This window comes from Panthera onca, chromosome X, assembly GCF_046562875.1.
Source record: "Panthera onca isolate mPanOnc1 chromosome X, mPanOnc1 haplotype 2, whole genome shotgun sequence".
In the NCBI taxonomy this organism is placed as follows: domain Eukaryota; kingdom Metazoa; phylum Chordata; class Mammalia; order Carnivora; family Felidae; genus Panthera; species Panthera onca.
In genome coordinates, this window is record NC_138357.1 from 65,141,337 (window position 1) to 65,213,425 (window position 72,089).

General features: G+C 36.2%; 2 pseudogenes; one reads left to right on the forward strand and one right to left on the reverse strand.

Annotated features, from left to right (window-relative positions):
* Window positions 1-2,502: 2,502 nt before the first annotated feature.
* Window positions 2,503-3,615, reverse strand: LOC145713908 (putative P2Y purinoceptor 10; annotated as a pseudogene).
* Window positions 3,616-18,340: 14,725 nt separating this feature from the next.
* LOC145713765 (HUWE1-associated protein modifying stress responses 1 pseudogene) lies at window positions 18,341-18,930 on the forward strand (annotated as a pseudogene).
* The last annotated feature ends 53,159 nt before the right edge of the window (window positions 18,931-72,089 follow it).

Sequence of the window (72,089 nt, forward strand, 5' to 3'; positions counted from 1 at the left end):
CTTCTTCAGGGAGTTTCTCCATTGTGTGCTGCATGTTCTCTGCTGTTGGGTCTTTGCTGTTCTATCCAGTCAAATCATCTGCAGAGGCTCTCTTTACCTGCTGTTGGCGGTGTTTGGTGCCTGACCAGAATGTGGTGAGTTTTAGCCAGCTGTACTCTGGTCTTCTTGTGAAATGGTATTTGACCACTTCTGCCAGAACTGAGGACTTGCAGAACTCTCTGATCAGAAGATGTTGTATGGACAGGAGTCTCTGTTTATTTTCTGAGTTGGGGACCTGCTGCACTGGGACTGAGGCAAGCTTGACTGAGAAGGACAGTCCCACCAGGGACTGGGATTCCAGGGTTTGGGGTTTGCTGTAAGCAAGTTAGGAAGCCAGTGTAGGAACTGAGCTTCTTCTAGCAGGTGGTTCTGTGTTTATGCTGAGGGGCAGGGTAGGGAAATGGCACTGGACAGCTCCTTTGTTCCAGGAGAGTTATCTCCATGAATTCTGTCTCTCAGGGGGCATACTCCAAGAAGAGCTAATAATTTCCCCTCTGTGTGCCCCAGGAGTTCTTTAGATATTTGTTTTCATGCTGTCTGCTCCCAGATTGTTTGTCTGCCTTCTCTCCAGAAGTAGCACAGTGTCCTCATGGCCAAGGCCTCAGACCTTTAAAACTCAGGCTTTAAGCCCTGCTTTTTGCAAAGAACTCACAAAATTCTTCCCCTTTTGTTTTCCAAGCCAATTGCTTAGGGAAAATATTATCCTTGTGTGTTCCTCTCTTTCTTGCCCTTCTCCATGACCATGGCTCACTCCCCTCAGCAGCAGCTGCAATCTCTTTCTCACCTAAGCCATGTCTCTGCACTTCCTACCTCCGATGATGCCTCTCCTCTCCCTTTAATTGTGGAGTTTCTTCTATCAGTCATAAGGACAATTTCTGTGGTATTTAGGTTGATTTCATTGTTATCTAGTCATGTTTGCGGGAAAAGACTAGCCTGTGACCCTTCTACTCTGCCACCATCTTCATCTGCCAAAAGCACTTTCCTCTCTTTTTTAAATTAGTTTTTTTTTTTTTTGACTGTAGTTGACACACAATGTTCCATTAGTTTCAGGTGTACCACATAGTCATTTGGCAAGTTTATGCATTAAGTTTTACTCTATTTTCCCCCATTGTAGCAAATGTTATTATCTGTTTCTGTTCTGATGCACAAGCACTATTAAAAAAATTCATACAGAGAAAATAGGTTGTGAATTAACAACCTTATAAAGACAAGAAATCAAGCCTTTATAACCTTATAAAATTGGCCACTGCTTTATAAAATAGCATTTTATGGGTACCTGGGTGGCTCAGTCGGTTGAGTGTCTGACTCTTGATTTTGGCTCAGGTCATGACCTCGCAGTTTCATGAGTTTGAGCCCTGTGTGGGGATCTGTACTGAAAGTGCAGAGCCTGTTTGAGATTCTCCCTTTCTGCCCCTCCCCTGCTTGCACTCCATCTCAAAATAAATAAATAAACTTAAAAAAATAAAATACCATTTTAATTAAACCCCATATGTGAAATTTTAAGTTTAAAAATGTTCAATGATAGTGATTTGTATTACAAAATTTTATTAAAAAGTCACAAAGATTTGAAACAATATCAATTTTCATTCTGCATTCATAATGATATTCAATTCACCAATATTCTCTTTATATGTGTCTTTACTTGTGAGTAATGAGGTCTAACTAAAAAACTATACACATGTGTATGATTCTTTATTAATTCATTGTTTAAAATCTATCAAGCAAAGTTGTGACTGAGGTTGTATATAGAGGAAGTAATATAAACATTTCGTTGCACAATTGATTTTAATTTGCAAATTAATAAACATTTTCTAAATGACTGACAATATACACAAATAGGCATCGCATCACACACACTCATAGACTTTCAAACAAAGAGATTTTATTGCAAACCCTGAAATTCTGAAGCTTGTGAAATGTGTTAGAATACAACTGTGTTTTGTGTTTAAGTTGTATGTGTTGTGTATGAATTTCATGATACATTTGAGATATTTGGTATGACTCTGAATTGTTCATTTCTTTAAGGGGAAAATGGAAATTCTCATATTTCAAGCTCTAAGGATATTAATTTTCACAACTCCTATTAATATTAAAAAATGTTTCCTCTTTAGTCTACTTTGCTCTAGTATGTATTTTTAAAATAAAGTCAGGATCTTATTCTGTATATTTTACAATTTTTGGACAATTCACCTATGTCCACTTATTTTAAATTTACATTTTGTTTCTTGCAGGAGAAAGTGAAAACATTGGATCCATTTCTGAGGAACAGGTGTGCAATTTATTCTGGTGCTTATTACTTTCTATAAATAAAGATATTTTACTATCCATAGAACAGCATATTTCCATTTGGATAGAAAATATAGTCATGAATAATTCCTTCAGAAGGAGGATTTTGGAGATGAAAGGAAGGAGGCCATGTTTTCTTAAGGCATTCAACAGTACCATTTTTTAAAATATTCAAGGTTACATAGCTAAACTGATAGAGAACATAGATTATTCTAGTTATTTATTTGATTGTATTATCTTGGAATCATTCAAATTTGTAAGAGAGATAGTTTGAAGTTCCTCCTTCCTGTGATGAATTTCCAAAGCACTGTCCTTGCATCTCACAGTGACTGAAGAGCCAACCACTGTGGTCCAAAAACCTATTGTGGAATTCTGGGGTCATAAAATAATATACAACGGGATCAAGGCAGCAATTCAGATTTGCAAGACATAGAGAAATGATGTAAAAACATAGGATGATCTTAAAAAAGAACAGTTTGAAAAGACATGTTTCACCATCGTATAGAATGGGAAGTTCAGGTGGTAAGGAGGGAAACACACAATGAACACCACTGCACATATCAGAACCAGCCACAAAGACTTCTTTCTCTCTTTGGTATTCTGAGTGGGAACTTGGAATTCCTGTAAAGATTTTCTCTTTTTCCATGTGCAGTATGTTATAATGGCAACAGGTAAAAAAAAAAAACCAAAAAACAAAAAACAAAAAACTTCCAAGTTTAGCTACAGTTACCATACCAATGGAGGAGGCCATGCTAATGTGCTGAAACCCTAAATTGGCAAAGCAGTATTCAGTGTTGTTGGCTAAGTCAGCACTCCTCAGAATTGGAGGTGGCAAACAAGCAGTCCCCACAATGATCCAGATGCCAGCACTGGTGCCTGCATCATACCTACGCTTCCAGTCTCTGACTCTAAAGGGCTTGAGGAGAAAGAAACATCTCTGAAGGCTGATGCATATCAGGAAGCAAACGCTGGCACACATGTCGAGATACTTCAAGTAGAAGCACAGCAGGCAAATGGCCTTCGGGAAGGGCCAGTGGTGGCTAAAGTAATAGTAAATCTGGAGAGGTAAAGACAACACATGAGCAAGATCAGCCACAGAGAGGTTGCTCATGAAAATGATGGCTTTATTTTTCTTGTTGATGAAGTGGCACAGAACCCACAAGGCTGCACTGTTGGCCGAAAGACCAGGGATGAATATGACGATGTAGGTGGTTGCATAGAGAGAGTACTGGAAGGGCATTTGAATATCTGTGCACTTTGTTCTTATATTGGTTGCGCTGTTACTTCCCACCTTGAGGATGTATGTTCTTTCCTTAAGGAAAACATTAGAGTGATGATTTCTGCAGATAACAGTAAAAATAGGGCCAAGGGCATGTCAGTCTATGTTTGGGTTTACAAATATATTTGTGTCCACCAAAGAAGTATTAAAGTGTGAACTTTCACAAATTCAAAGGTCTTTTTCATGCAAGCTGAAAATATCATGGCAATCTACAATTATATGACAATATTGTGAAACATGTTTTCAGAAATCAAGGGAGAAGATGGCGGCGTAGGAGGACGCTGGGCTCACTGCATCCTGCTGATCACTTAGATTCTACCTACACCTGCCTAAATAACCCAGAAAACCACCAGAAGACTAGCAGAACGGATTCTCCAGAGCCAAGCGCAGACGAGAGGCCCATGGAAGAGGGTAGGAGGGCGGAGAGGCAGTGCACGCTACAGGGACTGGCGGGAGGGAGCCTGCGCAGAGGGGCAGCCCACTGGCCAAGCAGAGCCCCAGAGTCTGGCTTGCAAAAGCGAAGGGGCCAGACAGAGTGTGTTCTGACAGCAAGCCGGACATAACATCTGGAAGTTTATAAGCTAACAGCTCTGCTTGGAGAACAGGAGGGCTGGAGGACAATGGAGGAAGATTTGTTGAGCCCCGGACAACAGAGCGCAGCTTGGCCGGGAACAAAGGTGCTCACCAGCGCCATCTCCCTAGCCCATCCCCCAGCCAAAATCCCAAAGGGAACCAGTTCCTGCCAGGAAACTAGCTTGCACAGCACAAACACCCAACACTGTGCTTCTGTGGATCCATCCCTCCAGCTGCAAGTCTGACTCCCTCCCGGTGTCACAGGGTCCCTCCAGAAGCAGATCACTGAAGGAAAAGCGAGCTGAGCCTGCCCCTCCCGCCCCTGTGCACCTTGCCGATCCATCCCAGCTAATATGCCAGATCCCCAGCACCACAAGCCTGGCAGTGTGCAAGTAGCCCAGATGGGCCACACACCCCACAGTGAATCCCGCCCCTAGGAGAGGGAAAGAGAAGGCACACACCAGTCTGACTGTGGCCCCAGTGGTGGGCTGGGGCAGACATCAGGTCTGACTGTGGCCCTGCCCACCAACCCAAGTTATTCAAGACAGCACAGGGGAAGTGCCTCGCAGTTCTACACCACTCCAGGGACTATCCAAAATGACAAAAAAGGAAGAATTCCCCTCAAAAAAAAAAAAAGTCCAGGAAATAACAACAGCTAACGAACTGATCAAAAACGATTTAAACAATATAATAGAAAGTGAATTTAGAATAATACTCATAAAATTAATCACTGGGCTTGAAAACAGTATAAAGGACAGCAGAGAATCTATTGCTACAGAGATCAAGGGACTAAGGAACAGCAAGGAGGAGCTAAAAAATGCTATTAATGATCTGCAAAATAAAATGGAGACGACCACGGCTCGGATTGAAGAGGCAGAGGAGAGAATAGGTGAACTAGAAGATAAAATTATGGAAAAAGAAGAAGCTGAAAAAAGAGAGATAAAAAAATCCAGGAGTATGAGGGGAAAATTAGAGAACTAAGTGATGCACTAAAGAGAAATAATCTACGCATAATTGGTATTCCAGAGGAGGAATAGAGAGGGAAAGGTGCTGAAGGTGTACTTGAAGAAATCATAGCTGAGAACTTCCCGGATCTGGGGAAGGAAAAAGGCATTGAAATCCAAGAGGCACAGAGAACTCCCTTCAGACGTAACTTGAATCGATCTTCTGCACGACATATCATAGTGAAACTGGCAAAATACAAGGATAAAGAGAAAATTCTGAAAGCAGCAAGGGATAAACGTGCCCTCACATATAAAGGGAGACCTATAAGACTCGTGACTGATCTCTCTTTTGAAACTTGGCAGGCCAGAAAGGATTGGCAGGAGATCATCAATGTGATAAACAGAAAAAAATATGCAGCTGAAAATCCTTTATCCAGCAAGTCTGTCATTTAGAATAGAAGGAGAGATAAAGGTCTTCCCAAACAAACAAAAACTGAAGGAATTTGTCACCACTAAACCAGCCCTACAAGAGATCCTAAGGGGGATCCTGTGAGACAAAGTACCAGAGACATTGCTACAAGTACGAAAACTACGGACATCACAAGGACACTAAACCCGTATCTTTCTATAATAACACTGAATGTAAATGGACTAAATGCGCCAAATAAAAGACATAGGGTATCAGAATGGATAAGAAAACAAGACCCATCTATTTGCTGTCTACAAGAGACTTATTTTAGACCTGAGGACACTTTCAGATTGAAAGTGACAGGATGGAGAACTGTTTATCATGCCACTGGAAGTCAAAGAAAGCTGGAGTAGCCATACTTACATCAGACAAACTAGACTTTAAATTAAAGGCTGTAACAAGAGATGAAGAAGGGCATTATATAATAATCACAGGGTCTATCCATCAGGAAGAGCTAACAATTATAAATGTCTATGTGCTGAATACAGGAGCCCACAAATATATAAAACAATTAATCACAAACAGAAGCAACCTTATTGATAAGAGTGTGGTAATTGCAGGGGTCTTTAACACTCCACTTACAGAAATGGATAGATCATCTAGACACACGGTCAATAAAGAAACAAGGGCCCTGAATGATACATTGGTTCAGATGGACTTGACATATATATTTAGAGCTCTGCATCCCAAAGCAACAGAATATACTTTCTTCTCGAGTGCACATGGAACATTCTCCAAGATAGATCATATACTGGGTCACAAAACAGCCCTTCATAAGTTCACAAGAATTGAGATCATACCATGCATACTTTCAGACCACAATGCTATGAAGCTTGAAATCAACCACAGGAAAAAGTCTGGAAAACCTCCAAAAGCATGGAGGTTAAAGAACACCCTACTATAGAATGAATGGGTCAACCAGGCAATTAGAGAAGAAATGTAAAAATATATGGAAACAAATGAAAATGAAAATACAACAATCCAAACGCTTTGGGATGCAGCGAAGGCAGTCCTGAGCAGAAAATGCATTACAATCCAGGCCTATCTCAAGAAACAAGAAAAATCCCAAATACAAAATCTAACAGCACACCTAAAGGAAATAGAAGCAGAACAGCAAAGACAGACTAAACCCAGCAGAAGAGAATAAAGATCAGAGCAGAAATAAACAATATAGAATCTAAAAAAAAAAAACAAAAAAAAAACTGTAGAGCAGAAAGACAAAACCAAGAGTTGTTTTTTTGAAAAAATAAACAAAATTGATGAACCTCTAGCCAGGCTTCTCAAAAAGAAAGGGAAATGACCCAAATAGATAAAATCAGGAATGAAAATGGAATTATTACAACCAATCCCTCAGAGATACAAACAATTATCAGGGAATACTATGAAAAAGTATATGCCAACAAATTGGACACCCTGGAAGAAATGGACAAATTCCTAAACACCCACACTCTTCCAAAACTCACTCAGGAGGAAATAGAAAGCTTGAACAGACCCATAACCAGCGAAGAAATTGAATCAGTCATCAAAAATCTCCCAACAAATAAGAGTCCAGGACCAGATGGCTTCCCAGGGGAATTCTACCAGACGTTTAAAGCAGAGATAATACCTATCCTTCTCAAGCTATTCCAAGAAATAGAAAGGGAAGGAAAACTTCCAGACTCATTCTATGAAGCCAGTATTCCCTTGATTCCTAAACCAGACAGAGACCCAGTAAAAACAGAGAACTACAGGCCAATATCCCTGATGAATATGGATGCAATAATTCTCAATAAGATAATAGCAAATCGAATTCAACAGCATATGAAGAGAATTATTCACCATAATCAAGTGAGATTCATTCCTGGGATGCAGGGCTGGTTAAACATTTGCAAATCAATCAACGTGATACATCACATTAATAAAAGAAAAGATAAGAACCATATGATCCTGTCAATCGATGCAGAAAAGGCCTTTGACAAAATTAAGCATCATTTCTTAATAAAAACCCTCGAGAAAGATGGGATAGAAGGAACATACTTAAAGATCATCAAAGCCATTTATGAAAAGCCCACAGCTAACATCATCCTCAATGGGGAAAAACTGAGAGCTTTTTCCCTGAGATCAGGAACACGACAGGGATGCCCACTCTCACCACTGTGGTTTAACATAGTGTTGGAATTCTGGCATCAGCAATCAGACAACAAAAGGAAATCAAAGGCATCAACATTGGCAAAGATGAAGTCAAGCTTTCGCTTTTTGCAGATGACATGATATTATACATGGAAAATCCGATAGACTCCACCAAAAGTCTGCTGACTTTGGTCAAAAGAACTGATACATGAATTAGCAAATTTGCAGGATACAAAATCAATGTACAGAAATCAGTTGCATTCTTATACACTAATAATGAAGCAACAGAAAGACAAATAAAGGAACTGATATCATTCACAATTGCACCAAGAAGCACAAAATACCTAGGGATAAATCTAACCAAAGATGTAAAAGATCTATGTGCTGAAAACTATAGAAAGCTTATGGAGGTAATTGAAGAAGATATAAAGAAATGGAAAAACATTCCGTGCTCATGGATTGGAAGAATACATATTGTCAAAATGTCAATACTACCCAAAGCCATCTACACATTCAATGCAATCCCAATCAAAATTGCACCAGCATTCTTCTCGAAACTAGAACAAGCAATCCTAAAATTCATATGGAACCACAAAAGGCCCCGAATAGCCGAAGTAATTTTGAAGAAGAAGACCAAAGCAGGAGGCATCACAATCCCAGACCTTAGCCTCTACTACAAAGCTGTCATCATCAAGACAGCATGGTATTGGCACAAAAACAGACACATAGACCAATGGAATAGAATAAAACACCAGAACTAGACCCACAAACATATGGCCAACTAATCTTTGACAAAGCAGGAAAGAACATCCAATGGAAAAAAGACAGTCTCTTTAACAAATGGTGCTGGAACTGGACAGCAACATGCAGAAGATTGAAACTAGACCACTTTCTCACACCATTCACAAAAATAAACTCAAAATGGGTAAAGGATCTGAATGTGAGACAGGAAACCATCAAAACCCTAGAGGAGAAACCAGGAAAATACCTCTCTGACTTCAGCAGCAGCAATTTCTTACTTGACACATCCCCAAAGGAGGGGAATTAAAAGAAAGAAAAGAATTACTGGGACCTTATGAAGATAAAAAGCTTCTGCACTGCAAGGGAAACAGTCAACAGAACTAAAAGGCAACCAACGGAATGGGAGAAGATATTTGCAAATGACATATCAGACAAAGGGCTAGTATCCAAAATCTATAAAGAGCTCACCAAATTCCACACCTGTAAAACAAATAACCCAGTGAAGAAATGGGCAGAAAACATGAATAGACACTTCTCTAAAGAAGACATCCGGATGGCCAACAGGCACATGAAAAGATGCTCAACGTCACTCCTCATCAGGGAAATACAAATCAAAACCACATTCAGATATCACCTCACGCCAGTCAGAGTGGCCAAAATGAACAAATCAGGAGACTATAGATACTGGAGAGGATGTGGATAAATGGGAACCCTCTTGCACAGTTGGTGGGAATGCAAATTGGTGCAGCCACTCTGGAAAACAGTGTGGAGGTTCCTCAAAAAATTAAAAATAGACCTACCCCATGACCCAGCAGTAGCACTGCTAGGAATTTACCCAAGGGATACAGGAGTACTGATGCATAGGGGCACTTGTACCCCAATGTTTATAGCAGCACTCTCAACAATAGCCAAATTATGGAAAGAGCCTAAATGTCCATCAACTGATGAATGAATAAAGAAATTGTGGTTTATATACACAATGGAGTACTACGTGGCAATGAGAAAGAATTAAATATGGCCCTTTGTAGCAACGTGGATGGAACTGGCGAGTGTTCTGCTAAGTGAAATAAGCCATGCAGAGAAAGACAGGTACCATATGTTTTCACTCTTATGTGGATCCTGAGAAACTTAACAGAAACCCATGGGGGAGGAGAAGTTAAAAAAAAGAGGTTAGATTGGGAGAGAGCCAAAGCATAAGAGACTCTTAAAAACTGAGAACAAACTGAGGGTTGATGGGGGGGAGGGAGGGGAGGGTGGGTGATGGGTATTGAGGAGGGCACCTGTTGGGATGAGCACTGGGTGTTGTATGGAAACCAATTTGACAATAAATTTCATATATTGAAAAAAAAGACATCAAAAAGATCAATGTTTTTACAATAATCTCAGTCAGGTTTTCCCCTCAGTAGTTTCAGGGAGTAATCAAACTTGCAGAGATAACCAACAAGCAAGACCTCACTGGAAAATTCATATATATATATATATATATATATATATATATATATATATATATACATATTCCATATATATATTCTCTATATATATAATTCCATATATTCCAACACTTTTGTAAGTTTCCACATTTTAGTGTTATAGTTGTCTCCATTTGCATTGTCATATTTTGCGATCTAGATGAGTTCCAAATCATCAATGCTGGGAAAGAGAAAACTTAATCCATTTTAAAATGCAATCTTATCAGGGATTAAGTGATTTCTGAGATGAGTCTGTAAACCTTTGGGACTGAAACACAGGATAAGGGCTTGGGAAGGACTGGAAGTTCACTAGACCTTGGAAGGATGGAAGTTTGGAAAAAAATAGGACAATGCAGATAAACTTTGACTCCTTCAGAATTTGAGGACAAAATTAGTCTTGTTTGTATGTCATGTTACTTCTCAAACACTTCTGTAACTTTAAAGATCTGTGTCTATACAGAATTACGGTATCTTCAAACATTGACATTGGTCAAGACTATCCTGCTACCATTGCAAGCAACTACCAAATTATGTGAAAAACTAGAGGGTATCTTGTGGTAGTTGCAGAAAAAGAGGCTATCTCTACCTCAGCTCTTGGGTCAAGTTCAGTGAAAATTTACTAATTTTGAATAGTTACATTTTAACAATCATAATTGTTAGAAAATTCTCGCTCTAGTAGGTTAACATCTATATGCATGTCATTTTAGTCTAATTTTGTTTACCAAAGTCACATAAGAATAAAGCTTGCCCCCTGTTGCACATGAAACTCTTTAATTATCTGAAGATGGCAATCCTGTCTCTCTCAAATCTTCCATTATCCAGGTTAAAAATTCATTCCTACCATGCAGAGTCCCTGTTATTGGTTTTCTTTTGGATCAGAACATTATTGCTTTTGGCCCAAAGCCACTACAATACAGTTTATTTTAACCCTTGAAAATGACAGTTTACCCAAATGCTTGATATCCTCGGGAAATATAACATGCCTCTGACTGTGGAAACAAAAAGGTAAATGGGATTTGACTACTTCCTTGTACTTTTTATTGCTTGCAAAGGTAGTTAGTTTGTTTCACATTTTATGGAATTAAAGGGAAATCGAGACACACTTAACATTAACTATTGAAAGCAGCACAGAATCTAAGATAGTGCCTACTCAACCCAAAATACAACCAATTCAAAATTGTAAAAATTCAGTAAACACACACACAGCTCACACAGTGCCAAACAATCTATCTGATGCCTTTGCACTATGTGGTGCTTTCTGATAGACTGTATTTGCTGAAAGTTAATTGCAGTCAAACAGCTCATTCAAATAAACAACTACTTTGTATGTTTTTTTTTTCTCACTGAGTTAGCAATTTTGCTAAATCAGCCAGTTAGTCTAGCAAACTGTAAATAGAGCCAACACTGTTTTTGTGGGGTTTTTTGTTTATCCACTGAACTAAAATAATTGAACTTGTGCTCTGTATACTCAGTTTAAATAAAAACTCATGTAAACTTGAACCAGAATTATTTTTGAAGTAAAATTTAGAAACCAGTTAACATATATGAAATCCTCCTGATCATATTCAGTTTTGTTAAAATAATAATTAAAAATCACTGAATGCCGGGGTGCCTGGGTGGCTCAGTCGGTTGAGTGTCCAACTTCGGTTCAAATCATGATCTTACGGACCATGAGTTCGAGCCCCATGTCAGGCTCTGTGCTGACCACTCAGAGCCTGGAGCCTGCTTCAGATTCTGTGTCTCCCTCTCTCTCTCTCTCTGTCAAAAATAAACATTAAAAAAAAATCACTGAATGCCTATGTTGGACAAGGTGCTATACTAAGTCCTTTATATACACTCTCTCAATCTGTCCCTCCCAGCAGTCCTATACTACAGTAGAACATTGCCACTGTTTTATAGCTGGGGAAACTGAGGTCCCAAGAAAAGCAAGCCTCACTTCCTTTAAGAAGCCTTTCTTGACCTCTCCAAACCAGAGGTCACTTCTATAGCCTCACAGTATCCATAGTTCTGATCATTTTTTTAGCAAGAGTGCATTTAATACATTTAACATGCTGTGGTTATTGCCTTTGTATGCAATCAATTTTGTTCCTCTAAATAGATTGCAATATCCTACATATGAAAGACTGATTCTCTTATTACTTTCTTTCCTCAATAGTAAAGTGTGTTGTAAAGTGTTTTGAACATATTAGGGATCCACTAAGTGTTTATTGAGTGAATGACTGAATATATGATGAATGGATGAATAGGGGAAAAATGCCCCGCTGAGAGAAAGGGAAGGAGTGTGTGGGAAATTGGAATTTAGATGTGATGTTTCATTTGACCACCAGGTGTCACAAGTACACCAACTTTCAAATATTTTTAAACTATTTAACACGTTTGTTTTAAAATTCCATCAAGGGAGAAGTTATACTAAAAGAGAGAAGTATCAATAACATCCTATGTAATATCAGAAGAAGAGTCTTTTAAAGCTAATTTTAGAAAGTTTTAATTTACTTTATTCCTTTAGCCTCCATACTTTCTCATACAGATCTCTAAAAATTGTTTTCTAAATTCATTATAGATTCCTAGAGTATTAGAGCAGTTAAAGACCATCAAGATCTTCTGCTCCTGCCACTTTTTATAGATTAAAAAACCAAGGTCAAAAACAGGTAAATTAAAATTTCCAAATTCACAGATAAAATTACTTGCAAAGGTTGAACCAAGATCCTCTTGTCTTCCACTCAGACTAATTTTTACTTTTCCAGAAATTTCTAAGATGAAACCCATATTTTTGTGATTATCTAATAATAATGCAAACCTTCAGAAATAAACCAATCCCAGATTTTGGAACAGTAAACTGGGCAGTGAATTATTAAAGCAAGAGGGATTAGGTTTTTCCCCCCGATATTCGAGGGCAGAGTGTTTTTAAAAAGCAGAATGAGTATTACTTGTTCCTAATAATAAGATTGTGTAAAAAATATGCTTAAAAGTCATCTTAGATTAGGTTGCTTTTATGCTTTTGTTGTTTCTTTATTTAAGGAATATAATTTCACATTAGAAAATAGAGAATAACACAAACAAAATATATACATGTCTATCACCAATATTTCCATTGCTAATATTTTGGTGTATAACATACTTTTTTCTCCATGTATATAGATCTATAAACGAATACATGTATGGATATTTTAACCAAATTTGATTCATATACATATACTAACTTATAATCGGAGTATATATTCAATCGAATTAATATGAATATAGTGTCTTATTATAAATAAACACTTGAATAATCATTTTAATGGATATTTAGAATTTCATGAGAATTATATAATTTATTTCACTAGTGGACATTGAGTTAGATTACCATTTTTAATTATTAGAAACAATGACTTGCTAAATATTCTTGTACACCCATCTTCACACATTTGAGGGACTATTTTCTTTGAATAAATTTTTAAAAGTGAAATTGCTAGGCTTTTGATGAGTAGTATCAAATTTTCCTCCAGGAAATCGTGACTAATTCTCTAAATTAATTCCTAAATTAATTCTCTTTCAAATACCAATATTAATGCCCTTTCTCATAACATCACAATGTCAAATCTATTTGTTTTCCAAATATATCAAATTCTTTTTAGCTGAAGGAAGGAGTATGTTAAACAGAATTTTAATTATTTGACCTAACTCATTAAATTTCTTTACCTAACCACAAATAAACTCAGACAGAATTATTATTCCTACCTTAACCCAGTGGGTTTAAAACTTGAGCATGCTTCAGAATCATCTGGAGTGCTGTTCCACTCATAGTTTGATTTAGTAGCTCTGGGTTAGGGCCCAAGAGTTTACATTTTGAATAAGTTTCAATGAAATCCAGGGACCACACATTGAAAACTACTATCCTAGCATACTTTATATCAGCAAAGATTGTGTTTTGTCTGAGAAACCAGTGTATTATCTCCTTGCAAATACTGTGAATCATTTAATTAATGATATAGGCTAAATGTTTGAATGTTTATGTGTTCCCTGCCCCCCAGAGTCATATGTTGAAACCTAATCTTAAATGTGATAGTGTTTGGAGTGGAGCCTTTGGAAAGTAAAGTAATTAGGTCTTCAAAGTATTAATGCTTTGCTAAAAGAGACCTCAGGGAAATATCTTGCCCCTTCCACCAGTGAGAAGATGGCCATGTATAAGCCAAGAAGTAGACTTTAAACAGTCACCAAATCCGACAACATCTTGATCTTGCTGTCTCAACTTCTGGAACTCTGAGAATTAAATGTTGTTTAAGACACCCAATCTGTGGTCTTTTGTTATAGCGGCACAAATAGACTAAGACAATTATACATTCTTTTCCACCGTGCATGAGGAAACTCACAGACAGGTTTGTGATTTAACTTTCATAACAGTGTAGTATAGTCTGGCCTACTTACCTACATCTAATTATTTCTCATGTCTTGAGCATGTGGGGAAAAAAGTGATAGTAAAACAAAACAGAAACAATAATAAAAATATTGCATTATATTTAGGTTTTAGAAAACAATCAGGATTCTTATGTTTAAAAAAACTATAGTTCTCTTAATTCTATAATGAAAAACTTTTAAAAGCCTTTTTTTTACCACAATGGAATTTTTAAAAAGTTTAATAAAATTATTCCTGAAGCATTCATATTCAACTGATTCAATTTAAAAATCATTATTAATTTTCAGAGAATATACTGTTTGATTACTTACATGAACAGTATTTCCCCAAATCCAAAACTATTTATTAGTTATTTATTAGAAAAGTTTCCTTTTCTGTAATATGTGTTTTGTCTATAAAAGACAAAACACATATTACAGAAAAGGAAACTATGTCATTTCAGAATCAATACTTTCTTCTTGAATGTCAGAAATTTGAAACCAGTAAGTTCAATCAAGGCAAAAATTGCATTTGTCTTAAGAATTTTCATTAGCTTTCGAAATCTGACTTTTTGGGTTATGACTCATTTTCATTTTTTAAGAAAAAAAATATATTTCTGATGTTTTTTTCCTTCAGAAATTGGAGAGGCTTATAAATTTTCTACCATAACCACCTCTTTACAAGTTTGTTTCCCCTGAACCTCATATGTTTATTGATTTTTTCCAAATATTTTAATTTAACATTCCAGATTTGTTTTTTTCTTAACAGTCAGTATGTTACAGTGGTTCAAACTATAGGCTTTGTAGTCAGACAGACCTGAATTTGAATCCAAATTCCTATGTTTATGGTTTTATTTCCAAAATTATCTGGTTCATATCTTCTTTCACTATATGGTGTCTACCAATGTTGTGTACATTCAAAAAGGCAAGATAATATATGCAATGTGTGTATCTGCTACATAGTAATATTGCAAAAAAGACTATTATTCCAATTTATTTTGTGTATTTCTTCTGAGTCATGAAATAAAGTGAAATATAAATACATTTCAAAGCCCAGCTCAAGTTCTATGTACCCCTGACTTCTCTAGTCTTTGTTGATTTCTTGGGACTTCTGAAGTATCTAGCAATTTATAATACAATAGCATCAGTGTTTAATAACAATTAAATATACTGAGCATTTACTACGTGTCAGCTACTTTAGATATATCATATAATCTTCATGACAATACTATAAGGAAGGGAGATATTGTCATTATGCTCATTTGACCAAGATATTATCAAACTCTTTTACTTATGCATTATTATCTCCTACTAATACATTATTTTATATTGTGTCTATGGTGTGGATTATGTGTATGAGTACTTTGACAAAACCCTTATTTCCACTAAGACACAGACTGCACCAGTAGTGGGCAGAGAATCTTACTCTGTCAATCCCACTGCAAGCATCCATGGCTTGATCACTAACTTTTTTAGGATTTTCCCACTTTTCCTTCATAATTATACAGTTAGTATATATTCTCCAAGAACTCTGACCTTTAAAATTGCTTTAAGGTAGATAACCCCATTCATTTTATTTAAAGCTTTCAGCCCTTCCTAAAATAATAGCTTTGCAAATGGCTTTTAGGTAGATGGTATTCTATTTAGACAATATCACATCCTCTTTCCTCCAAATGCAGGACCATGAATGTTTCCTACTGCTGTCTGGCAATGCTACTGGTTTCAGCTAACAAAAGGCTTAGGAACAGAATAGTCTCACCACTATTGTGCTCCTTTGGCTATGTCTGAGGTCCATGTTTCTTACTGAGGACAGAGCCAAACAACATGGTTGCAGATTACTACTTCTTCAGAAAGGTTAACGACAAGAACTGTGGTTGAGTTGCCTGCTTATGTATGTCCCAATTCATTGGCCCCAATTATGAATTGTCTCAATTCATGGGAGGATTCTACCCATAGAAAATTTTTTAAAAAACACGTGTCTCTTTACATTGACCTCACTGGGTGAAGTACAAAGTGGTAAAGTAACTTGCCTGGGCATAAAGAGACTCACTGTTAATTGAATTTTGGAATGTGGTTAAAAATAAGCCTCTCTAATCATCTTTCTACTTCACCTGGATGCTTCCCAAATGAGAGAAAAAAGTACTATGTAAATCTCCCCAAGGCCAAGGGCACTGATGTTAGGGGAGAGCATGGAACAAATAAATTGTGGCACAGTGGGAAGGAGAGATGGGCATTGATAAGAATTTTTGACTACACTGACTTATCTTTCCAACCTCATTTCTATAGCTCTACACTTCACCACAATTCTCTACTCCAACCATGCTGAAGTATTCACATTTCCATGAAGGTGTGATGCATTCTGTTATACTGATGAATTTGCATAAATGGCTTATGCTCTTGGGGTTTTCTTTTCCCACTTTTCATGTAACTAACTTTCCTTTAGCTTCTAGTTTAGAATTATCTTCTGTAAACCTTTTCTTGAATTCTCTATAAGTCTGATTTAGGCACTTCTCTGTATATTATAAGATGCTGTACTTCCCTTATCAAATGGATCATGCACTAGATATTACATCTGAGACATATATTGAATTTTCTTGACCAAGTGTACATCAAGAGAAATAGAACAGTTCCTAGCAAACATTAGATATTAAAATACATTTGTTTATTAAATTAAGGAGGTGATAGAATTCTAGGTGCAAGATAAAAAATAAAACTGTTAGAAATTGGCAGTCAGCATCCCCATCCATCTTCTACCCAAATGACACCAGGTAAACCTACTTTTAACACTGTTCTGAAAACTTCTGATTCCGTATGATATGGAATGAATCTACTCCATCCCATTATTCTTGATAAGTATGACTAAATCCCTGAATAAAACACATAAAACAAATGTCAGAAGACTCTAATATGCGGAGAGAATAAAAAAGACTGGCTAGAGATCTCAAGACTTAGGGAACAACATGACATTGAATCTGTGTGTGTGTGTGTGTGTGTGTGTGTGTTGTCTCCTATATATCCTAGACTAGTCATTATGGAATCCCACAGGTGAGAAAAGATTTCTGAAAAATTTCTAAAAATTTCCCAAATTTTGTACAATATATAAAACTACTAATTCAAGAACCGAGTTTACCCTAAATGGGTTAATGCAATTAAATGCACATAAAGACACGTCATAATTAACCTTCAGAAATCTAAAGACTAAAAATCTCACGAAGAAAAATAAAACAGAGATAAATAATACATTATCCATATAAAAACAATGATTCAAATGACAGGAGACTTCTAATCTGAAACCGTGGAGGCAAAAAAAAAAAAAAAAAATCCTTTGGGAATACCCAGGTGATGGAAACAAGGTTTACATGCTCTAAAATAATTGCTAATTAAAGTTCTTCATGAAAAAAAAAATTAAAAAAAAAAAAAAAAAGGGGCGCCTGGGTGGCGCAGTCGGTTAAGTGTCCGACTTCAGCCAGGTCACGATCTCACGGTCCCTGAGTTCGAGCCCCGCGTCAGGCTCTGGGCTGATGGCTCGGAGCCTGGAGCCTGTTTCCGATTCTGTGTCTCCCTCTCTCTCTGCCCCTCCCCCGTTCATGCTCTGTCTCTCTCTGTCCCAAAAATGAATAAATAAAACGTTGAAAAAAAAAATTAAAAAAAAAATAAAGTTCTTCAAACAGAAAGGAAATAATAATATAAATAATTTATGTCAAGAATAAAGAAACAGCCCATCACAAAATGAGGAAGGAAGGCTGGGAGGCAGGCCCATTGTGCCCTGAGCCAGCCTTGGTGTAGGGCTGGGAGGGGGCATCTACCCAGCCCTCTGTTCAGCCAGGACTGCGCCTCTGGGCCCCCAGACCCCCATCATTCCTACACAACCCCCTTCCTGGAATCTTCACACTGAGTGTGGGATCCTGAAACCCTGCAACAAAATGGTGAAACCTAATGTGGCCATTCGAGGTGAAACATAATGTGACCATTTGGAGTCATTGGCATCCAAATTTCTCTCTCTCTCTCTCTCTCTCTCTCCCCTGCTTCTTATATTTATCCTCCCTCTCTCACTTTTTCTGACCAAGTGTGTCATCAGCCAGGACTTTCTCTCTAGATTCCTTCCAAAATACAACCACTGCCATCACCATCCTCTACAAGTAAAGCGTGGATACCAATCAGTGAAGTTTTGATATTGGAATTCAGATTGGCCATCAGTGATGCAATGTGTTGGTTTGGGTTAAAGAGTGCAGAAGAACTATTCTTAGAGAAAATTTTATCAGCTTCCTGTGTGGAAAATTTCCTCCACTATGAAACTCTAGAGCTCCCCAAAGACTTACTGTAGTTTCCTCTAACTGAGCTACTTCAATGGAAACTAGCTCATCTGTAGAGGCTGATTAGTAACCCTTCTGGGAAGCTTTAGCTCTGCATGGTCTTAGTGGTACAGTGGCTAGTATAAGCATGTGTTCAGGTACCCCTGGCTCTCTTACACATGGAGCAGTGGATAGAATGCTGGTCAAATGGACTACATGATCTCAATTTGAACACTTTCATATCAGAAGAAATGGCTCTCCATTTGGAAAATGGTGGAACTGAAAGGCATAACTTAGCCCAGTGTGGTGCTGTTATTAAGACTTGCCAACTCACAAACACAACAGAATGATCTAAACTGCAAACATTTTCACACCCACCTTCAAGCTTGAAGGCCACTTGATCCCCAACATATACTATTATTGCAAAGGAAACATGAGGCCATCTTCCCTTGTCCACTGTTGAAGACAAGTGCATTCTATTGTGGTTGTCATAAAAGGAAGTTCTAGATATTTACACTAACTATGATAACTGGTAACTATGGCTTTCTTAGAACTATAATGTTAGGGGCACCTGGTTGGCTCAGTTGGTTAAGCATGTGACTCTTGGTTTCGGTGAAGGTCATGATCTATTAGTGGGTTCAAGCTCCACAACAGGCTCTGCACTGACAATGTGGAGCCTGCTTGGTATTCTTTCTCCTTCCCTCTCTCACTACCCCTCATTCACCCTGTCTCTCAAAATAAATAAATAAACTTAAAAAAAAAAAAGGATAATCATAGCAGAGGACATCTGATACTGTGTAGTCATTAGCAAGATCATCATAGGCAACCATATATCCATTCCAAGGTTAACAGTGACTTTAACTATATTTATTTTCAAAGGGAAATGGAATATCAGATGTGTTTATTTGGTTATATAATGCCTTTGTTTATTTTCTGCTGTGTTATTATTTTGTTTCAACAGTATCACCAGGTTCCTAAAATTGACTTAAACCCATGATTTGGCTTCCTTGTCAAATCTGAAGGCTTCCATTTTTTGCAGCAGCACTGAGCCATGCACCTTGTTTCTATATAGTCACAGGGTGAAACTTCTAATGATTGAATTGTGCCCTGTTTTTAGTTTTCCAAGAAGTTTCTAATTCTGGTGATTGTGTGATGTTGTAAAGAAATGCTATGATGGTCATACAATTAATACTTAATATTTAATCAGTACACAGAGTTTTATTGTATTACTTTTGTGCGTGTTAGTGTTCTAAAAGTAGCAATATTATTAAATTTCCCCCAGATTAACTCTGTAGGCTTAAAGTGCTCAGTTTTAAGACAAGTACTACTTCCTACTCAGGGTACTACACCTTATGGTAAATGTAAACATGCAGACTGCATTCAAGAATAACCTAAAGTAGAGAGGTCATGAACTTTGAGAATGGATTTCCTTTTTGGTTCAGTATTAGCAAGATGGAGGTAGAGGTGGGGGGATATGTATTCTATTCTTTCATGTCCAGTTCTACATTTTTTCATAGATGCCCTGCTGTTTTCAGTTTCCATTGGAATGGTGGAAGATAAAGATTTTGCATCTGCTAATAATGTGATTACAACTTAAACAGTAACAACCAACTCTTCAGTCCCTCTCCTAACAAATGCACTTTGGAATCTCATTCTGGAAAAAATGGAATTGTATGGAGGTTCTCTAGTTGTTAGGTAGACCTAAATAAAGGTTCTGAGCAGATTCCTTTTTTCAGTACATAGAATATCTGTTATGGCTACACTGTTTTGGAGCATGTTTCATCATTAGTGCAGAGACCATGTCTGCCTATCAGTACCTAAAACAGTGAAAATGTTTCCTTGGAAACTTGTAGTAGTATAGTTTCAGTTACTTCCTATTTTTCCCATTAAAAGCCGTTGCAAATCAGTGTGAGGGCTTTTTCCGTAAATTACTTACAGCAGTTTGTTAAAGTTCACAATCCCTTCAGCTATTTAATGATATTGTCCTGTGAAGAAACTTTGCTAAGTTAACCATATTATTAATTGACTGGTTGGGTGGTGAATGGAATATTAGAAATGTATGAGCTGGAGTTCTGTATTCATTACAGATAAAACCTTTATTTTAAAAAGTAATTCCATACTAAAAGTAGGAATGAAAGTGAGGTATTTCTAAAGTTTTTCAAAAGTGGATCTTTTTGTTTGTTTGTTTGAATATGATAGTTGAAGAATTATAGCAATCTGTCACTTTACATGAAACAGACTGTTTATTATGAATACCTTCAAGCTTCTCTTTGGAATATGCTCAGAAATTAATTTGGAGTTATCTTTGTTTTTTCTATTGTTGAAAATTTGGATCCTGGAATTGAGGTTTGGTGGTGGGAACCATTGTTCACAAGTAGCCAGAACTCCTCTTCCTAAAGGATTTTGAGATTGAGGAATACTTGTTTAATATTCTCTTTATGCTTTAGTTCTAGTTCCTCCTTTTGAATTGAATAACATTTTTAAAACTTTTGGTTGTTTTTGTTTTAATTAGTGCTCTGATGCTTAATCTCAGTACTCTTTACTCTCAATTGTCAAATTTTGATAAAACGTGTGCCATTTTCTTTGGTAAGGGAAAGTAGGTCTTAATGTCTTCCAAAACATTATTTGTATGCCTTATCAGCTCCATTAAACATTTTTAAAAACTTAAAAAAAACTGAAGAAAGAATAACCTAAAAAGTAATATATACAGAAAAACTGCCTTTCAAAATGAAGGAAAACAAGACAATTCTAAATAAAAAACCTAATAGAAATCATTAATTGAAATACTAGTATTCTCTAACAAAAAGTGTTAAAAAGAGCTTTTTCAGATTAACTTAAATGAAATAAGACAGTAACTGGATCACAAAGGAAGAAACAAAGACCACCATTACAGTTAAATAAATATATAAATATAAAAGAGAATAAACATGTATTTCTTTATAGGACTTTTCTTCTACTCTATGATTTAAAGGAAAATTGCATAAAACATCTATTACCAATAATTACAAAACTCTGTTGGTAAGTTTATAATGTATAAAGGTATAATATGTAGGACAATGATTGAACACAAGAAGGGAATGGGGATATACTGAAACAAGGTTTTTATATACTACTGAAATAAAATTGACATGTACTAAATTGTTTTAAGGTAAGTTGTTAGCTGAAATCTGCAAGGAAACCACTATGAAAATAAATCTAAAACTGAAGTGAATTAAACAGCAAAGGAATTGAAATGGTATTCAATAAGTTGTCTATGTAACACAGATAAAGAAAGAAATAGATGATTAAAAGTCAAAAGACTTTAAAAAAACAAACAGCAAAATTAGCAAATCCATAATCACATTATATACATTAAATATAAATTGATTAAATACTCCAATAACAAAAGATGGTAGAGTGAATTAAAATAAACAATTATATACAGACATATTCTATCTACAGAGGTAAACATTAGATTCAAAGACACAAACACGTTGAAAGTAAAAGGAAGTTAAGATGCAAACAGTAATTAAAAGGGATCTGGAAAGGCTCCACTAATATCAGAAAAAATAGATTTTAGGTATCAATTGCTATTAGAGATAAATCATATTATATACCATTTAAAAAAGTAATTTAATCAGTGAAACATAGGAGTTAAAAGCATATATGCACCTAAAAATACAGCTCTGAAATATGTGAGATGAAACTGACAGAAGTCAAAAGAGAAATAGACAATTCAACAATAACAGTTGGAGACCTCAAAAGCTTATTTTCAATAATGGATAAAACAACATGGCAGAAGATAAAAAATAATATTCAACACTATAAACCAACTAAATCAAATAAAGATAATTGAATAATCCACTTAATGACAGCAGAATATATATTCTTCGTAAATAAATATGGAATGTTCATCAAGATATAACATATATTAAACCATACAACCCTCAAAAACTTTAAAATGATTGATATCACATAAAGTATATTTTCTGACTACAACGAAATTAAATTAGAAATGCATACAAGGAAGTGATGTCAGCAAAATGGTTACAGGGATTTCTAGCATCTGTCTCTCTCTAGAAACATCAATTTGAATAATTATTCATGGATGATAATACCTTCACAAGGACCAATGATTCCAGTGAGATATTACAATACCTGAATGAAGCACAGAGCTAATAAAAGACACATTGAGGGGTGCCTGGGTGGCTCAGTCCGTTAAGCGTCCAACTTTGGTTCAGGTCATGATCTCATGGTTTGAGAGAGACTGTGCTGTCAGCACAGAGCCTGTTTCAGATCATCTGTCCCTTTCTCTCTCTGCTTCCTCCATGCTTATGTTCTCTCTCTCCCTCTTAAAATCAAATAAATAAACATAAAAAAAGAAAAGACACATTGAGGAAAGTAGGAATGGTAGATTCACACTACTTGCCCCACACTTCCACCAAGACCCTTGGTAGGCCAGTGAAGAGAGAGACACCTACTCCATGGGGGAAGGAGAGTGAAGTGATGTCCAACTTCACCATGGATGCCAAAGTACCAGGCCAATTCCTTCAGTCTCAGGTGGTTCCCTGAATGTGTCTACAAAACCAAGCTTCCAGCTCACTCCAGTGTCTGCTGACTTCTGCAGCCTCAGGCAACTCCTGCAACCCTAGGCAGCATCTTTGACACTCGGCACCCAGTGGGATCCTAAAAATCCAAGCCCATACTTTCCATGATGTCTTCCAGCTCCAGTAACCCCAATAAATTTTCATGGCAACAGGCTCCTGGCAGGCTACTATGAACCTAAGGCCCCTGGCTGTCTTCAACACCAGCTGGCTTCAGTGACCCCAGGCTTCCTCCACAGTTCCTGATAGTTTTCTTGACCACAGGGTCCCAGAAAGCCCCCACAAACTCAAGCTTCCAACTGAACCAGGCAACAGGAAACTCCACTGGCATCACTTAGCTCCCACAGCCCCCGGAAGATTCCCTGGTACCAAGTTCCTTGTGAGATTTAGAAAACCCAGGTCTCTGTTACATCCCAGTTCCTGGTATTTCATGAAGCCCTAGGCAGGTCCTGTGGCCCAGGCTTTCAACAGGCTCCTGTAAGCCCAGTCTTCTGCCATAGCCAAGTGCTAGGCAGCTCCCATGACCTAGGGTGTATCCTATAGTTCAGGCTCACAATAACCCCCCATAAACCCATTCCAGTAATATACCCTGCAGACTCAGACACTGGGCCCACTCCATGTAATTGATGGTCCTCAACATGTAATTGACTCCTGCGGACCCAGGATCCAGCATCACCCACACAGAAACAGGGTCCATGCCCATCACAACAGACTCAAGATCAGGGCCTGTCCTCACTGAATCTAGACTTCAGCCATACCCCTTAGGCCCAGACACCAGACTCATCCCATGTACCCAAATACCCACTGTGAATATCTGCTGATCCAGACACCAGACTTGCAGGCTCAAAGACACAAATAGCAAGGCCAACCATGGACACCACCAAATAGCCCAACTGGAATCTCTGGACAGGCTGACTGGTGAAGAATTTTGTCTGTCAAGGCCAGTCTATAAGGACTGGGAGAAGTGCCTACACCTTCAAATAACAGACACCAACACAAGGCAACAGGATCATGAATAATCAAAGAAACATAAAAGTTAGCAGAAGGAAGTAACAAAGATGAGAGTACAATAAATGAAATAGAGGTAAAAAAAATCCACAAAAACCCAATACAAGATAAATAGAAGAAACTAAGAGTGTTTTTTGTAAAGAAACAGAATTGATGACATTTTAGGTAGGATAAATAAGGAAAAAGATTGAAGACCCAAATAAACATAGTCAGAAATTAAATTGACACCACATAAATACAAAGACTCATAAAAGACTACAATGAATACACCAACAAATTGCACAACCTAAAAGAAGTGAATAAATTCCTACATAAATGCAACCTACAAGATACAATCATAAGGAAATAGGAACTCTAAACATAACTATAACAAGTAAGATGATAAAATCTTTAATCAATAACCTGCCAACACAGAAAAAACCCGGACCATATGGTTTCATGGGTGAATTCCACAAAACATGTAAAATGGAATTAATAACAATCCTTCTAAAACTCTTCCAAAAAAGTGAAAGAGAGGAAACACTCCCAAACTCATTTTATGAGGCCAGCATTATCTGATATCAAAGTGAGATAAGGATTCTAAAAAGTATAGGCCAATATACCTGATGAAAATGGTTCCAAAAATTCTCAACCATATACTAGCAAACTGACATCAACAGCACATTAAAAGGATCATACACCATGATAAAGTGGAATTTATTCCTGGAACGCAAGTATGATTCAACATACACAAGTATGATTCAACATACACAAAGCAATAAATCTGATATATTACATTAACAGAGTGAAAAAATATGATCATTTCAAATTGATACAGAAATATTACCTGATAAAATTCAACATCTGTTCATGATTTAAAAAAAAACTCTCAATAAATTCTTATGGTGGGAATGTACCTCAAATAGCATGAAATAAGGAAAGAAGCTCACCATATATGACAAACCCATAGCTAAAATTATACTAAGTTGTGAAAGACTGAAGCTTTCCTTCTAAGATTAGCAACAAGACAAGGGTGACCACTCTCATTATCCCTGATCATCTTAGCACTGGAAGTCTTAGCTAGAGCAATCAGAAATTTAATAAGTAAACAAATAAATAAATAGCAACTAATTGGAGAAGAAATGAAAATTGTAGATGATATGATCTTATGTATAGAAAACTCCTAAGGATTCCAAAAAAAAATGTTAGAACTAATCAAGAAACTCAGTAAAGCTATAGCATGCAAATAAACATACAAAATTAGTTTCATTTCTAGATATTAAGAACAAATCAGAAATAGAAATAAAGAAAACAATCTCATTTACAATAGCATTAAATTATTAAATACTTGATATAGAGAATTGAATATAAGATGGTGGCGTATGAGGACACTGGGCTTACCTTGTCCTGCTGATCACTTAGATTGTAACCACATCTGCCTAAATAACCCAGAAAAACACCAGAAGACTAGCAGAACGGACTCTCTGGAGCTAAGGGTAGGCAAAAGGCCCACGGAAGAGGGTAGGAAGGGAGAAGAGGTGGTGCATGCTACAAAGACTGGCTGAGGGAGCCAGGGCAGTGGAAGGGCAGCCCATCCAGCAAGGCAGAGCCCCCTAAGTCTGGCATGCAAAAGCAGAGGGGCTCGATTCCGTGAGTTCTGACAGCCAGAAGGACTTAACAACTGGAAAGTTAAAAGTCAACAGCTCTGCTTTTGGAGAGTGAGGACGGTGAGAAGACACCAGGAGGGAGAGTTGAGCCCCAGAAGGCAGAGCTCAGCTCGATGGGGGACAAAGGCACAGGCAACTGCCATTTCCCTCTCCCATCCCCAGGCCGAAATACCAAAGGGAACCAGTTCCCCTTACTAAACTTGTTTGCATGGCACAAACACCCAACACTGTGCTTCTGTGGATCCATCTCTCCTATGGGTCGTCTCCCTCCTGGTACTGCAGGGCCCCTCCCTCAGGGGACCACCAATGGCAAAGTGAGCTAAGGCTCCCCTCCCACCCCTGTGCACCTTACAGATCCACCCCCTCTAATGTGTCAGATGCCATCAAAGCAGCAACACAAGCCTGGAAGTGTGCAAGTAGCCCAGACAGGGGCCACACCACTCCACAGTGAATCCTGCCCCTGGGAGAGAGGAAGATAAGATACACACCAGTCTGACAGTGGCCCCAGCGGTGGGCTGGGGGCAGCCATCGGGTCTGACTGTGGCCCCACCCACCAACACAAGTTACTCCAGACAGCATAGGGGAAGTGCCCTGCAGTTTGGAGCCACCCCAGGAACTACCCAAAATGACAAAACAGAAGAATTATCCATAAAAGAAACTCCAGGAAGTAGTGAAAGCTAACAAATTGATCAAAACCGACTTAAGCAATATAATGCAACAAGAATTTAGAATAGTAGTCATAAAATTAATCGCTGGGCTTGAAAAAAGCATAGAGAACAGCAGAGAATCTATGGCTACAGAGATCAAGGGACTAAAAAATAGTCATGAGGACATAAAAATGCTATAAACGAGGTGCAAGATAAAACGGAGGTGACCATAGAACTGATTGAAGAGGAAGAGTAGAGAATAGGTGAATTAGAAAATAAAATATGGAAAAAGAGGAAGCTGAGAAAAAGAGAGATAAAAAAATCCAGAAGTATGAGGGGAGAATTAGATAACTAAGTGACGCAATCAAACAGAACAATATCCATATCATAGGAATTCCAGAAGAAGAAGAGACAGAAAGGAGCTGAAGGTGTATTTGAACAAATCATAGCTGAGAACTTCCCTGCTCTGGGGAATGTTAAAGGCATTGAAATCCAAGAGGCACAGAGAACCCCTTCAGATGTAACTCGAATCGATCTTCTGCACAACTTATTATAGTGAAACTGGCAAAATACAAGGACAAAGAGAATTCTGAAAGCAGGTAGGGATAAACAGACTCTAACTTATAAAGGTAGACACATAAGGGTAGTAGCAGACCTATCTACTGAAACTTGGCAGTCCAGAAAGGAATGGCAAGAAATCTTCAATGTGATGAGCAGAAAATATATGCAGCTGAGAATCTTTATCCATCAAGTTTGTCATTCAGAATAGAAGGAGAGATAAAGGTTTTTGCAAACAAACAAAAACTGAAGGAATTCATCACCACTAAACCAGCCCTACAAGAAATCTAAGGGGGATTCTGTGAGTAAAATGTTTCAAGGACCACAAGGTACCAGAGACATCACTACAAGCAGGAAACCTACATACATCACAATGACTCTAAACCCATATCTTTTAATAAAAACACTGAATGTAAATGGACTAAATGCTCCAACCAAAAGACATAGGGTATCAGAATGGATAAAAAAAACAAGACCCATATATTTTCTGTCTACAAGAGACACATTTTAGATCACAGGACACCTTGAGGTTGAAAGTGAGGGGATGAGAAACTATCTATCATGCTGCTGAAAGTCAAAAGAAATCTGGAGTAGCCATACTTATATCAGATAAACTAGACTTTAAATTATAGCCTGTAACAAGAGGTGAAGAAGGACATTATATAATACTTACAGGGTTTATCCATCAGGAAGAGCTAACAATTATAAATGTCTATGCACTGAATATGGGAGCCTCCAAATATATAAAACAATTAGGGGCATCTGGATGACTCAGTCTGTTAAGCGTGCCACTAAGGCTCAGGTCATGATCTTGCAGTCCGTGAGTTTGAGCCCCGTGTCTGGCTCTGTGCTGACAGCTCAGAGCCTGGGGCTTGTTTCAGACTCTCTCCCTCTCTCTCTGACCCTTCCCCATTCATGATCCATCTCTCTCTGTCTCACAAAAATAAACATTATTTTTTAAAATAATTAATCACAAACATAAGCAACCTTATTGATAAGAATGTGGTAATTGCATTAATTGCATTTTAATACTCCACTTAAAGCAATGGATAGAACATCTAGACACAGGATCAATAAAGAAACAAGGGCCCTGAATGATTCATTGAATCAGATGGACTGATATATTTAGAACTCTGCATCCCAAAGCAACAGAATATACTTTCTTCTTGAGTGCACATGGAACATTCTACAAGACAGATGGCATACTAGGTGACAAAACACCACTTCAAAAGTATAAAAGAATTGAGATCATACCATGCACATGTTCAGGTCACAATGCTATGAAACTTGAAATCAACCACAGGAAAAAGTCTGGAAAATCTCCAGACTGGAAGAGTATGTCTGGAGAAGCATGGAAAGTCTGGAAAAGCATGGAAGTTAAAGAACACCCTACTAAAGAATGAATGGGTCAACCAGGCAATTAGAGAAGAAATTTAAAAATATATGGAAAAAAATGAAAATGGAAAGACAACAATCCAAAAGCTTTGGGATGCAGCGAAGTTAGTCCTGAGGGGAAATACATTGCAATCCAGGCATATCTCAAGAAACAAGAAAAATCCCAAATACAAAATCTAACAGCACACCTAAAGGAAATAGAAGCAGAACAGCAAAGGCATCCCAAAACAAGCAGAAGAGAAATAATAAAGATGGGAGCACAAATACACAATACAGAATCTAAAAAACTGTAGAGCAGATCAACGAAACCAAGAGTTGGTTTTTTGAAAAAATAAACAAAATTGACAAACCTCTAGCCAGGCTTCTCAAAAAGAAAAGGGAGAGGACCCAAATAGATAAAATCATGAATTAAAATGCAATTATGGCTACCAATCCCTCAGAAATACAAGCAATTATCAGGGAATACTAGGAAAAATTATATGCCAACAAATTGGACAACCTGGAAGTAATGAACAAATTCCTAAGCATCCACACACCTCCAAAACTCACACAGGAAGAAATAGAAAACTTGATCAGACCCATAACCAGGGAAGAAATTGAAGCAGTTATCAAAAATCTCCCAACAAATAAGTGTACAGGACCACATGGGTTCCCTGGGGAATTGTATTGGACATTTAAAGCAGAGATAATACCTAATTTTCTCAAGCTGTTTCAAAAAATAGAAATGGAAAGAAAACTTCCAGACTCACTCTATGAAGCCAGCAGTATTTTGATTCCCAAACCAGACAGAGACCCAGCCAAAAAAGAGAACTACAGGCCGATATCCCTGATGAATACGGTTGCAAAAATTCTCAACAAGATACTAGCAAATCAAATTCAACAGCATATAAAGAGAATTATTCAACATGATCAAGTGGGATTCATTCCTGGCATGTAGGGCTGGTTCAACATTCACAAATCAATTATCACATTGATACATCACATTAACAAAAGAAAAGATAGGAACCATATGGTCATGTCTATTAATGCAGAAAAAGCATTGGACAAAATTCAGCATCCTTTCTTAATAAATACCCTCGATAAAGTCAGGATAGAAGGAACATACTTAAACATCATCAAAGCCATTTTTGAAAAGCCCACAGCTAACATCATCCTCAATGGGGAAAAACTGGGAGCTTTCCCCCTGAGATCAGGAACGTCACAGGGATGTCCACTCTCACCGCTGTTGTTTCACATAGCGTTGGAAGTGCTAGCATCAGCAATCAGACAACAAAAGGAAATCAAAGGCATCAAAATTGTCAAAGGTGAAGTCAAGCTTTCACTTTTTGCAGATGACATATTGTACACGCGAAACCTGATAGACTCCACCAAAAGTCTGCTAGAACTGATACATGAATTCAGCAAAGTCGCAGGATACAAAATTAATGTAAAGAAATCAGTTGCATTCTTCTACACTAATAATGAAGCAACAGAAAGACAAATAAAGACACTGATCCCATTCACAATTGCATCAAGAATCATAAAATACCTAGAAATAAACCTAACCAAAGATGTAGAAGGTCTGTATGCTGAAAACTATAGAAAGCTTATGAAGGTAATTGAAGAAGATATAAAGAAATGGAAAAACATTCCATGCTCATGGGTGGGAAGAATAAATATTGTTAAAATGTCAATACTACCCAAAGCTATCTACACATTCAATGCAATCCCAATCAAAATTGCACCAGCACTCTTATCAAAGCTAGAATAAGCAATCCTAAAATTTGTATGGAACCACGAAAGACCCCAAATAGCCAAAGTAATATTGAAGAAAAAGACCAAAGCAGGAGGCATCACAATCCCAGACTTTAGCCTCTACTACAAAGCTGTAATCATCCAGACAGTATGGTATTGGCACAAAAACAGACACATAGACCAATGGAATAGAATAGAGACTCCAGAATTGGACCCACAAAAGTATGGCCAACTAATCTTTGACAAAGCAGAAAAGAATACCCAATGGAAAAAAGACAGTCTCTTTAACAAATGGTGCTGGGAGAACTGGACAGCAACATGAAGAAGAATGAATCTAGACCACTTTGTTACACCATTCACAAAAATAAACTCAAAATGGGTAAAGGACCTGAATGTGAAACAGGAAACCATCAAAACCCTACAGGAGAAAGCAGGAAAAAACCTCTCTGACCTCAGCCGCAGCAATTTCTTGCTTGACACATCTCCAAAGGCAAGGGAATTAAAAGCAAAATGAACTATTGGGACCTCACAAAGATAAAAAGCTTCTGCACTCCAAAGGAAACAATCAACAAAACTAAAATGCAACCGGCGGAATGGGAAAAGATATTTGCAAATGACATATCAGATAAAGGGCTAATATTCAAAATCTGTAAAGAACTCACCAAACTGCACACCTGAAAAACAATCCAGTGAAGAAATGGGCAGAAGACATGAATAGTCACTTCTCTAAAGAAGACATCCAGATGGCCAACAGGCACATGAAAAAATGCTCAATGTTACTTCTCATCAGGGAAATACAAATCAAAACCACACTGAGATACCACCTCAAGCCAGTCAGAGTGGTTATAATGAAAAAACCAGGAGACTATAGATGCTGGAGAGTATGTGGGGAAACGGGAACCCTCTTGCACTTTTGTTGGGAATGCAAAGTGGTGCAGCCGCTCTGGAAAACAGTGTGGAAGTTCCTCAAAAAATTAAAAATGGATCTACCCTTGACCCAGCAATAGCACTGCTAGGAATTTACCCAAGGGATACAGGAGTGTTGATGCATAGGGGCACTTGTACCCCAATGTTTATGGCAGCACTTTCAACAATAGCCAAATTATGGAAAGAGCCTAAATGTCCATCAACTGATGAATGGATAAAGAAATTGTGGTTTATATACACAATGGAATACTACTTGGCAATGAGAAAGAATGAAATATGACCTTTTGTAGCAATGTGGATGGAACCGGAGAGTGTTTTGCTAAGTGAAATAAGGCATACAGAGAAAGGAAGATACAATATGTTTTCACTCTTATGTGGATCCTGAGGAACTTAACAGAAGGCCATGAGGGACAGGAAGGAAAAAAAAAAAGTTAGAGAGGGAGAGAGCCAAACAGTAAGAGACTCTTAAAAACTGAGAATAAACTGAGGGTTGATGAGGAGTGGGATAGAAGGTAGGGTGAGTGATGGGCATTGATGAGGGCACCTGTTGGTAGGAGCACTGGGTGTTGTATGGAAACAAATTTATAAATAAATTTCATAATAAAAAATAATAAAATAAAATATTAAATACTTAGGAATAAATTTAATCAAGGAGTTTTAAAATCTATATACTAAATCTTTGATAAAATTAATTGAAAAAGACACAAATGGAAATATATCCCATGTCCATGGATCATAAGTATTAATAATATTAAATATATTAAAACACCCATAGTTAGCAAAATCATTTTATAATCATTTCTATGTCTATCAAAATTGCAATGTCATTTTTTACAAAAATAGAAAAAAAATTCCAAAATTTCATATGGAACCACAAAAAAATTCTCAAATTCACAATATTCCTTAGATAGAACAAAGCAGGAGCAATCAGAGTTGCCAATTTCAAAACAATGTTAATCAAAATAATATGTTCTGTGCATTTAAACTGACACATAAACAAATGAGCCAAATTAAAAGCCAAGAAATAAACCTATGTATCTACAGTCAACTAATATTTGTGGACATGGCCAAGAAAACATGCCGAAGAAGAGTGTCTCTTCAATAAATGGTGAAGGGAAAATTGGATATTCACATGGAAAAGAGTTAAATTTGACCTTATATCACTCACAAGAACAATTGAATTGAAATGGATTAAACTATGAAATGTAGTACCTCCAACCACATAAATAGAAGAAACACAGGAAATAAACTCCTTGACCTTAGTCCTGGCAATGATTTTATGGATATGACACTAAATCCATAAGCAACAAAAGCAAAAATGAACATTGGGACTACATTAAAGGAAAAACACTCTGCATAAGCCACCATGGAAAACAATGTGGAAGTTCTCAAAAATTTAAAAATAGAACTACTCTACTATCTAGTAATGGCACTACTGGGTATTTACCCAAATAATAGAAAAAACACTAATTCAAAAAGTTATATGAACCTGTATATTTACTGCAGCATTATTTACAATAGCCAAATTATGAAAGCAGCCCAAGTGTCCATAGACAGATAAATGGATAAAGAAGATGTGGTACACACACATGCACACACACAGTGGAATATTATTTAGCCATAAAAAGGATAAAATCTTTCCATTTGTAACGACATGGATAGAGCTGGATAGTATAATGATAAGCAAAAAAGTCAGAGAAAGACAAACACAATATTATTTCATTCATGTGGAATTTAAGAACCAAGACAAATGAACAAATTAAAAAAGAAAGACAAACCAAGAATCAGACTGCTAACTACAGAGAACAAACTGATGGTTACTAAAGGGTTGATGGGTGGATGGGTTAAATAAGTAATGGGGATTAAAGAGTATAGTTACCATGGTGAGCACTGAGCAATGTATAAAATTGTTAAATCACTATATTGTACACCTGAAAATAATATAACACTGTATGTTAACTATACGGGAATTCACATTAAAAACTTAATAAAATTAAAATAAAATAAAATAAAATAAAATAAAATAAAATAAAATAAAATAAAACATTCCACACAGCAAAATAAATAGCCAATAAAATCAAAAGGCAACCTACAGAATGTGAGAAAATAGTTGCAATACTTATGTATGGTGAGGGATTAATACCCAAAATACATGATTAACTCATACAACTCAATAGCAAAAAAGTGAAAAATCCAACTAACACATTGAGAAAAGAATTTAAAAAAACTTTCCTAAGGAAGACATAAATGGCCAAGGGGTATATGAAGAGATGCTCAACATTAGTAATTATCAGAGAAATGCAACTCAACACCACAATTAGATATTACCTCCCAGGTGTTTGAATGGCTATTGTGAAAAGGTAAATGATAACAAGTGTCAGTGAGGATATGGAGAAAAGGAAATCTTGTGCACTGTAAATTGGTAGATGTAAATTGATACACCACTATGAAAGCAATATGGAGTTTTCTCCAAAGGAAAAGAAAAAAACAAAACTACCATAAAATAAGTCAGACAGAGAAAGACAGATACTATATGATCTCATATATATGTAAAGTCTATAAACATACACACACACACACACACACACACACACACATTCATAAATATGAGGAAGAGATTAGTGGCTGTTCAGAGGAATGTGGTGGGCCAAATGTGTGAATTCAAAAGGTACAAATATCCATTTATAAATAAGTCATAGTGCTGTAATGTACAGCATGGTGACTATAGTTAATAATACTGCATTACATACTTGAAAGTTACTAGGAGAGTAAATATTAAAAGTTTTCATTAAAGGAAAAATTGTAACTATATACAATGATGTATATTATTAGACTTATTTTGCTGGTCATCTCACAATATATACAAATACCAAGTCATTATACACCTGACATATAAACTGACACATAGACTAATAGACAAAATCTGTCTATCTCTATATCTATCATTTATCATCTATCATCTATCTATATCTATCTAGTGACATGTTGCTCATCCACAAAGAAGGGAACCCTACCATTTGTGACAAATGAATGGTCCTTTGGAACATTAGGCTAAGTAAAATGTATCTGATAGAGAAAGACAAATAATGTATGTTCTCACTTTTGGTGCAATCTGTAAAAGCTAAGGAGGTAGAAACAGAGAGTAGAATTGTGGTTGCTGGAAGCTGGGGGGGTGGGCAAAATGGGAATAGGTTGGTCAAAGGGTATAAACTTCCAGCTCTAAGATGAATAAGTTGTGGGAATCTATGTACAACATGTGTCTACAATCAACAGTCTACAATCAACTGCATTATATACTTCAAAGTTCTTATGAGAGTTAACCTTAAATATTATCACTATATACACTATACACACTATATACACTATATACACAAAATATACACAATTATTTAAGGGGATGGAGAATTTAAGTTTATTGTGTTAATTATATTTAACACATCATATACCTTACATAGTTTACATATATGTCAATATTATGTTAATAAATCTAGAAAAAAAACACAAAAAACCCTAACAATATGGAAAAAACATGAGGAGTAAAGGTGGAAATCACAGTATGAATCTCCACTGCTATAAATGTCAAATTTATTACTAGGTTCAAGTGGAAAGATTTGGACTATATCAGCTTTTCTATAAAAACATAGACATCAAAAGATGTAATTTTACATTGATTTTGTATTTAGATTTTACATTTATATTTAAAAGAAACAAAAAACTGACAGATGAATCTTTCTGGAGAATAACTGTTTAAATTCATCTACTTAAAATGGTGGTTGAAATTTGATAATATATAAGGGAAAATGTTTGGTTGGGTATTCATCTTCAATAAGAATAATAAGCTATACATTTATATTTTATCTGAGTAAAGTTGAGGCACAATATTACATTGGTTTCAGGAGCACAATACAGTGATTCAATTTCCCTATGCATTACACTATGTTCACCACAAGTGTAGTTAACATTTGTCACCATACAACACTATTACAAGGTATTACAAAGTATTGCTGTACCTTTGTAGACATAGTCTCTGAAATGACACTGATTTCAAGATACTCAAAATGTCACTGTGGTCTAACAGTCAGAATAGGGAATTACTGAAGTCAGGTGATCAATGGAACTTCAGCTTAGATCTAGCTCACAGTGGGTCCAATAGGTCCCTGAACCAATCCTGTGGTTATTTTCCAAGTTCTTGAATGTACAATTGGAATAGACATACTCAGTAACTGGCAGAATCTCCACGTTGGTTCCTTGACTTGTGGAGTAGGAAAACCCAAGTGGAAGCCACTAGAACTGCCTCTACCTACAAAAATGGTAAACCAAAAGGAATATCACATTCTTGGAAGGATTGAAGAGTTTAGTGTCACCACCAAGGACTTGAAAAATGTAGGGAGAATGATTCCCACCACATCTCTGTTTAATTCATCAGTTTAGTCTGTGAAGACAAGAGATGGATCTTGGTGATCCAAAGCCATGTTTGCTTGAGCATCTCTTGGTCTAGCAAAGGTTTTTTCTTGATACCTGCTAGTGAAGGTCACTGGAATCAGTTTTCTTTCAGCTGTCAAGGTCAGCAATATACCTTTACTGCCCTTTCCCAGGGGTGTAGAAACTCCATCTCTGTCATAATTTAGTCCAAAAGGACTTTGTTCACCTTTCCCTTGGACAAGATTAGGATGTCATGCTGGTCCATTACTTTGATATTATACTGATTGGATTTGGTAAGTAGGAAGTAAAAACTACTCTAGGCATATCAGCAAGACTTTTACATGTCAGAAAGTGGGAAATAAATTCCACAAATAACTAAAGCTTTCTACTTCAATGAAACTCATAGGGATCTAGAGGGGTTGGGCATGTTGAGATAGTCCTTCTAAAGTAAAGGATATATAGATATATCTGGTCCCTACTACCACCACACACACACACACACACACACACACACACACACACACAAAGATACATCTAATTGCCCTGTGGAATTTTGGAGGCAACATATTCCATATTTGAGCATGCTAGCCTAGCCCACTTACTGAGTGACCCAAAAAGTTTCCAGTTTTGAGTGAGGCCCAGAACAAGAGAAGGCTCTGAAACAAGATCACACTACCATACAAGCTGCTCTTCCACTTAAGTTATGCAATCCTGTAGATCAGATGGTGAATAAACTGACAGTGGAAGGTAGAGACACTATGTGAAGCCTTTTGGAAGCTTCTATAGCTGAATCACAGTAATGATATTGAAATTTGAACCAAAGCTCTGTCATCTTCTGTGGATAAATACCGTTCTTTTGGGAAGCACATTTTGTTTTGCTATTAGGATTTAGTAAAGACTGAATACTGCACCATGGACCACCAAATTACCATGCAATCTAAACTGCCAATCATAAATTTAAGCCATAACTTTGGGTATGCACAGAGGCATCATATTATCAAATAAAAGTGGTATATAAAAGACCAAGTACTAACAGGTCCTAAAGCCACAAGTTGCATGGGGAAGGCCTAAATACCCATGACCCTGCTACATTACTTCAGAATTGCTTTTTCACTGTTGGTGGGAATGCAAACTGTTGCAGCAACTCTGGAAAACAGTATGGAGGTTCCTCAAAAAACTAAAAATAGAATTACCCAATGACCCAGCAATTGCACTACTAGGTATACAAAAGGATATAAAAACGGTGATTAAAATGCGCACATGCACCCTAATGTTTATAGCAGCGCTATGGGCAATAACCAAATTACAGAAAGAGCCCAAATGTCCACCGATGATAAATGGAGAAATAAGATGTGATATATATACACAATGGGATATTATTTGGCAACCAGAAATAGTGACATCTTGCCATTTGCAACAATGTGGATGGAATTAGAGTGTATTATGCTAAGTGAAATAAGTCAGTCAGAGAAAGACAAATATATAATTTTACTCATATGTGGAATTTAAAAAACAAAATAGATGAACATAGGGGAAGAGAAGGAAAAATAAGATAAAAAAAAAGAGAGGGGGGCAAGCCAGAAGAGACTCTTAAATACAGAGAACAAACTGAGGATTGCTGGTGAGTGGGGGATTGGCTAAATGGGCGATGGGCATTAAGGAGGGCACTTGTTGGGATGAGCACTCTAAAAAAAGTTAGAGAGGGAAGGAGCCAAACCATAAGAGACTCTTAAAAACTGAGAATAAACTGAGGGTTGATGGGGGCGGGAAGGAGGGGAAAGTGGGTGATGGACATTGAGGAGGGCATCTGTTGGGATGAGCACTGGGTGTTGTAGGGAAACCAATTTGACAATAAATTTCATATTAAAAAAATTTTTAAAAAATAAAAAAGGAGGGCACTTGTTGGGATGAGCACTTGGTCTTATATGTAAGTGATGAATCACTGGGTTCTACTCCTGAAACCTATAATACACTGTATGTTAACTAACTAGAATGTACATAAATTTATTTAAAAAAAAAGAATTTTCTATAACAAGTTGACTAAAGAAGAGAAAACTCAGGTCTAGTTTACAGACGCAAGTCTGCATTATGTAGGCTCCACCCAAAATGAACAGCTGCAGCACTATACAACTTCTCTGAGATATCTCCTAAAGGATTATAGTAAAATTAAACCCTATCCATGGGCAGAACTCAAACAGTGAAACCGGTTATTCATTTTCGTCAGAAGGGAAAGTGGCCAGAAGTATGACTGTATATCTATTCATATCCTGTGGTCAATGGTTTTGATGAATAGTCAAGGACTCAGAAAAAAAAACATAATTGGAAAATTGGTTGCACTGAGCTATGGTGAAGAGATACCTGGATATAACTCTCTAAAAGGTAAAGAATGTGAAGATATTAGAGTCTCATATGTATATTTCCTGAAAGATGACCTCAGAAAAAGAAGGTTTTAATAATCAAAGAGATAGGACAACAAATTTTGTGGATACCATTCAACTTCTTTCACCAGCCACACACGTCATGGCTCAATAAGCTCATAAAGTGCCCATGGTGGCAGGGATTGAGATTATGCCTGGGCTCAACAACATGTGTTTTCGGTCACTAAGGCTGACCTGACTGGCACTGAATGCCCAATATTCAAGCAACAGGAACCACTAATGAGTACTTTATATGGCAGTATTATTAGAGGTGATCTACCAGCTAGCTGGTAGCAGGGTTATTATATTGGACAACTTATTTAATGGATGAGTAAAAAAGACTTCTCGAGGAGACACTTTGGATATGGATTTTCTCTCCCTGCTTGCAATATTTCTGTCAAGACTATCATCTTTGGACTTACAGAAAACCTAATACACTGTCATTTTATTTCACACAGCATTGCTTCCTAGCAAGGAACTCATATTACAACAAAATTAAATAGAACAATGAGTCCATTCTCATGGAATTCACTGTTGTTAACGATGTTTCCCATCATTTTAATGCAGTTGGTTGGATGACATTTTGAAGTCTCAATCACAGCACCAGCTAAGTGACAAGATATTGCAAGGTTGAGACTGTGTGTTCCAGGAAGCTGTAGGTGTTCTAATTAAGTTTCCTGCCAGTTTCCTCCATAACCAAGATTATAGGTCTACCAAGCAAAGGCTTTTTTCACTATTACTTGCAGTAATACACTAGCAAAAAATTTACCTTCCACCCCTGCAATTTTAAGCACTTCTGGTTGACTTAGAGATTTTACTTCCAAAGAGAAGAATGCTTCCAAAAGAAGACACAACAATGATACACTGAACTGAAATTTCAGACTTTCACTAGGCCACTTTCAACTCCTTATGTCTCTGAATCAAGATGCAAAAAAGAAAAATACTGTATGAATAGAAAAATGGATCCTAATTACCAAAGGGAAGTTGGGTTGTTAATACACAATTCAAGTAAGGAAGAGTATATGGGGCTAGGAGACAGTGTGTCTTTATTATAGGAGATACCTTACAGAGTATCATGTCTTGTGAGTAAAGTCAATGGAAGACTATAACAATAAAACACAGGTAGGACTCCTAAAGGCCTAGAACATTCAAGAATATAATTTTGAGTTCTCTACAATCAAAGAACCATGAAAATATGGAGTGCTTCCCCAGGAAAAGGGGAATATAAAATGGATATTGGAAGAAGGTAGTTAAAAATACCAGTTTTAATCTAAGCAAAAAAATCAACACAGAAACTGGCTTTGAATGACACACTGGACCAGATGGACTTACCAGACGTACACAACATTTCATCCTACAGCAGCAGAATACACATTCTTGTCAAGTACACATGGAACATTCTCCAGAATAGATCACATATTGGGCCACAAATCAGCCCTCAAAAAGTACAAAAATATTGAGATCATACCATGCATATTTTCAGACAATAATGCTATGAAACATGAAGTCAACCACAATGTTGATCCTTGGAAAGGCCAAGGAACATCCACTAAATAATGAATGGGCTAACCAGAAAATTAAAGAACAAATAAAAAATACATTGAAATAAATGAAAGTGATAACAAGACAGTACAAAACCTGTGAGATGCAGCAAAAGTAGTCATAAGAGGGAAGTATATAGTACTTCAAGAAACAAAAACAAAAAAAAATCTCAAGTACAAAAGTTAACTTTACACCTGAAGGAGCTATAAAAGGAAGAGAAAATAAAGCCTAAATCTAGCAGAAGAACAAAATAATAAAGATCACAGCAGAAATAAACAATAAAAGCTGACAGATGAATCTTTCTGGAGAATAATTGTTTAAATTCATCTACTTAAAATGGTGGTTGAAATTTTACAAATATAAGGGAAAATGTTTGATTAGAGATTCATCCTGAATGAGAATAATAAGCTATACATTTATTTTTTTATTTGAATAAAGTTGAGGCACAATGTTAGATTAGTTTCAGGAGCACAATACAGTGATTCAATTTCCCTATTCATTACACTATGTTCACCACAAGTGTAGCTAACATTTGTCACCATACAACATTATTACAAGGTATTACAAAGTATTGCTGTACCATTTATATTTATGACTTATTCATTTCATAACTGGAAGCCTTTATACCACAAACTTCATCACCTATTTTTCTCATCCCCCCACGTCCTTCCCTTTGGCAACTATCAATTTAGTCTCTATATTTATAAGTCTATTCTATCTTTTGTTTGTGTATTCATTTGTTTTCTTTTTCAGAATTCACATATCAGAGAAATAAAATATTTGTCTTTATCTGACTTATTTCACTTAATGCAGTACCCTCTAGGGGCATCCCTGTTGTTATAAATGGTGAGACCCTGTCCTTTATTATGGCGGCATAATATTCCATGAAAGTGTGTGTGTGTGTGTGTGTGTGTGTGTGTGTGTGTGTTGTGTGTAGGTATATGTGTGTATATATACGTATGTGTGTATGTGTATATATTTTTATTTACTTTTATTTCTTTTATTTATTATTTATTTAATTTATTTTTTAATTTTTTAAAATTTATTCATCTATTGGTAAATACTAAGGTTCCCTCAATATCTTTGCTATTGTAAATAATGCTTCAATAAACACAGAAGTCCATACATCTTTTCAAATTAGTGTTTTCATTTTCTTTTTTTTTAAATTTTGTAATGTTTTATTTATTTTTGAGAGACAGAGACAGAGCATGTGTGTGGGAAGTGCAGAGAGAGAGAGGGAGACACAGAATCCAAATCAGGCTCCATGTTTGGAGCCATCAGTACAGTGCTTGGTGCGGGGTTCGAACCCACGAGCCGTGAGATCATGACCTGAGCTGAAGTCGGACGCCCAACCAAGTGGACCATCCAGGCATCCCAGTGTTTTCATTTTCTTCTGGGAAATACCTAGTAGTGGAATTATTGGATCACATGGAAGTTCTATTTTTAATTTTTTGAGGAACTTCTATACTGTTTTCCATAGTGGCTGTATAAATTTACATTCCCACCAGCAGTGCATGAAAGTTCCTTTTTTTCTCCACATCATCACCAACACTTATTTCTTCTCTTTTTGACTTTAGTCATTCTGAGAGGCGTGAGTTGTTATCTCATTGTGGTTTTGATTTTCATTTCCCTGATGATGAGTGATGTTGATCTTTTCATGTGTCTATTGGCCATTTGCAGGTCTTTGAAGAAATGTCTACGCATGTCTTCCTCCCAGTGTTTAAATGGATTATTTGTGCGGTTTTTTTTGTTTTCGTTTTCGTTTTGGTTTTGAGTTGTACAGTTATTTCTATATGTTGGATATTAACCCCTTATCAGATATATCACTTGCAAATATATTCTGTTGTTCAATAGGTTTCCTTTTTATTTTATTGATTGTTTCTTTCACTGCGAAAAAGCTTTTTATTTTTATATAGTACTGATAGTTGAGTTTTGCTTTTGCTTCCTTTGCCTGAGGAGACATACCTAGAAAAATGTTGCTATGGCCAATGTCAGAGAAATTACTGACTGTGTTCATTTCTAGGATTTTTTTTATAGTTTCATGTTTCATATTTAAGTCTTTATCTATTTTTATTTCTTTTTGTGTATGGTATAAGAAAGTAGTCCAGTTTCATTCTTTCGCATATTGCTTCCAGTTTTCCCAGCATCATTTGTTAAAGATGCTTTGTCCTTATTGTATATTTTTGCCTCCTTTGTCATAGATTAATTGATTATATAAGCTTGGGTTTATTTCTGCCCTCTCTGTTGTGTTCTATTGATCTATGTGTCTATTTTTGTGCCAGCACTATTATGTTTTGATTACTACAGCCTTGTAGTATACCTTGAAGTCTGGAATTGTGCTACCTTTATTTCTCTTTTTTTCTCAAGATTCCTTTGCCATTTGGCTTATTTTGTGGTTCCATACTAATTGTAAGATTATTTCTAGTTCTGTTAAAAAGCTATATATTTTTAAATTCAAAGTAAGGAGGAGCCAAGATGGCAGAACAGCATGGAAGCTTTTTTTGTGTCTTGCATCCATGAAATACAGCCAGACCAACACTAAACCATCCTACACACCTAGGAAGCTGATTGGAGGATTAACACAACAATCTGCCCAACCTGAACCACAGAATTCAGCAGATATGTGGGGGTGGAGAACTGAACTTGGGTAGTGAGAAGCCGTGAAAGATAGGGAACTGCTCTTGCAGGTGGAGAGAAGACGGAGACTGGAGAGGGGGGCAGAATATGGGAAAAGCACCACTCCCCAGAAGCAGCTGGAGAGAAAGTGGAAAATTGGAAACAGCTGCAGTGACTAAACTAAAAAGGGAGAAAGGAGAAGGTTTAAATTCCATTAAGACTTTAAACAAGGGGAGCTCAATCCACAAATCTGCAGCTCATTACCTGGCGATGCTCTGGTGGGAAGGGCGAATCTCCAGGAACAGAGTGGGGTCTGGGAGGTTCTCAGGACACATGGAGAAAAGCAGTTCCACTGCTGGAAGGACATTTGGTAGAGACTGTTGAAGCCACCTGGTCCCAGCAGACCCCAGAAAATGGCCATATTCACTGGTGCTGGAACAAGGTCCTTAAGGGTGAAGCCTGGTGCCAGATGTGTGTTGTGATTTTCCATAATCCCTGAAACACTGCTGCTACACTGTCCTGCAAACATTTTCTGGGACAGGCTGGCACCTGGCCACAGTCTTGGGGCACCGGCAGCAACAGGGTCCAACAAGCATTCCTGGGTACAGCTGACATTTGGCCATTGCTCATTTGGCCATTGCTTGGTGAGACCCTCCTGCAGAGAGACAGAACAGGTCAAAGCCGAAATCCTTCAGAAGTAAGGGGCTGGGGAAAACAGCCGCATCTGAGACAAAACTTGGGAGAGAGGTATTGCCTGGGGCCTGGTCACAGACAGTGAAAAAGCTGGGAGTGGATGAGAGCTGAAGACAGAGGATAGTTGCATGATTGGTGATCCGGGACAACAGACTGGGTAGCTGGGTGGCGCCATTTTTGCTGCTCCCTCGCATTTGCATATGTACCTATGAACACCACAACAATCCACCCCAGTAGGCTAGCAGTGCCATCTAGTGGAGACTGGAGCTGTTACACTGAGCCCTGTCCAACTGGGCCAACTTCACTCTTCAAGAACACAAGTCTCACCACTGGCTTAATTTATGGAGTATAAAGAGGTACATACACTGGCTTCTAGGGGAAAATGAAGCAATTTCAATTCCACTTCAATCTGTTAGCAGGTTCATCTATTCAATTTTCTTTCTTTTTTTCTTTTTCTCTTTTACACTTCTTTTCATTTCCTTGAATGCAGAAAGAGAAAAAAATCATTTTTATTTTTAATTTTATTAAAATTATCTTTCTTTAACTTTTATTACTATATTTTTTATTTTTTGTAAACTTTTTCAAATTCTACTTTACTTCCATAATTTTATTTTAGTCTACTTCTGTGTATTCACCTTTTCAAATTTTCAAACAATTTTCTTTTTTCTCTCTTTTTTTCTCTATTTCATTTCTTTTGTTTTTCTTGAATGCAGAAAGAGAAAAACTTCACTTTTACTTTCAATTTCTATTAAAAAATATTATCATTTAATTTTTTAAAATATTTTTTGCTTTTATGTAATTTTTTTCATATTTTATTTTACTTCCGGCATTTTATTTTAGTCTACTACAGTGTATTCACTTTTTCAAATTTTCAAGCTATTTCTCTTTTCTTTTTTTTTCTTTTTCTCTTTTTCGTTTCTTTTTCTTAAAACAAAAAAGGAAAAATTCATATTTATTTTTAATTTCTTTTAAAAATATTTTTCTTTAATTTTTTTCTACTATATTCTTTACTTTTGTGTATATTTTTAAAAAATCTCTTTTCCCCCATCATCTCATTTTAGTCTACTTCAGTGTATTCATTTTTTTCAAATTCTCAAACGATTTCATTTTTTTCTCCTCCCCTTTTTTCTCTAACCTGTCAAACCACTTTCAACACCCAAACCAAAACACACCTAGCATCTAGCATCATCTATTTGATTTGAGTGTTTCTGTGTGTGTGTGTGTGTGTGTGTGTGTGTGTGTTTGGTTTTCAATTTTAATATTTTGTTAATATTAATTTTGTTTAATTTCAATTTTTCTACCTCATTAATTCCTTTTCTCCCTTCAAAATGACAAAATGAAGGAATTCACCCCAAAAGAAAGAGCACAAAGAAACAACAGCCAGGTATTTAACCAACACAGATACAAGCAAGATGTCTGAATCAGAATTTAGAATCACAATAATAAGAATACTAGCTGGAGTCGAAAATAGATTAGAATCCCTTTCTGCAGAGATAAAAGAAGTAAAAAATAGCCAGAATAAAATTAAAAATGCTATAACTGATTAGCAATCATGGATGGATGCAGTGGCAGCAAGGATGGATGAGACAGAACAGAGAATCAATGATATAGAGGACAAACTTATAGAGAATAATGTGGCAGAGAAAAAGAGGGAGATTAATGCAACAGTGCACGATTTAAGAATTAGATAAATCAGTGACTCATTAAAAAGGAACATCAGAATTATAAGGGTCCCAGAAGAGGAAGAGAGAGAAATAGGGGTAGAAGGGTTATGTGAACAAATCATGGTGGAAAGCTTTCATAACCTGTGGAAAGACACAGACATCAAACTCCAGGAAGCACAGAAGACCCCGATTAGATTCAACAAAAACCGACCATCAACAAGGCATATCATAGTCAAATTCACAAAGTACTCAGGCAAGGAGACAATCATGAAAGCCACAGGGAGAAAAACTCCCTAACATACAAGGGAAGACAGATCAGGTTTGCAGCAGACCTATCCACAGAAACTCGGCAAGCCAGAAAGGAGTGGCAAGATATATTCAGTGTGCTGAATCAGGAAAACATGCAGCCAGGAATTCATTATCCAGCAGGCTGTCATTCAAAATAGAAGGAGAGATAAAAAGTTTCTTAGACAAACAAAAATGAAAGGAGTTTGTGACCGCTAAACCAGCCCTGCAAGAAATTTTAAGGGGGACTCTCTGAGGGGAGAAAAGATGAAAAAAAATATATATAGAGAGAAATAAATAAACAAATAGATAGATAAATAAATAAATTCCCAAAGCAACAAAGATTAGAAAGGACCAGAGAACACCACCAAAAACTCTACTTCTACAAGCATGATAATGGCAATAAATTCATATCTTTCAGTACTCACTCTAAACGTCAATGGAATCAATGCTCCAATCAAAAGACATAGGGTAACAGAATGGATAAGAAAACAAGATCCATCAATATGCTGTTTTTTTTTTAATTTTTTTTTTCAACGTTTTTTATTTATTTTTGGGACAGAGAGAGACAGAGCATGAACGGGGGAGGGGCAGAGAGAGAGGGAGACACAGAATCGGAAACAGGCTCCAGGCTCCGAGCCATCAGCCCAGAGCCTGACGCGGGGCTCGAACTCACAGACCGCGAGATCGTGACCTGGCTGAAGTCGGACGCTTAACCGACTGCGCCACCCAGGCGCCCCTCAATATGCTGTTTACAAGAGACCCACTTTAGACCTAAAAACACCTTCAGATTGAAAATAAGGGGATGGAGAACCATCTATCATGCTAATGGTCAACAAAAGAAAGCCAGAGTAGCCAGACTTATATCAGACAATCTAGACTTTAAAATAAAGACTGTATTGGGGCACGTGGGTGGCTCAGTTGGTTAAGCATCTGACTTTGGCTCAGGTCATGATCTTGTGGCCCGTGAGTTCAAGATCCGTGTCGGGCTCTGTGCTGACAGATCAGAGCCTGGAGCCTGTTTCAGATTCTGTGTCTCCCTCTCTCTCTGACACTCCCTCGTTCATGCTCTGTCTCTCTCTGTCTCAAAAATAAATAAACTTTAAAAAAAATTAAAAAATAAAATAAAGACTGTATCAAGAGATGCAGAAGGGTGATATATAATAATCAAGGGGTCTATCTACCCAGAAGACCAAACAATTGTAAACATTTATGCACCAAATGTGATAGCACCCAAATATATAAATCAGTTAATCACAAACATAAAGAAACTCAAAGATAGTAATACCATAATAGTAGGAGACTTCAACACCCCACTCACAACAATGGACAGATCATCTAATTAAAAAATCAAGAAGGAAACAATGGCTTTGAATGACACACTGGAGCATATTGACTTAGCAGGTATATTCAGAACATTTCATCCTAAAGCAGCAGAATATACATTCTTCTTCAGTGCACATGGAATGGTTTCCAGGATAGGCCACATACTCGGACACAAATTAGCCCTCAACAAGTACAAAAAGATTGAGATAATACCGTGTATATTTTCAAACCACAACATTATGAAACTCGAAATCAACCACAAGAAAAAATGTGGAAAGGTAACAAATACTTGGAGACTGAAGAACATCCTACTAAAGAATGAATGGTCTAACCAAGCAGTTAAAGAGGAAATTAAAATTTATATGGAAGTCAATGAAAATGGTAACACCACAACCCAAAACCTCTGAGATGCAGCAAAGGCAGTCATAAGAGGAAAGTATATAGCAACCTGGCCTTCCTAAAGAAGGAAGAAAGATCTCAGGTATACAATCTACCCATAGGCTTTAAGGAGCTGGAAAAAGAACAGTAAATAAAACCCAAAACCAGCAGAACACAGGAAGTAATAGAGATTAGAGCAGAAATTAATGCTATTGAAATGAAGAAAACAGTAGAACAGATCAATGAAACCAGAAGCTGGTTCTTTGAAAGAATTAACAAAATTGATAAACCACTAGCCAGTTTGATCAAAAAGAAAAATGAAAGGACTGAAATAAATAAAATAAAGAAGGAAAGAGGAGAGATCACAACCAACACAACAGAAATAAAACAATAATAAGAGAATATTATAAGCAATTATATGCCAATAAAATGGGCAAAATGGAAAAAATGGACAAATTTTTTAAAAAAAGCAAAAATGAACCATTGGGACTTCATAAAAATTAAAAGCTTCTGCACAGAGAAGGAAACAATCAACAAAACTGAAAGGCAACTGACAGAATGGGAGACTATATTTGTGAATGACATATCAGAAAAAGTGTTAGTATCCAAAAATCTATGAAGAACTTATCAAACTCAACACCCAAAAAAACAAATAATCCAGTGAAGAAATGGGAAAAAGACATGAATAGACACTTCTCCACAGAAGCCTTCCGATGGCCAACCGACACATTAAAAAATCCTCAACATCACTTATCCTCAGGGAAATACAAATAAAAACCACAATGAGATACCACCTCACACCTGTCAGAATGGTTAACATTAACAACTCAGGCAACAACAGACGTTAGTGAGGATGTGCAGAAAGAGGATCTCTTTCACACTGCTGGTGTGAATGAAAACTGAAGCAGCCACTCTGGAACACAGTATGGAAGTTCCTCAAAAAATTAAAAAAGAACTACCCTACAACCCAGCAATTGCACTGGTAGGTATTTATCCAAGGGATACAGGTTGTGGTGTTTCAGAGGGGCACATGCACCCCAATGTTTATAGCAGCACTATAGACAAAAGTATGGTAAGAACCCTAATGTCCATCAGCAAATGAATGGATAAAGGAGATGTGGTGTATACATACAATGGGGTATTACTCAGCAATCAAAAAGAATAAAATCTTGCCCTTTGCAACTACGTGGATGGAACTAGAGGGTATTATGCTAAGTGAAATTAGTCAGACAGAGAAAGACAAATATCATATGACTTCACTCACATAAGTAATTTAAGATAAAAAAACGATGAACATAAGGGAAGGAAGCAAAAATAATATAAAAACAGGGAGGGAGATAAAACATAAGAGACTCTTAAATATGGAGAACAGAGGGTTGCTAGAGAGGTTGTGTAAGGGGGATGGGCTAAATGGGTAAGGGACATTAAGGAATCTACTCCTGAAATCATTATTGCACTATGTGCTAACTAACTTGCATGTAAATTTAAAAATAAAATAATAATAATAATAGTAATAGTAATAATAATAATAATTACTACTAGTAATAATAATTTCAAAAAATAAAGTCTTGGTTAATTTTTAATTAGGGCAAGATATGACTAATATTGCTTAAGATTTACATTTGCCATTTCAGTAAAGTGGTCCATTTTTCTAAAAATTATACAAGTGGCAGGAAATATATGATGGTATTTTTTGCCAAGATGCTAATGTTTATGGATATTTCATGGAACCATAATCAGAGCTATAATATTCACCACTGACAACTTTCTAACCTCAGACAAAATATCTAGAAGATATAAATAGTGTCCTTCGTGAGGTTGCACAAACTGAGACTATACAATGATGGGAAATACTAAAGTTAAATGTTCTTCTTCATGTCTACATTTTCCTTCTTTTTTTGAGAACCACGTGATTTTGGCAACATTTGTTGTTGCTGTTTGCTTCTTTGCTGTTTGTCTGTTTGCTTTGGTTGTGTCTTTTGGTAAACACAAATTATTCAACAACCATTCAGAGAAAATCAGTTGAACCTTATTGGAGTGTAGACAACAAGAATTCTCCTGGAAGGCTGTAGTGTAAAAAGGCTCACTTTAATTGGGTCAATCTGTATTAGTTGCACCACTTCAAACAACAAAGACACACTTTTGTGTATCTAGTGTTTGGGGACTTTTGGGAAAAACACTATATTTATATTAAACTAGGTCAGCTTCCAGAGGGACAATCCCAGAGGGAGCTATACATTTCACCTAAAGATAACAAGAAGATTTTTGGTATTTTTTCTGGTTTGTCTTGCTCAACTCATTCTGCTGAAGTCTAATCTAGTAACGTCCTGTGTCTCAGTGAATAAACAGTGACTTATTCGTTTAGAAATAAAATAAATAAAATAATAAAATAAAATAAACAGTATAATTTACTGTATTAACATGTTAAAAAACACATGAAGATATCAGCTAATACAGAATAATAATTTGAAAAAATCTAATACCCATTCAGATGAAAACATCTCAGCAAACTAGGAATAAAGGGAAACTACCTCACCTTGATAGAGAATATCTCTAAAAGACCTAGAGTTAACATTATATTTAATGGTGAAAGACTGAACAGTTTTCTCTCTAAAATCAGTAACAAGGTAAGAATGTCTGCTCTTACCTCTTATTCATAATACTAATAGAAATTCTAGCCAGTGCAATAAGCAAGGCAGGGAAATAGATATAAATGTTAAAAAACAAAAAACTATCCCTCTCTTCAGGCCACATGATTGTACATGTAGAAAATAGAATGGAATTGACCTTAAAAAATCTCTTAGAAGAAAAAAATCTCTTAGAACTAATGTGTGAATTTAGCAAGGTCACAGGTTACCACAAAAAAATCAATTGTATTTCTATATACTAACAATAAGCATTGCTAGAATTAAACTGAAAAATAAGAACATATTACTGTGAAAATTAAAAACATAATACCATTTAAAATAGTTCAAAAAATAAAGGATACTTAAGTAAAAATGTAACATAATATGTTACAAGAACTATAAACTGAAAACTACCAAATGTTGATGAAAGATATCAAAGACCTAAATAAGTGAATAGACAAAAATTGTTCACTGGCTAGACAATACAACATAATAAAGGTGAAAATTCTCCCAAATTGCTAAATAGGTTTAGCAGCATTACTCTAGAAATGTCCACATGTATCTTTGTAGATATATATAAACTTATTCTAAAATATATGTGGAAAAAATGTACTAAAATAGCTAAAACAATTATGAAAAACAAAAATAAAATTGGAAGAATCACAGTACCGAATTTTACGACTTACTATATGGTTAAGAAATCAAGGTGATGTGGTATCGGTAGAAGTTGATATATATAAATTAATAAAACAGAATAGAAAATAAAGAAATAGATCCACACAAGTAGAACCAACCTTTATATATTTTTTTACAAAAGTACAAAATTCAATAAAGAAAGAATAGTTTGTCAACAAATGATGTTTTAACAATTATACATCGATCTATAAGCAAAAATGAAACTGATGTTGAACTTAACCTCACATTCTATATAATAACTAAAAATGGATCACATATCTAATTATAAAACTATAAAAATCTTAAATGAAACATAGGATAAAATCTTCAGTATCTGGGGCTTGGTAGAGTATTCTTAGACATACTACCAAAAGAATAATCCAAAAAAGAAACAAAATCAATACAATGGACTTCATCAAATTTCAAAGCTGTACTTTATGAAAGACCATATTAAGAGGATGAAAGGCTGACATGAAAAAACATGTTTGCAAACCACATATCCAAAAAAGATTTGCATCTAACATATGCACACACAGTACCCTCAAACTCAACAGTAAGAAAACATACAATTCCATTTGAAAATGGTCAAAAGACATGGAAATTCACTAAAGAGCACATAAAAAGATATATAAAATAGGAAAATGTGATTTAAAACCACAGTGCGATACCATGAGATACCTATTAGAATGTCTAAAACAAATACTGACAATAGTTAAGTTCTGACTAAATATAAGAAATGGATCCCTCATACATTGCTGTTAGAAATGGTAAATAGTACAATTATTCTAGAAAATAGTTTGGCAGGTTTCTTTTTTTCTTTTTCTTTCTTTCTTTCTTTCTTTCTTTCTTTCTTTCTTTCTTTTTCTTTCTTTCCTTTTCTCCCTTTATTTCTTTGTCTCTTTCTTTCACAAAATTAAACATGAACTTACTGTATAACCTAGAAATTCCACTCCAGAATGTAGGCAAATTCTGAACATCAAAACGTGTCCACAGAAATATTTGCACAATAATTTTCATTGCAGCTTTATTTTTAATAGCCAAAAGATGGCAAAAACCAAATGCCCTTCCGTGGGTGAATAGATCAATGAAATGTGGTATATCCATACAAATGAATAATGATAAGCATAAAAATAAATCAAATATTTATATGCGCAACAATTTGCACAGGTCTTAAAGACATGATGCTAAGTGCAAAAAGCAAATCTGAAAAAGTTACATTTATTTATTATCCTCAAAATGATAGAGCTATGAAGAACATATTAGTAGTTGTCAGAGGGTTAGGGATGGGCAGGATTTGTAGTATAAATCTGTGACACAAAGGTATTTTTTGGTGGTGAGTGATAGAACAGTTCAGAATGTTGATTGTGGTGGTTGTTACATAAATATATGCATGTGATTAAATTTTATAGAATTGTACATACATACATAAATGCACAAATGAGTGCATGTAAAAACTTGCAGAATCTAAGTAAGATTTGTAGTTTAGTTAATGCTATTATACTGTCAGTTCTTGGTTTTGATAATGTGCTATAGTTTTGTAAGATCTTACCATTGGAGAAAGCTGGGTAAAGGGTATACAAGGATGCACTCTACTATTTTTGTAAGTTCTTGTGAGTGTAAAATATTTCATAATAAAACATTTAAAAAGTGGTCTCATGGGCGCCTGATTGGCTCAGTTGTTTAAGTGGCTGAATTCGGCTCAGTTCATGATCTCAAGGTCGTGGGTTCAAGCTCCTCATTGGGCTCTGTGCTGATGGTTCAGAGCCTGGAGCCTGCTTTGGAATCTGTATTTCCCTCCCTCATCTCTGTCTCTGTATCTCTCTCAAAAATAAATAAACTTTCAAAAAAAGTGTTCTCTTGAGATTCACTGAAGCAATTGTCTAGCCCTATGAGGAAACCAATCAAAAAGGACTTACCTTAGGTTTTTCATATATAACACATTTTGTAAGAAATCATCTTATAATCCACCAAATCCTGACTTCCCATGCTATTGGTTGCCATGAACTTTGATCCGCCATTAAGAAATAGATTTCTGCTTGGTTTTGTTTGAAAGAAAAATCACTCTGGTTTGACAAATACAATTACAAATCCTTCAGAAGCCTCTCTGGGGGAAAAAAACATTCATTATGCAGTCACTAAACTGAATTTCTCATCAGAGCCAGCTCTCAGGCAAAATATTCAGGAAATCTGATTGTAAGTCCCAGAAAACACAGTAATCTCTCACTTGCCCACAATGATACAGCAGCATTGCTCTAGTATAAAGCCAGAGAAAAATTTAAGCCCGTGATTGGCACGGGTAACTCTCCAGGCTGTTCATAGTTATAATCATAGGTTGCTAGCTAGGTAGGAAACATGTGCATTATACACTTAGATTAATAAGTAGGCAGGAAGTGTGAGATAAACACATTTCTCTTTCCATTACCCTGTATGATCTCCCTTTTTGTTCTCATTGCCCTCTTTTCTTCTTTCTTTATTTTTTGTAGCTAACATACAGTGTTATATTACTTTCAGGTGTACAATATAGTGATTTAACAATTCCATACATTACTCAGTACTAATAAGTGTCCTCTTCCATCTCCATCACCTATTTCAACAATTCCCTGACCCACTTCCCCTCTGGTAATCATCAGTTTGGTTTCTATAGTTAAGAGTCTGCTTCTTAGTTTGTCTCCCTCTTTTTTCTTTCATTTGTTTTGCTTCTTAAATTTCACCTATGAGTTAAATTATATGGTATTTGTCTTGACTGACTTATTTCCTTTATCATTGCACTCTCTAGTTTCATCAATGTTGTTAGAAATGGCAATATTGCATTCTTTTTTATTGGTGACTTTTACATATACATATGTGAGATATATATATATATATATATATATATATATATATATATATAATAGTTTTCATTAATTAATCTATCAGCACACATTTGGGTTGTTTCCATAATTTGGCTATTGTAAAAACGATGCTGCAAAAAAAAAAAAAAAAAAACATACAGGTACACAGGGCATCTGGGTGGCTCAGGTGGTTAAGCATCGGACCTTGGCTCAGGTCATCATCTCATGGTTCATGAATTTGAGCCCCATGTCGGGCTCTGTGCTGTTAGCACAGAGCCTGGAGCTTGCTTCAGATTCTGTGTCTCCTTCCTGCTCTGCCCCTCCCCTGCTGGTACTCTGTTTCTCTCTCAATTAAAAAAAAGAAAAAACAAAACATACGGGTACATACATCCCTTTGAATTTGCGTTTCTGTGTTATTTGGATAAATACCCAGTAGTGTGATTACTGGATCATAGAGTAGTTCTATTATGAATTAATTAATTATTTCATTGTTTTAAATTTACACCCAAATTAGTTAGCATATAGTGCAACAGTGATTTCAGAAATAGATTCCTTAATGCCCCTTACCAATTTAGCCCATCCCCCCTCCCACAACCCCTCTAGGAAACCTCTGTTCGTTCTCCATATTTAAGAGTCACTTATGTTTGTCCCCATCCCTGTTTTTATATTATTTTTGCTTCCATTCCCTTATGTTCATATATTCTGTGTCTTAAAGTCCTCATATGAGTGAAGTCATATGACATTTGTCTTTTTCTGACTAATTTTGCTTAGCATAATACCCTCTAGTTTCATCCACATAGTTGCAAATGACAAGATTTCATTCTTTTTGATTGCTGAGTAATACTCCATTGTATATACATACCACACCTTCTTTACCCATTTATCCATCGATGGACATTTGGGCTCGTTCCATACTTTGGCTTTTGTTGATAGTGCAGCTATAAACATTGGGGTGCATGTGCCCCTTCGAAACAGGACACCTGTATCGCTTGGACAAATACCTTTCTGGGTCATAGGGTAGTTCTATTTTTAGTTTTTTGAGGAACTTCCATACTGTTTTCCAGACTGGCTGCACCAGTTTGCATTCCTACCAGCAATGCAAAAGAGATCCTCTTTCTCCGCATCTTTGCCAACATCTGTTGTTGCCTGTGCTGTTAATGCTGGCCATTCTGACAGGAGTAAGGTGATATCTCATTGTGGTTTTGATTTGTATTTCCCTGATGATGAGTGATGTTGAATATTTTTTCATGTGTCGATTACTCATCTGGATATCTTCTTTGGAGCAGTGTCTATTCATGTCTTTTGCCCATTTCTTCACTGGATTATTTATTTTTTGGGTGTTGAGTTTGATAAATTCCTTATAGATTTTGGATACTAACCCTTTTATCTGATATGTCGTTTGTAAATATCTTCTCCCATTCTGCGGGTTGCCTTTTAGTTTTGCTGATTGTTTCCTTCACTGTGTAGAAGCTTTATATTTTGATGACATCACAATAGGTCATTTTTGCTTTTGTTTCTCTTGCCTCTGGAAATGTGTTAAGTAAAGAGTTTCTGTGACCAAGATCAAAGAAGTTTTTGCCTGCTTTCTCCTCAAGGATTTAGATGGCTTCCTGTCTTACATTGAGGTCTTTCATCCATTTTGAGTTCATTTTTGTGTATGGTGTAAGAAAGTGGTCCAGGTTCATTCTTCTGCATGTCGCTGTCCAGTTTTCCCAGCACCACTTGCTAAAGAGACTGCCTTTATTCCATTGGATATTCTTTCCTGCTTTGTCAAAGATTAGTTGGCGATTCGTTTGTGGGTTCATTTCTGGGTTCTCTATTCTGTTCCATTGATCTGAGTGTCTGTTCCTGTGCTAGTACCATACTGTCTTGATTACAGCATTGTACTATAGCTTGAACTCTGGGATTGTGATGTCTCCTGCTTTGGTTTTCTTCTTCAAGATTGCTTTGGATATTCATGGTCTTTTCTGGTTCCATACAAATTTTAGGATTATTTATTTTAGCCCTGTGAAGAATGCGGGTATTTTGATAGGAATTGCATTGAATATGTAGATTGCTTTGGGTAGTATTGACATTTTAACAATATCTGTTCTTCCTATCCTGGAGCATGGAATATTTTTCCTTTCTTTGTGTGTCTTCTTTAATTTCTTTCTTGAGCTTTCTATAGTTTTCAGTGTATAGATTTTTCACCTCTTTTGTTAGAATTATTCCTAGCTATTTTATGGTTTTTGGTGCAATTGTAAATGGGATTGATTCCTTGATTTCTCTTTCTGTTGCTTCATTGTTGGTGTATAGGAATGCAACCAATTTCTCTGTGTTGATTTTATATCCTGCAACTTTGCTGAATTCATGAATCAATTCTAGCAGTTTTTGGTGGAATCTTTTGGTTTTTCCATATAGAGTATCACATCATCTGCGAAGAGTGAAAGTTTGACCTCCTCTTGGCTGATTTGGGTGCCGTGTTGTCTGATTGCAGAGGCTAAGACTTCCAATACTATGTTAAATAACAGTAGCAAGAGTGGACATCCCTGTCATGTTCCTGACCTTAGGAGTAAGTCTCTCAGTTTTTCCCCATTAAGGATATTAGCATTGGGTCTTTCATATATGGCTTTTATGATCTTGAGGTATGTTCCTTCTATCCCTACTTTCTTGAGGGTTTTTATCAAGAAAAGATTCTGTATTTTGTCAAATGCTTTTGACATGTATTGAGAGGATCATATGGTTCTTGTACTTTCTTTTATTGTTGTAATGAATCACATTGATTGTTTTTTGGATATTGAACCAGCAATGCCTCCCAGGTGTAAATCCCACTTGGTTGTGGTGAATAATTTTTTTTAATGTATTGTTGGATCCGATTGGCTAATATCTTGTTGAGGATTTTTGCATCCGTGTTCATCAGGGAAACTGGTCTATAGTTCTTCTTTTTAGTGGGGTCTCTGTCTGGTTTTGGAATCAAGGTAATTCTGGCTTCATAGAAAGGGTTTGGAAGGTTTCCTTCCATTTCTATTCTTTGGAACAGGTTTAAGAAAATAGGTGTTAACTCTTCCTTAAATGTTTTGGTAGAATTCCCCTGGGAAGCTATCTGGCCTTGGACCCTTGTTTTTTTTGGCAGATTTTTTATTACTAATTCAATTTCTCTACTGGTTATGGGTCTGTTCAAATTTTCTATTTCTTCCTGTTTCAGTTTTGGTAGTGTATATGTTTCTAGGAATTTGTCGATTTCTTTCAGATTGCCCATGTAATTGGCATATAATTTCTCATAATATTCTCTTATTATTGTTTTAATTTTCTGTGTTTTTGTGATCTCTCCTCTTTCATTCTGGTTTTTATTTATTTGCGTCCTTTCCTTTTTCCTTTTGATCAAACTGGTAGTGGTTTATCAATTTTGTTAATTCTTTCAAAGAACCAGCTTCTGGTTTCATTGATGTGTTCTACTGTGTTTGTTGTTGTTGTTGTTTGTTTGTTTTGATAGCATTTATTTCTGCTCTAAACTTTTCTATTTTTTTTTATTTTTTGAGGAACCTTCATACTGTCTTCCACATGGTTGCACCAGTTTGTATTTCCACCAACAATGCATGAGAGTTCCTTTTTTTCTCTACAAAGATAGGATAGGAGTGAAATTTGCATTCCATGATGATGAGTGATGTTGAATATCTTTCATGTGTCTTTTAACCATCTTTATATCTTCCTTAGAGAAATGTCTGTTAATGTCTCCTGACGTTTTTAAACTGGATTATTTGCTTTTTGGGAGTTGAGTTGTATTAGTTGTTATATATTTTGGATACTAACCCTTTACTGTATATGCCTTTTGCAAATATCATCTACCATACAGTAGGTTGCTTTTTAGTTGTATTAATTATTTCCTTCACTGTGCAGAAATGTTCTATTTTGATGTAATCACAATAGTTGATGCTTGCTTTTATTCTCCTTGCCTCTGGAGACATATCTTGAGAAACGTTGCTATGGCCGATGTAAGAGAAATTACTGCCTGTGCTCTCTTCCAGGATTCTTATGGTTTCAGGTCTCACATTTAGGTCTTTAATTGATTTTGAATTTATTTTTGTGTATGTGTAAGAAAATGGTCTACTCCTATTCTTTTGTATGTAGCTGTGCAGCTTTCTCAGCACCATTTGTTGAAGAGACTGTTTTTCCTATAGCATATTCTTTGCTATTTTGTCAAGGATTAATTGACCATATAATTGCAGGATTGTTTCTGCACACTGCTGTCTTCTCAATTAATTAGTACCTTCTGGAATGCCAAACTTCTTTGAGAAAATCTAGTAGTTGGCTGATAAATGTAGCTCATAAATTCATTCCCTGAATTGTCATTAGCTTAGCCTTTTACCTATCCCATAACCATTTATATTTAAAAGAATAAGAATTTAGAGAGACAGTAAGTAATCTCTGGTAATATATTACTAATAGCGGCATTTCTGGTTAGAGGCAGACACACAGGCAGGGCTAGGAGACACATTAGGTTGGGGGTGATTTCTCCAAGTCTCAACATAACATGCTTAAGCTATTGTAAATTAGTAAGTCTAATTCTAACAGTGCTCTATGATTTAATAATCCCCCCAAATTATAGAGATGTATTATCTTCCAAACTTGAGCAATTATTTTGACCACTGTTTCAATCTCTAGTGAGGAACTTCTTAGTAGTTTTGGACACCCCACATTTATAGCTGCAGAAAGCAAGACCTCAGCACAGCCATTTAACAAGTAAACATTCCCTCCCCCTAGGTCTCTACAATTCAGTAAATACCTAGTCCCCACTCAGCACCAGATTTAGGCTGAACTTTGCTATTAGTAACACAGAAATAATTAATGTCCTCCTTCCATGCACCCACCCTCAGAAGCTGGTTAAATAACCAACCTCCTCCTCAGTCAAGTTTCTTGGTGGCTAGGAAAAGATTGGGAAGAAAAAAACCCAATCCAGAACTTTTAAGTCTACTGAGGAGGTCCTTTCTTCATAGTCCTGCCAAAACACAACTTCTGGGAAAGATTAGTCCAAGGAACACTGCTGACTTCAGCTCTTTTGAAGATTTCTAAATCCCTGTAGCTGCCTAAGTTGCCTGGGTTTCATACACTATCCCATCTCGGACACTTTGGAATTGCTTGGATGACGGAAAATCCTTATGTCTACTTGTGGTCAGAAAGATTAAGCAGAGTTGCTTTCAATATAAAACATTATGATGTCACTTGGCAACGATAATACACAGATTGTGCCATCCTGTGAGTTATGTTCATGTAATCTACAGCTGTTACTTACATGTTGTTTCTGGAAAATAAACTAGTAGTGAAATAAAGTATTTATCCTGATATTTCACTGTAAAAATATTCATTGAGACATCTTTTACTAAAAGGGAATTTAGTGCTTCCAACTTTTTAATCTGGAGGAATTCAGTATATACAAAATACTTTGATATTTGCTCATATCATAAGTAGGTATCAATCTGACTAGGTCTTATTCATATATTAGATGACTTGCATCAACTTTTCTTTTTCAATATTCTTACATATTCTAAATAATCTTACATGCTTAAGAATCAAACTCTAATTGTGAAATTAGCAGATTTTTTAAAAGGGCAATTATTTTATTATTTAAAGAAGGAGTGTGGAATGAATCTTCCTAACAAAGACAGGACAACACTGAGCTTTGTCCTAAAATATTTCACATGTTATCAAATTAAAAATACATCCAAAGAAATGTTCATCATAAATTGAGAATCAGCCCCTCTGAGATTTGACAGCTGTTCTAGCTTCTAGGGCTTGATTCAAATCTTTATGTATTATTTGAAGCTCTCATGTCCCACCAAAAAAACGAATGTATGGAAAGTGTCCCAATCAAAAGAAATATGTCAAGTCCCATCTTATGAAAAGATTTAGGCATTTAAAGGTATTTACCACTTGAATGCCACTTCATTCAGTTGACAAACTCTCTATTTAAAATGTTAAGTTTTTCTCCTCATTGCTCATACTAACAGAATTGTGTTTAATCAACCACTATCCTAATTTTAACATAGATTTGTTATGACCAGTATCTACATCTGGACTCCTGGTTTATGTCAACAGCATATTAACTTGTAGAGAAAGGAGGTTTCTATCTAGAGAGCCACATTTCCTTACACAAAACATGCAGTAGTTTCAGTCAACATTTTAAGCATTTAAACTTATAAATACATATCACCTCACTGAGTAATCTCCTTACTGAGAGTCTCCATTCCTCATAACAACATAACCCTCAAAAGGTAAATATTAACATATTCAGAATTACATTTTAATAGAAGTAGCAGAACTGCCAAATGTCATGTTCAATTCACAGAGATTTTTAAGGTCTATTTTTTAATATATTAAGAGAAAGCCAAGAACCTTACCCTTTCTAACCAAATATCCTGTAGAGAACTGCAGGCTTGTACAGCTACAAGAAGAAGTAACATAGTTAATTCCGTATAACTAGAGAAAAAAAACACAAAACTTTTACTTCTAATGGGAGGTAGAACTCCTTGTCAGCATCACTGAATTGTTTTAGAAAGCATTCCTCTATGAGGATATTGTGGGCAAAGAAAATTGAAATGTTGGCTTTGATAAATTCAGAATTTCCATGATTTGTACACTTCAACTAGGAACAGAGTATCTGATTTTAATTTGCCACATATTACCATAGTTTTCTCAGTTTATTCTGAAAGTTTAAAGTGCAAAATTCAGCATAACTGTTAGAATTTTAGTTTGCTATTTAAAAATAAATACTAAGTTGTAATCTTTTTAAAATGATGATTACTTTTTTATTTATATATATTTATTTTTTAATGTACATCCATATTAATTAACATATGGTGTAATAATGATTTCAGGAGTAGATTCCAGTGATTCATCCCCTATGTATCACACCCGGTGCTAATCCCAACAAGTGTCTTCCTCAATGTCCCTTATACATTTAGCCTACCCTCTTACCCACAACCCCTCCAACAACCCTCAGTTTGTTCTCTGTATTTAAGATTTTCTAATGTTTTGTCCCCCTCCTGTTTTTATATTATTTTTGCTTCCATTCCCTTATGTTCATCTGTTTTGTATCTTAAATTCCTCATATGAGTGAAGTCATATGATATTTGTCTTTCTTTGACTAATTTCACTTAGCATCATACACTCTATTTCCAACCATGTTGTGGCACATGGCAAGATTTCATTATTTTTGATTATGAACGTATACTCTTCCATTGATTATGAAGGAGAGAGGAAGACACAGAGTCCAAAGCAAGCTCTAGGCTGTGAGCTATAAGCACAGAGCCTGACATGGGGCCTGAACCCACAGACTGTGAGATCATGACCTGAGCTAAAGTTAGATGCTCAACCGACTAAACAACCCAAGTGCCCCAGAGTAGGACGTTCTTTAATCTCCAAGTAATTATTGTCTTTCCCATTTTTTCACCCATGGTTGATTCCAAGTTTCATAGCGTTGTGATCTGAAAATATGTACTGTATGATCTTGAACTCTTTGAACTTGTTGAGAGCTGATTTGTTTCCCAGTATGTGATCTATTCTGGAAAATGTTGCATATGGACTCAAGAAGAATATGTATTCCACTGCTTTAGGATGAAATGTTCTGAATATATATGTTAAAACCATCTGGTCCAGTGTGTCATTCACAGCCATTGTTTCCTTGTTGATTTTCTATTTAGATGATCAGTCCATTGCTGTAAGTTGGGCTTAAAGTCCCCTACTATTATGGTATTATTATCAATGAGTTTATGTTTGCGATTAATTGATTTATATGTTTGGGTACCTTCAGGTTTTCAGCATAAATGTTTATAATTGTTAAATATTTTTGGTGGATACACCCCTGAAATATGTTATAATGCCCTCCTTCATCTCTTGTTACAGTCTTTATTTTAAAATCTAGATTGTCTGATATAAGTATGGCTACTCTGGTTTTCTTTTGATGAACATTAAGATGATAGATGGTTCTCCAGATCCTTACTTTCAATCTGATGTGCCTTAGGTCTAAAATGGTTCTCTTTTAAACAGAATGTATATATATTTTGTTTTTTTTATAGATTCTACTACCCTATGTCTTTTTATTGGAGCATTTATTTCATTGACATTTAGAGTGAGTACTGAAAGACATGAATTTATTGCCATTGTGTTGCCTGTAGAATTGAAGTTTCTGGTGGTGTTATCTGATCCTTTCTAAATCTTTGTTGCTTTTGGTCCTCTTTTGTTTTGTTTCATCTTTTCTCCCTTCAGAGAGACCCCCTTAAAATTCCCTGCAGGGCTGGTTTAGTGGTCCTGAGCTACTTTAGATTTTTATCTGTCTGAAAAACTCTTTATCTCTTCTATTTTGAATGACAGCCTCACTAGATAAAGAATTCTTGGCTGCATATTTTTCCAATTCAGCACATTGAATATCTCCTGCCAATCCTTCCTGGCTTGCCAAGTTTCTGTGGATATGTCTACTGTGTGAACCTGATCTGTCTTCCCTTATAGGTTAAGGACTTTTTCCCCTTGTTGCTTTCATAATTCTTTCCTTTCTCGTGTATCTTGTGAATTTGATTATGATATGACTTCTTGATGGTCGGGTTTTGTTTTTTTTTTTTTTTTTTTTTTTTTAGTCTAATGGGAGTTCTCTGTGCTTCCTGGATTTTGATGTCTGTGTCTTTCTCCAGGTTAGGAAAGTTTTCCACTTTGATTTGTTCACATAAACCTTCTACCCCTTTTTATCTCTTCATCCTTTGGGTCTCTTATGGTTCAGATGTTATTTCTTTTTAGTGAGTTATTCAGTTTTCTAATTCTTACATCATGCTCTTTTGCCTTAGTTTCTGTCTTTTTTTTTCCTGCTGCATTATTCTCCATAATTTTCTCGTGTATACCGCTGATTCGCTGCTCTGCTTCATCCATCCTTGCCACTGTGGTATCAATTCAAGATTGCATCTCAATTATAGCATTTTTAATTTTGTCCTGACTAGATTTTGCTTCTTTTATTTCCTCAGAAAGGGATTTTATTATTTTTTCAACCCCAGCTAGTATTCTTATTACCGTGATTCTAAATTTTTTTTAACGTTTATTTATTTTTGAGACAGAGAGAGACAGAGCATGAACGGGGGAGGGTCAGAGAGAGAGGGAGACACAGAATCTGAAACAGGCTCCAGGCTCTGAGCAGTCAGCACAGAGCCCGACGCAGGGCTCGAACCCACAAGCTGTGAGATCATGACCTGAGCCGAAGTCGGATGCTCAACTGACTGAGCCACCCAGGCGCCCCCTGTGATTCTAAATTCTAGTTTAGACATCTTGCTTATATCTGTGTTAAGTCCCTCACTGTCATTTCTTCCTGTTCTTTCTTTTGGGGTGAATTCCTCCATTTTGTCATTTTTGGAGGAAGATAAAGTATTAATAAAATAAAAACTAAATATTAAAATGATTAAAAACAACAAAAAAATCAAATAAAGGAAGCTAGATCCTAGGTATGTTTTTGTCTGGTTGTTGAAAGAAGTTTGATTGAATAGAGAAAAAGGGAATGAAAAGAAAAGAAGAAAAAAGTAAAAGAAGAAAAGTAATAAAACGTTTAAAATTTAAAAAGTTTACACAATAAAATAGAATAAAATGGATTGAAGAAGGTAAAATAGAATAAAAATTAAAAAAAACTAATATAGTAAAAATAAAAATTTATATCAAAATGGAAAATAAAAATAAAATTTTTCTCTTTCTGTATCCAAGAATAAGAAAAGGGATGAGAAGAGAAGACAAGAGAAGAGAAGATATGAGAAGAAAAAAAGCAAAGCAAAGCAAAGCAAAGCAAAGCCTGAATAGTTGGACCAGCAAACAGAATGAAATCCCAATGAGATTACATCCAGTTTCCCCTAGAAGTCAAACTATGAAGTACTTTAGAGTCTGTACACTAAGCAGGCAGAGAGACTTGTGGTCATCCTCTAGGGTTTGTTTGGTGCAGTTGGACAGGGCTTGGTGTAACAGCTCTGTTCTCCACTATTTGGTGCTACTTAGCTTACTGGGGTGAATCAGTGTGGCGCATGTGTGTGTGTATGCACATGCACAGGAGAGGTGAAAATGTCATCACTTGTCTCTAGCATCAGAATTCTGCACTCTCACTGACCAGCAATCAAGTGCCCCTCCTTTGTCTCTGGCTTCTGTCCACTCCCTGCTTCTATACAGTTTGAATCCTAGCCATCAGCCTGCCAGACTTCACTTCCCTCCTGAACTTTGTCTCAGATGGGCTGTATTTCCGGACTCTTCAATTGTGAGGGCCCTGTGGCTTAGACCCACTCTGGCACTCTGGGGGAGTGTCTCACTGAGCAATGTCCATGTGCTGATTTGCCCCCGGGAACATTTGTGTGATCATGCTGCTGTAGAGGCTCAGTGGTTGTGGTGCATGTCAGCTTACCCCAGAATAAGTTCATGTGATCACATAGCAGTAGCGGTTCAGGAATTGTGGTAAATAACAACACACAACCAGCACCAGGTTTCACCATACCCTGGTGTCTGTTCCAATACCAGCAATCGTGTTCTCTGGTATCCACTGAAAACTTTCCTGTGGGGAGAAACCCACAGCCTCTACCAAATGCCCTCCTACCGGGGGAACCACTTCTCTCCCTTTGTGGCCTGTGCTCCCCTCAGACCTCACTTCCAGTTCTTGGGGATTTGCCCTTCCCACCAGAGCACTGCCAGCTAATGGACCGTGGAATTTCCACTGCTGCTCTTCCCTGTTTATAGAGTCCTAATGGTATTGAAACCCTCTCATTTCTCATTTCTCCCTTTGTTGTTCAGTCACTTGTGGGTGTTTCCACTTTCTTTTTCTCTCCAGCTACTTTTGGGAGTGTTTTTCCTGTACTTTCCCCCTTTTCTCTGTCCCCTCTCTAAAAATACCACTCCTTACCCTCTGTGGCTTCTTTCTCCCCCAGTTCAACTCTCTGCACCATGAACCTGCCAAGTTCTCTGGCTTAAGTTATGCAGATTGTTGTGTTAATTCTCAGATCAATTTTCTAGGTTTATAAAATGGTTTGACACTGATCTAGATGCATTTCAAGGAGGAGACAAGCAGAAAACTTCCATGCTGCTCAACCATCTTGTCCCCTTCCTCCAATGATGATTACTATTTAACAGAGAACAATAAACATTGCTTTTTTATTATGACATTTAATGTCAAATTGGTTTCCATACAGCACCCAGTACTCATCCCAACAGGTGCCCTCCTCAATACCCATCACCTACCCACCCCTCCCTCCCACCCTCAATAAACCCTCAGTTTGTTCTCAGTTTTTAGGAGTCTCTTATGTTTTGGCTCCCTCTCTCTCTAACCATTTTTTTCCTTCCCCTCCCCCATGCTCTTCTGTTAAGTTTCTCAGGATCCACATAGGAGTGAAAACATATGCAATCCGTCCTTCTCTGTATGACTTATTTAACTTAGCATAACACTCTCCAGTTCCATCCACGTTGCCAGAAAAGGCCATATTTCATTCTTTCTCATTGCCACGTAGTATTCCATTGTGTATATAAACCACAATTTCTTTATCCATTCATCAGCTGATGGGCATTTAGGCTCTTTCCATAATTTAGCTATTGTTGAGAGTGCTGCATTGCCCCTACGCATCAGTACTCCTGTATCCCTTGGGTAAATTCCTAGCAGTGCTATTGCTGGGTCATAGGGTAGGTTTATTTTTGATTGTTTGAGGAAACTCCACAGTGTTTTCCAGAGTGGCTGCACCAGTTTGCATTCCCACCAAGAGTGCAAGAATGTTCCATTTCTCCACATCTTCTCCAACATCTATAGTCTCCTGTTTTGTTCATTTTAGCCACTCTGACTGGTGTGAGGTGATATCTGAGTGTGGTTTTGATTTGTATTTCCCTGATGAGGAACAACATTGAGCATCTTTTTATGTGCCTGTTGGCCATCTGGCTGTCTTCTTTAAAGAAGTGTCTATTCATGTTTTCTGCCCATCTCTTCACTGGGTTATTTGTTTTTCGGGTGTGGAGTTTGGTGAGCTCTTTATAGATTTTGGATACTAGCCCTTTGTCTGATATGTCATTTGCATATATCTTTTCCCATTCCTTTGGTTGCCTTTTAGTTTTGTTGATTGTTTCCTTTGCTGTGAAGAAGCTTTTTATCTTCATGAGGTCCCAATAGTTCATTTTTGCTTTTAATTCCCTTGCCTTTGGGGATGTGTCAAGTAAGAAGTTGCTGAGGCTGAGATCAGAGAGGTTTTTCCCTGCTTTCTCCTCTAGGGTTTTGATGGCTTCCTGTCTCACATTCAGGTCCTTTATCCATTTAAACATTGCTTTTTACAATGAAGTCCCTTTGTTTATCCTTATGTTTTGTTTCTCATTCCCATGACTTCATGCTGCACAGTCTTGGAAGGCAACTACTTATTGGGGGAACTCATTTGTCAAACACTAAAAATATCAGGAAGCTATCCTGTAGTTTGATATACTTACAGAAGGAACTATAATTCCAGAGGGCATAAGATTTCATGGATGCAATGGTTGTTTCTATTAATGGTCTAAAAAGCCATGTATCTTTGCTATGGTGCTTGGAAAGAGATTATGACAAAAATGAAATAAGCTTCCCACTATTTACACACCCATGTTTCTCTGTCATGATCTTTCTTCCTTTTTTTATAAAAAATCGTGTGTATGTATACATGATCTGAGTCAAATATGATTTTTAGGCTAACTATACAAGATGAATGTTTCTGAGCCATACTGAGGTATTTAGATCACTTAGCTATATTATGCCATTTGTCTGTTTCAAGTGTTAGAGGGTGGTAAAAATAAGAACTTCCTTAGAAATCAGGGAAAAATTTACTGGGCCACCAAAATTGAGTAAATTGAGGTAACTAGAAAGGTTTTGGTTAATGTCTCCCATAAAGATGACAAAAATTTTTCTTTGATGAATTCTTTTAGATTAAGCATTGCCCTCCTTATACACTTGTCATTGAAAATGCTGATTTTAACACATTGAATTCTTAACACCATATTTTTAATATGTTCTTTGGGTAAACTTGGGCATGGGGGGAAAATATATAAAATGTGTAAGCATGGAGAAAGATGCTTAGGAAGTGTTAAGGATTTCAAAGACAAGCATTCAGGATTTCATGACCTTGACATTGGTCCCATTAGAAGGATTCACTAACAGCCCTTCAACAACCTTTGGTATGAAAACATCATTAAATTCAGAAATAGCAAAACTTTGGAAGCAAAAATTGGGTAAGATATTTGGAATTGGTCTCATTGGTTCCTCCCCAAAGTGTTAGTTTTACTATTGATGCAGTTATAGTTTGAGAGTGTAACGTTATAAGGGCTGTCTGGGACCTTCTTTTGCTTTTGGCTCTTTTCCTTTCCAGATTATTTTGGATCTGTGTATATGAAAGAAAATCAAATCATTATGATATTATTATAAACCATGGGCCTCCATAAACATTTAGCATAGAATAGTAATGTAAAGAAAGGAAGAAATACTGGATATAATTGTGGTGTGCAAAAGAGTGACTATACAAGATGTGCATGGGAACTGAAATCTAAGCCAAACAGTGCTCCCAAACACCATGATGATTTGCCTGGAGGAAGATGTATAATTTTCTAATTCACAATGTACAAGTATTTTAACCAGAAGACATTAGACTAAAACGGACACTTTTGAAAATAATTTTATAAAAATATTAGCTGGACTAGAGATGGCCCTGATCAAATATATTATCTCTAAAATTCTTCTGAGGACAGTTTACAAATAAATTGGGGAGGAAGTGAGTTGGAAGGCAAAGAAACCATTCAGGAGTATTGTAATAATCCAAGTATGAGTTGCTAAGAATTTGGAGTTGGGAAGTGTCATGAACAAGCCATGAGCAATTGAAAACTGGCATTGAGAAGGAATGACTCAATACCAGGAAGATAGGTTACTGGAAAGGAATAGACTGAATTCCTATACCATCATAAGGAGGTCAGAAGATCAGCTGCTTTAAAAGTAGTTGTGATGATCATATAGTAGTGCTGCCTGGCAATGAGACAGAGAAGCCAACCACATTTATCTTTTCCCCAGTCTAGATTCTAGGATATTCAGAGCTGAATTTACCATTTCAAATTACACATTTCATGTCCATACTACAATTCTGTTCTTCTTCAAAATCAGGAGATCTTAATCTTGAATCCATGGAAAGATCTCAGTAAACATGCAAACTCTTGAAATTGTGGACAAAATGTTAACAGATTTTTATTGCTAATTCAATATTTAGCTGTCATGATTTAGAATTGTTTTTATTATAAACTGTATTCAATTTTGGGGGGAGGATGAGTAAGAGACATAAAGAGATGAATATATATACATAGATAATAGATTATAGATAGATATGTAGATATAGATAGATGATATATAAATAGATAGATAGATAGATAGATAGACTTTTACAGCATTTGGAAGTAAGTAAATAGACTTTGAGTCATCATTTCAAGGATGAAACAAATTAGAAAAAGTTCAACTAAATACAGACTCAATACTCAGAAATTTAGGTTAAGCAGTGGGGGATGGAAAAGATGAAAATCCTAAAAAAGTGTTTACAAGTTTCATAACCTATCATAGAGGAGTAATTCCATATCAGCAACAGAGCAAAAATTTGACCAGTGTTCTGAGAAGAAAGAATTCCTGAACTCCTATAACCTATTGTGTGTAAGTAAACAAGATTTGACAAGATGTGTGCAAAATGTACACAGAGGAACAAGGACAGCCTCTTCACCATGCCCCTGAAGACTATGGCAGATAAGATTGCTGGTTAAAATATGAAGAAATGGGTTTTGAGAGATGTTACAAAGGAATAAACCTGAATTTTAATTGACTTGAAGGACTGAAAGGACATGGGGGAATCAACAATTACTATATTTTGAGCCTAGGTCAACAGTTACTACATTTTGAGCTGAATGATGGTATCATAAAGGAAATAGGGAATCATTTATCTATTCAGGTATTTATTTAAAAACTAGTACTGGCAAAGCACTGTGTTCACTGGTACATTGATGAATAAACCATGACCCCTGTTGTCAAATATTTTTTTTTTATTTGAGATTTTTTTCCTAAGAGAAGGAATACCATTAGATAGACATTCTATTGCTTATTACAAGATTAAGATTAGACAAAGATGAAAGAAGGAAAAAAGCTCTAGGATAATTTGCCTAATAATCAAAAGATAATCTGTCCAAATAAATGCATTAGACATGTAAAAATTGGCTTGTTAAAATGGTCATTTTACCTCTAATTTGTATAAGACTGTCCCCTAATACACCTTTATCTGAGCCCAACATGCCTTTGCTTTCACAAGTTTAACTGGCTGAAAAATACCACAGTTTAACAAATTAAAATGCTGTTACTTATTTTGGGGGAGGTGAGACAGACAACCTTCTAGCACCTTTAAACAATATTAATTACTTTTTGGTGGCATTCAATAATAAAAATTACTAGGCAAATAAATTTGTGGCATTTCAATATCACATTCATTAAAAAGAAGAAATGGAGCTTTATTATTATTTGAACCAGACCAGATTGAGCTAATCTTCTTCAAGCCCTCTCACATATTTCTGTTGAAGGTGAACTGTGGAGATCCTGTTTTTACATTCCTTACAATTTGTGATGAGTTTTCAAAACACTTATACTTGTGTTTCAAACTTGCAGCATTGACACAATTTTTTTCTTTTCTCTTTTTTAATTTTTTTAATATGTATTTATTTTTGAGAGAGACAGAGACAGAGTGCGAGTGGGTTAGGGGCAGAGAGAGGGGGAGTCACAGAATCCAAACAGGCTCCAGGCTCCGAGCTGTCAGCACAGATCCCGACGCGGGGTTCGAACTCACGGGCCGTGAGATCATGACCCAAGCCGAAGTCAGACGCTCAACCGACTGAGCCACCCAGGAGCCCCAGACAACCTTTTGTCTTTAAATAACTTCAAAGTCATTTAAACAATAAGTTATATTTTTTCGTGGAATGCTGATACATTCACATATATGTATGAAGCAACTAATTTGGGCTTTTAGGAATGTATTTTAGAATTAAGTTTATTTAATTATTGCCTGGGTGATAAGATTTATGAAAATACAGAAGCTTTTAATTTTCTTTCTCTTTGTTCCTTGAAAAACCGGTTGAGAAGAATTTGCTTCTACAGACATGAACTTAATTTGTTAATTAATTATACAAGCACTTATTGAAGACTTACAATACACCAAAAATTTTTGGTTGGGGGATAAATATAGAGGTAAAATGCACAAGATCTTTAAGAAAACTCAAAGTCTAGCTTTACAATGAGAATTCAAATTACATTTATTGGAGGCTGGGAAGATGGAGTAGTAGGAGGAGTCTAAACTCACCTTGTCCCACTGATACAACTAGATAACACTCACATCAGTGTAAATAACCCAGAAAATGACCCGAAGACTGGCAGAACAAACACAACTAAAGATAGAGAAAAGGTAACAATAAAGAAAGTAGTAAGAAGGTTGAAGATTGTGCCTACTGGGGAGGACGCCAGTGGCTCAGAGAAGGGTGAAAGACTATCACACCATGGAATCCATGGAGAAGACAAATCTCCATTACATTTGACTTTGTGTTTTTTGTCATTCATCTTTTTATTTATCTTCTATTTTAAGTGTTCAATTCTACTTAGTTAACATACACTGATATATTAGTTTCAGGTGTACAATATGGTAATTTAACATTTCCATACATCACCCTGTGGTCATCACAACAATTACACTCCTTAATCTCTATCATCTATTTACTCATTCCCCTACCCACCTCCCTTCTGGTAACCATCAGTGTGTTTTCTATAGTTATAAAACTATCTCTCGGTGTTTCTCTCTCTTTCTCTGTCTCTCTCTCTTTTCCCTTTGCTGGTTTGTTTTGTTTCTTAAATTCCACATATGAGTGAAATCATATGGTATCTGTCTTTCTCTGACTGACTTTTCTCATTTAGCATAATACTTTCTAGTTCCATTCATGTCATTCCAAATGGAAAGATTTCATTTTTTATGGCTCAGTAATATCCAGTGTGTGTGTGACTACTTTATCCATTCATCAGTGTGTATGTGTGAATATAAACATAAATATAAACAATATAGATATAAATATAAACCACATTCTTTTTCATTTATCAGTTGATGAACACATGGGCTGTTTCCATAGTTTAGCTGTAGATAAAGTTGCTATAAATATTGGGGTGCATGTACTCCTCCCATTCAGTATTTTTGTATCCTTTGGGTAACTACCTAGTAGTGCAATTGCTGGATCATAGGGTATTTCTATTTTAACAATTTGAGGAGCCTCCATACTATTTGCCAAAGTAGCCGCATCACCTTACACCCCCCCCCCAACATTGCAAGAGAGTTCCCCTTTCTCCACATCCTTGCAAATACCTGTTGTTTGTGTTGTTGATTTTAGCTATTGTGACATGTGTGAGATCATATCTAATAGTTTTTATTTGTAGTTCTCTGATTATCAGTGACGTTGAGCATCTTTTTATATAAATGTTGGACATATATATGTCTTATCTGGAAAAATATCTAGTCAAGTCTTTTGCCCATATTTGAATGGAATTGTTCCTTTTATGGGTGTTGAGTTGTATAAGTTATTTATAAATCTTGTCATTTACAAATATCTTCACCCATACCATTAAATGAGTTTTAATTTTATTAGTTGTTTCCTTTGATGTACAGAAGCTTTTTATTTTGATGAAGTCCCAATAGTTCATTTGGACTTTTTTTTCCCTTCAATTTTAACAAATGTTGCTATGGTCAATGTCAAAGAGGTTATAGCCTGTGCTCTCCTTTAGGATTCTGATGATTTCCTGTCTCACACTTCTGTCTTTCATCCATTTTAAATTTATTTTTGTGTATGGTGTAAGAAAGTGGTCCAGTTTCACTTTTTTTGCATGTTGCTGTCCAGTTTTCCCAGTGTTATTTGTTGCAGGGGCTTTTTCACATTAGATATTCTTTACTGTTTTGTGGAATATTAATTGACCATACAGTTGTGGGTTCATTTCTGGGTTTTCTGTTCTGTTCCTTAGCTCTATGTGTTTATTTTTTTGTCAGCACCATACACTACAGCTGTGTTTTTTTATCACTACAGTTTTGTAATATAACTCGAAATCTGGAATTGCCATGCCTCCAGCTTTGCTTTCTTTTTCAAGATTTCTTTGGCTATTCAGAGTCTTTTGTGGTTACATACACATTTTAGGATTGTTTGCTCTAGTTCTGTGAAAAATACTGTTGGTCTTTTGAAAGGGATTTCATAAATATGTAGATTACTTTGAGTAATATAGGCATTTTAATAATATTCTTTCTTCTAATCCATGAGCATGGAATGTCTTTCCATTCCTTTGTATCATGTTCAATTTCTATCATCAGGGTTTCATAGTTTTCAGAATACATGTCTTTCACCTCTTTAGTTAGGTTTATTCCTAGGTATCTTATGGTTTTTGGTGCAATTATAAATGGGATTAATTTCTTAATTTCTCTTTCTGCTGCTTCATTGTTGGTATATAGAAATGGAACAGATTTCTGTACGTTGATTTTGTATTCTGTGACTTTACTAAATTTGTTTATCAGTTCTAGCAGATTTTTTGTAGAGTTTTTCAGGTATTTTATACAGAGTATAATATCATCTGTAAATAGTGAAAGTTTTACTACTTACTTACTGATTTGGATGGTTTTTTGATTTATTTCTGTTGTCTGATTGTTGAGATTAGAATTTCCAGTACTATGTTGAATTAAAATAATGAGAGTGGGCATCCCTATCTTGTTCCTGACTCTAGTGGAAAAGCTCTCAGTCTTTCCCCATTTAGGTTGATAGTGGCTGTAGGTTTTCATAGATAGCCTCTATTATGTCGAGGTGTTTCCTTCTTCTATTTTTTTAATATGAAATTTATTATCAAATTGGTTTCCAATACAACACCCAGTGCTTATCCCAACAGGTGCTCTCCTCAATGCCCATCACCCACTTTCCCCTCCCTCCGACGCCCCATCAACCCTCAGTTTGTTCTCAGTTTTTAAGAGTCTCTTATGGTTTACCTCCCTCCTTCTCTAACTTTTTTTTCCTTCCCCTCCCCCATGGTCTTAAATTTCTCAGGATCCACATAGAGTGAAAACATATGGTATCTGTCTTTCTCTGTATGACTTATTTCACTTAGCATAACACTCTCTAGTTCCATCCACGTTGCTACAAAAGGTGATATTTCATTTTTTCTCATTGCCAAGTAGTATTCCATTGTGTATATAAACCACAATTTCTTTATCCATTCACCAGTTGATGGACATTTAGGCTCTGTCCATAATTTGGCTATTGTTGAAAGTGCTGCTATAAATGTTGGGGTACAAGTGCCCCTATGCATCATCACTCCTGTATCCCTTGGGTAAATTCCTAGCAGTGTTATTGCTGGGTCATAGGGTGGATCCATTTTTAATTTTTTGAGGAACTTCCACAGTGTTTTCCAAAATAGTAGCAAATGTAACACAACAATACATTAAATACATACAATACATTAAAAAAAAGGAAGGAAGGAAGGAAG